Source organism: Microcaecilia unicolor, chromosome 6 (assembly GCF_901765095.1).
Source record: "Microcaecilia unicolor chromosome 6, aMicUni1.1, whole genome shotgun sequence".
Lineage (NCBI taxonomy): Eukaryota > Metazoa > Chordata > Amphibia > Gymnophiona > Siphonopidae > Microcaecilia > Microcaecilia unicolor.
Window position 1 is genome coordinate 345,077,256 of NC_044036.1, and position 72,089 is coordinate 345,149,344.

The following is a 72,089-nucleotide window of genomic DNA, read 5'->3' on the forward strand; positions in this document are numbered from 1 at the left end:
GTCCGGGTGTTTTGCGACAACGCAACCGCCGTGGCTTATGTCAACCGTCAGGGGGGCACAAAGAGTCAGGCGGTCACGGAGGAGGCGGCGCTGTTGTGTCAATGGGCGGAGGTTCATCTTCTAGCGCTCTCCGCGGCACATGTGGCTGGAGTAGACAACGTGGAGGCAGATTACCTAAGCAGGCATACTCTAGACCCCGGAGAGTGGTCGCTTCATCGGCCGGTGTTCAATCGCATTGTGTCGGTCTGGGGACTTCCCGTGATGGATCTCATGGCAACGGCCCGCAATTCTCAGGTTCAGAGGTTTTTCAGTCGCCGGAGGGATCCTCGAGCGGAAGGCATAGATGCGCTTCTAATGCCGTGGCCGCAGGAGTTGCTGTATGTGTTTCCCCCATGGCCGTTGGTCGGTCGGGTGATTCAGCGCATCGCTCGGCACCCCGGACAGGTGATTTTGTTAGCCCCGAATTGGCCGCGTCGACCGTGGTACGGAGATCTGGTGCGGTTGGCGATAGCAGATCCGCTGCCGTTGTCAGATTCAGGGGTGTTGTGTCAGGGACCGATAGTTATGCCAGATCCGGATCGGTTCTCGCTTACGGCCTGGCTCTTGAGAGGCACAGGTTAAGGAAGAAAAGTTTTTCGTCCAGAGTTATCGATACGATGTTGAGTTCGCGTAGGCAGTCCACTTCGCTGGCGTATGTCCGGGTCTGGAGAGTTTTTGAGCATTGGTGTGCAGGTAGGCAAGTTCTTCCCTTTCGGGCGTCGGTGACAGATGTCTTGGAGTTTTTACAGGATGGTATGGACAGGGGTTTGGCCTTGTCCTCTTTGAAGGTGCAGGTGGCGGCTTTGTCGTGTTTCCGTGGGAAGCTCCAGGGAAAGTCGTTAGCTTCTAGTCCTGATGTGGTTCGATTTTTGAAGGGTGTTAAGTTACTGCGCCCGCCTCGGCGGCGGATGGTGCCTCCGTGGGATTTGAATCTCGTTTTGGATGCTTTGGTGAGGCCGCCGTTTGAGCCCTTGGTTGCTGTTTCAGATAAGGATCTGTCCCTAAAGACGGTGTTCTTGGTGGCTATTACTTCAGCTCGGCGGGTGTCAGAACTTCAGGCTTTGTCTTGTAGAGAGCCCTTTTTGTCTTTTTCCAAGGAGAAGGTTTCGATGCGCCCGGTGCCGTCCTTTGTGCCCAAGGTGGTCTCAGAGTTTCATGTGAATCAAGTGATTTCCTTGCCAGTTTTGGATGACTTGGCCGGGGATGTAGAGCAGCGGCGACTGGCCAAGTTAGATGTGCGAAGAGTCTTGCGCTGTTACATTTCCAGAACTCGACACTATAGGCTTTCTGATCGTTTGTTCGTTCTCCATGGTGGTGCAAGGAAGGGCGCGGCAGCTTCCAAAGCTACGATAGCTAGATGGCTGAAGGAGTCAATTGCTTCGGCGTATTTGCTGAAGGGCCGCGTGGTCCCTAAGGAATTTTCGGCTCATTCTACCAGGGGCATGGCGGCCTCCTGGGCGGAGAGTAGTATGATTCCTCCGTTAGATATTTGTTGAGCGGCGGTTTGGTCGTCATTGCATTCCTTTGTTAAACATTACAGGATTGATGTGCATGCCAAGGACGAGGCAGGTTTTGGGGCTGCAGTGTTGACCTCGGGCCTACGTGGATCCCGCCCTTAGGATATTACTGCTTGGGTACGTCCCATGCGTCTTGACCGGTCTGGAGGGTCGTGGAGGAAGGTGAAATTAGATCTTACCTGCTAATTTTCTTTCCTCTAGACCCTCCAGACCGGTCAAGGCCCGCCCTGTCTGTACTGTAGGCCAAGAGGTCTGTTGTTCTATCTTGGCAGCTGTTGAGTGTGGTTTCTATGGTTTCAGACTTTGTTTGTATAAGTCTGGTCAGGTGTGACCGTGTTTGATAGTCCACCTGTGGAAGCACACACAATACGAAGGGCACAATGAAAGATATGAAGAAAGTGTCCAGTTGGCAGTGACCACGTACAGGGTTGTTAGTTCTAGTTGGTGTTTTTTGTTTGCTCTGCTTTGTCAGGGTTATACTGGCTAGTGGATGTACTGCACAGGTTATATATACAGTATTCAAAAGCTCAGTGTTTCTCAGTCTCCCTCTGCTGGTAGGAGGACATAACCCATGCGTCTTGACCGGTCTGGAGGGTCTAGAGGAAAGAAAATTAGCAGGTAAGATCTAATTTCACCATTTGTAGCATTTGTATCCCACATTTTCCAACCGTTTTGCAGGCTCAATGTGGCTTACATTTGCCGTAGTGGCGGTTGCCATTTCCGGGTAACAGAATTACAAATGGTGTTGTGTTAAAGTAGATCCCAGCTGCCATTTGAGTGTGGAGGGAGGCTCCTTATAACTCTGCTTGTATAGGGAGGTCAATGAGATGGGGCCCTGGTTATCATCCAGTGTGTTTTAAGCCTGTAAAATGTATTGGATGTTTTCCTACATTGATTATGCTCTGAAGTGTATTTCTCCTATTTGGTCAGCAGACGATGCATGGTTATGCTTAAAGCTATTACAGGGGACTGATTAGCTCCGTCAAAGCGGCAGCGTTATTGAAAGCCCTGGCCATCCACGGAGTCAGCTTCAGAACGTTGAAGGTGAGTTCGTTCCCTCAGTCCTGCCTTCTGATTACCCACCCTCGACGTCATCACGTTTTGACACGAGGGCGGGGCAGAGAGAGATGTGACACCGTTACGAACCCTTCACTGAAGCCACGGAGTCAACTTCAGAACGTTGGAGGTGCTTTTCATTATAGTAGATATTATAAAAGTACACCCAAATACTTATGTAAAGAGACATTTTTTTTTTTTACTTTAACCAGGTACTACATACCCCAAAACTTGTGTCCATATAAGTGTTCAATAAAGAATCAATCCTCTTCTCTCCATCATGTTGTAACGTTGTCTTTTTACTAATTTCCAATAGCACAAGTTTATTAGATGATGCAGGTATGTGATCAATCCTAGAAGACAATAACTCATTAACGGTCTTTAACTTTCTTTGTTCGGGTTACTCAGACAACATAAGTGAATCGCGCAATTGTGCTGAATTCAGTTAAATGTATTTGTAGAGCACAAAATTATATTTATTAAATTCCCGGGTATAGAGATTAGTTAAAATTTAATGCCAAGAAGTGCAGAGTGTTATACTTAGGGTGCAGAAATCCAAAAGAGATGTAGCAGATAGGAGGGGAGAGATTGGTAAACTCAGCTCAGGAGGAGGAGCCCTTGGGGTGATAGTCTCTGAGGATCTTAAGGTAAGGAAGCAATGTGACAAGCTGTGGGCAGAAGAATGTAGGCTGCATAGAGAGGGGTTTAATCAGTAGAAGAAAGGAGATGTTGATGCCCCTATACAAGTCATCGGTGATGCCTCACTTGGAGTATTGTGTTCAGTTTTGGAGGCTGTTATCTTGCCAAGGATGTAAAAAAAAAAAAAAGACATGAAGCAGTTCACAGAAAAGTGACAAAAATGGTATGGGGTTTGCACAACAAGACGTACAAGGAAAGACTTGAAGACCTGAACATGTATACCCTGGAGGAAAGGAAAAAATAGTGGCGATATGATATAGACGTTTAAATATTTGAAAGGTATTAAACCACAAACAAAACTTTCCCAGCGACGGAAAGGTGGTAGAACTAGAGGACATGAGTTGAAGTTGCAGGGGGGGCCGACTCGGGAATAATGTCAAGAAGTATTTTATCATGGAGAGAGTGGTAGATACCTGGAATGCCCTACTGCGGGGAGGTGGTGGTGATGAGAACAGTAATGGAATTCAAACTGCTTGGGATAAACACAAAGGCATCCTGTTTAGAAGGAATGGATCCAAAGCTTAGCGGATATTAGGTGGCAACACAGATAACTGGGAGGCTTTACACCAGGTTTCAGTTGATGTAAATCTTCACGCCCATAGTTGGGTGTGGATCCCGGTGCTATGTGCTAGACTATAAATGGCGACAAACTCGGAGCACTGTTTATACAATAGCGCTCAGCACTCTTTACAGCACTCAAATCTGGCTGCCTTTTACAGAATCTAGAACATAATAGCCACACTGGATCAAACATGCCTGGCTCATTCCTTCTATTTCTGTCTGTAATATATATATATATTAGAAAACTAGTAAAAAAAAAAAAGGCTGTTTCTCATTGAAATGAAACGGGCGCTAGCAAGGTAATCACCTTCTGCCATTCATGTTTTTAAGGGAAGTGTTAGCAGAAATGTGCTCTGATGGTAATCAATAATTTTCACTGGTGTATTATGAGTACTATCATGCTGCAGAATGACATTTATATTGTTTAATGTACTTGTATTCTTTTGTTTGTCTGTTTGTGTGTATCAGTGTCTGTATGAGTATCAGCGAAAGACAAATCCAATGGGGGGGGGGGGGCATGGGTGCGTGTGTGTGTCTATCAGAGAGAGAAAGACAGAGAGAGTGATTAAACATTGTTCTCCCCTTCCGTTCTGTCCACTTGCCTCCTCCTTTTGATGTCTGTACCTTGGAGTTCAGTGTGTTTTTTCGTGGAGCGTTTTTCTCCCCTTCCAGAGTTCAACTTTCTTGAAAGTGAGAGTCCTGTCAGGCGGTTTGTGTGCTTCCCGCCACCCTGGTCCTCTGTTCTCGGCGTTACTATGCAGCCTTTCCTTCCTTCCGAGGGCGGGACACTGAGAGCGATTGCGATTGCCTGTGGTTGGTCCCTCCTCCTTCTGACGTTGCGTTACCATGCAGCCTTCCCTGCCCTCGGAGAGCGGGGCACTGACAGCGATTGCCTGTGGTTGGTCCCTTCTCCTTCTGACGTCACGTTTCTTTCCCTGGCAACTATAGAGTTCCCTCGAGGGCGGGGCAGTGATCGGGAGTATGATTACAAACCCTACACGGCTTCACTGCCACGGAGTCAGCTTCAGAACGTTGGAGGTGTGAATTATTATATTAGACTAGTAAAAAAGGCCCATTTCTGACACAAATGAAACGGGCGCTAGCAAGGTTTTCCTCGGAGTGTGTATGTTTGAGTGTGTGTGAGACAAGAGAGAGACTGGGTGCGAGTGTGTCTGTGAGAGTGTGTGTGTGAGAATGAGTGTGTGCCATGGCCCCCCCCCCTCCAAATTCCAGGGTCCCCCCCTCCCTTCCTCCGAGTTCCAGGGTCGTCCGTCCCCCTCCCTCCCTCCGAGTTCCAGGGTCGATAATCCCCCCCCCCCCTGAGGTCCAGGGTCGATCATCCCCCCCTCTGAGGTCCAGGGTCGTCCGTCCCCTCCCTCCCTCCAAGTTCCAGGGTCGTCCCCTACTTCCCTCCCTCAGAGTTCCAGGGTCGTCCCCTCCCTTCGAGTTCCGGGGGACCAAGTTTCAGGTTCCCCCTCCCTCCCTCTGAGTTTCAGGTTCCCCCCTCTCTCCCTCCCTCCGAGTTTCAGGGTCCCCCCTCCCTCTGTCCGAGTTCCAGGATCCCCCCCCTCGGAAAGCGACGTCACACGCATGAGGGTGGCGTCATCCCTCCCTTCCTCCCTGTTCTAGGCCCCCTACCTTCAAATTTTAAACCCGACTTCATAAATGAAGTTGACTTTTAAAATTTGGAGGTAGGGGGCCTGGAACTGGAAGGGAGGGAGGGTGGAAGGGAGGGACAATGACACCCTCATGCGTGTGACGTTGTGTTCCGTTGCCTGGCAACTCTGCAGCGTTCCCTTCCAGTGATTGGTCTTTACGAACACAGAAGTACGTGACGTCATTTCAGGAGATGGATACAGCAGGAGCACGAATGCTTCAAGGCTTCACTTTCACAGAGTCAGCTTCAGAACGTTGGCGGTGCTTTTTATTTTATAGGATGGGGCTACTTAAGAACATAACTGGGTCAGACCCATTGTCCTACTTCCAACAGTGGCCAATCCAGGTCACAAGCACCTGGCTAATAGTGGCAAGATTTCGGAACCCCAAAGAGTAACAAGATTCCATGCTACCAATGGCTTCCCCATGTTTATCTCAAGGGGTATGTATTCCAGAATGTGATGCTGTTTTGCCACTATATTTGCTGGCAATGCTATTAAGGAAATTTTTCAAAAGTAGGGATTCACAATATACTCCAAACAGGGAGATAATGGAGTAGTTTTTTTATTTTTTTAAGGAAACAGTAACAGCTCATAAAGGAGATGAGCTGCTGGAATTAAAAACATTTGGCGTAGTATAGCCCAACCCCTTGAGAAATTAAATATTGGGGGGAGAGGAGAAAACACAAGCAAAACTTGAATATGGTTTACCGCATTTAAAATGTGATAGATTGTACAATGCCTAACACAAGTGCATGCCCAGTAGAGAAGTTGAGAAAATCTTCAGCCCTGAAGCAGGCAGTAAACCTAACCAACTCCAAGCAGCCCATGTTGATTTTACCATGCTACGAACACTCCAAAAACCTAAAAAGGGGAGAAAAAAAAATAGAGCCCACAGAATGCTCTCTGAAAGTGCTGGCTCACCAGTAGCAAGAACCAAGCACACCCTATATTTATTATTTTATTAATTCTTTAATTTATTTTAAAAATAAGTACAGAAGGGGACTTGCTATGAGCAGTCAGAGTTTACTGGAACAGAACTGGCAGAGAAAGAAGCTCTGATGAAAAACTTCATATGAATAAAGTGCCTGGTATGTTGCACACAAGTAGCCACAGTAAAGAAGATTAAGCCTGGCAACAAAACCAGCTCAAGCAAAAGCACCAAACTGCCGTGTTAGGGCCAGTAAGAACTCAACCAGACTGATGGTACCAGAAGGGAGCCACTGCCGAGCCAACAAAATGGGATGTGGGAGATCAGAGGCATACACTGAAGGAAAAAGCAACCAAGGCAGCCTAAAACCACACCAAACAGATACAATTCTGCTTACATAGTGGATGCGGTCAGTAAAGAGGTATTGATGCTTAAAGCAGCAAGGACACCGACAAGGTCTCTCAAAATGAGTAGCTTTCTCACCTTTCTTCTGGCTGTTGACATCCAAAACAGCCTCTTCAGGAGGGGTGTTTTAAAAGGCACCATTAACCAAACCAAGAAATACATTAAACAGGCAATGGAAAACAGTGAAGAAATTCTTGCCTTTTGGACTGTCCATCTCAAGTCAGCTCTGACAAACTCTACTACTACTTAACATTTCTAGAGCGCTACTAGGGTTACCCAACGCTGTACAGTTTAACAAAAAAGGACAGCCCCTGCTTAAAGGAGCTTACAATCTAAAGGACGAAATGTCAAGTTAGTGCAGTCTAGATTGCTTGAATAGAGGTTTTTTGTTGTTGTTGTTACATTTGTACCCCGCGCTTTCCCACTCATGGCAGGCTCAATGCGGCGGGCAATGGAGGGTTAAGTGACTTGCCCAGAGTCACAAGGAGCTGCCTGTGCTGGGAATCAAACTCACTTCCTCAGTTCCCCAGGACCAAAGTCCACCACCCTAACCACTAGGCCACTCCTCCACTCCGAAGGCGACATTGAAGAGGTGGGCTTTGAGCAAGGATTTGAAGATGGGCAGGGAGGGGGCCTGGCGTATGGGCTCAGGGAGATTATTCCAAGCATGGGGTGAGGTGGGGCAGAAAGGGCGGAGCCTGGGGTTGGCGGTGGTGGAGAAGGGTACTGAAAGGATGGATTTGTCTTGAGAGCGGAGGTTACTGGTAGGAACGTAAGAGGAGATGAGGGTAGAGAGGTAAGGGGGTGCTGCATGCATTTGTAGGTAAGTAGAAGCTTGAACTGTATGCGGTACCTGATCGGAAGCCAGTGAAGTGATTTGAGGAGAGGGGTGATATGAGTATATCGGTCTAAGCAGAAGATAAGACGTGCAGCAGAGTTCTGAACGGAGGGCACGAACAGCAGCTCTAAGGGAGGGGGGAGGGAGTCGGCAGCACAGAGTATCACCCAGCGCCAGCCATGCCTTTAGGGTAATTAAAAAAGGGAGCCAATTCCATTCATCTGTAAACCCCTTGCTCTACCAAATGTCACCTGGGACAGAAGCCAGAGAAAAGCACCAAGGATGAGCTGCACAGTCACCATTTGCTTGGAGACAGAGAAACATACTGAACATTCCAGGCTGCACAATACCCTTAAGGGGCAACCCACAAGAACTACTTTTTCTCTGTCTCCATCTGCTGGTCAGACATAACCCAATAGTCTGGACTGATCTGGTATGGACACTAAGGAACACACCTTAGGGTTCCATTGCTGTTCCTTCTAAGCTGAGCAGGAATCCTCTGCCTACAGTCCTGCCAGTGGGTGGTGCTGTTTACTATCATTTTCAATAGCGAGGGACAGGCAAGCTCTCCAGGATTCCAGAAAACCTACCTGTCCTAGTAAACGAAAACACAGTATTGAAGCAGTACTCTGCACAGACAGCAATGCAGTTGAGGATCCCGCTCAGCTTACAGGGTACAGTGGCTGCCATGCACTCTTGTAATATCATGTCCTCCCAGTCCCAATACCAGACAGTCTTTGACTTGTTTTTCAAGACAAGTTACATTCAGGCAGTTTCCTGTCCCCAGAGGGCTTACAATCTAAATAAGTTTGAATCGGAGGCAAAGGAAGGTTAAGCGACTTAATGACACAAGGATGGCAATGGGATTTGAATGCTGGCCTCCCAAGTTCTCAGCCCACTGCTCTTACACGACAGGAATAGAATAAATTAGTGCTAAAACATTGAAGATGCATATGATTAATATATAGACAAAGGAGAATCCTAGAACAGCATGCACATGTCTTTAATGTCCCATTTTCTATTCAGCTTATTTCAATAATGCACAACAGACTGTTTTAGAGAATATCCTCTGTTACTATAGAACTATTTGTGCCTGGTTGAGCTCAAAGGAATGGTTTTAGCACACATCAGGCACATTCAAGAAAAGGATCTCTTTCATGGTGGGCAATGAGCCTTCTCAATAGTGGATGATGGGCAAATACACAAGCAAATTCATTACCAAGTGTACCCTAAAGGCAAGTCATGGGCATCTGCATGCAGAGGTTATTAAAAAGTTGTTCCGCTAGTCAAATGGCTCGGTGTACCTTCTAGCAGCCGCTTGGTATTATTCATCAGTTTTAAGATGAAGGCCTACATTTATGACATCCGCATTATTGTTCCCTTCGGCAGTTCTTTGATTTAGACATCTATTTAGCATTTTGAGAGCTATCTGCTAACAAGATTAGCATAAACAAAGAGAAAACCAATCCATAAAGCATGGAAGTTTAGAGGTGGTGTTACTCTAAGCTGCAGGGTTTATATGCCTCAGATGCTAATTCCTGGCTGGTACATGAAATCCTTCTCTGTGGTTCACAATCTGGGCATTTAATTAAGCTTAGTTAAAAAAAAAAAAAAAAGCAGTATCAAATTATCACTAGTGGTGAAGGGAACTTTGTAGAAACTAGGGCTAGAGAAACTACACACATACCTTTAAGAACAAAAAATGAGAACATCATGCCCATTCTTACTCAGTACCAAACTCTACAATCCCTTTCACTGAAATTCTAAGGCAACAGTAATTTCTCAACTACATTGTTGAAATCCATTATAGATGAGTTTATTTAAAAAATAGAAAAAAAGCACTACATGTGCGATTCAGGTCATGCAGAATGCAGCAGCCTAGGCAAAGCACAGGACTTAGCCTTAGAGCTCACAAAAACCCTAACACAATCTTCATTTGATTTGATTTAAATAGAGGAGTTTAAACTGCTTACTTCAGAGCAGGTGGCATTGCTCACAGTGAGGCAGTAGGGGCTCAGCACAAAGTGTTTTAGTCAAAGGCCATGAGACTAATCCAAACCAGAAAAAGGATTTTGTCTGGAGTCATTCCCAGCCTCTGTAGCAGGATACATGCTACCTGAAAAGGGATAATTTAACATGCTTCAAATCTTCCCTGCGCTGGGTATAACCATGTAATGCTGCTATTAGCCTGGCACAAGAAAGCTCTGTGCAGTTTGCAATCTAGCATACAAATTGCTTAATTGCAAATTGGACTTTTGTTGCAGATTCTATCATGGGATTAAGCATTAATAGTAAATTACTGTGTTAACCAATGTTTTATGAGCTGTCATTTTGGTACGATCTTATTTGCAAATATAATGGGGAAGACTCCATTACATTTTCATTAAGTAGTTTATCTTAGAGCACTGCTCTTGAAGAATGATCATTCAGTACATTTCATAACCTATGGGCTTAAACATTTTAGCATTCTAAACTATGCAATACAACATTGCAGTCTTACTTGCTTGTCTGACAGCAGTGCACTGCTATTAAAAAAAAAGTTCACAGTTGCATGTTAAGTCCTATGTAATCCCCTCTGGAGAAAAAAAAATGACATTTGTACAGTAGAAATGAAAGGGCAGTGACATCAGCTCGGAGCCCCCCTCCCCCTCCCCATCTCCAGATAGGTGGACATAACCACTTTAGACTGGTCCAGCACGGACAGGAAATTAAATTTCTCTGTAAATATATTCATGCCTTATGCTTATTTGGTTTCATAGAAAGGATGAGTAGAAAGTAATAACAAAAACTCCTGTGAAGGAAATGATCTGACCATAACGACTGTCCACTGAATATCAGAGACCGAGATATTGATATCAAAGTCAAGCTTAGAAAACACCATTACTTCTAAATGATGCCCTTTACAATGAGTAACCAGTCAGAAATATAGTAATTCAGTGCTTTTAAAAAAAGAAAATAAATCCTTTATAGCTGAATTGTGTTCCTGCTCTAAATGTAAATTTATATCCCCCAGATCAACTTGTAAGATGAATTAACTGAATTTCTAAAAACAAAATCATAAAAATGATTCTTTAACTCTAACCGTTTACCAGGGGACAGAAACAATATACATGTCAATGAATTATTTAAAGTACCATCTTTAAACTGACAAGCTAAAATCACAAAGGGACTAATAATTTAATATTTTAACTACTACTATTACTTGACATTTCTATAGCGCTACTAGGGTTACGCAGCGCTGTACAATTTAATAAAAGAGGGCAGTCCCTGCTCAAAGGAGCTTACAATCTAAAGGACAAAATGACAAGTTGGGGTAGTCTAGGTTTCTTGAATAGTGGTTAGGTGCCAAAGGCGACACTGAAGAGATGGGCTTTGAGCAAGGATTTTAACTATGTAACTATTTCTAAACTATTTAACTATATAACTATTTCTAAAAATTCTGAATCTGTTAGATTCCTTAAAACTAAAGTCAACCATCAACCCCTCTGAAGTCTCCAAAGAAATTCACATAGAAGTGCTAAGTACAGCTATTTGTTTCTCTACTGCTGAAAGCCTTTGATCTCACAGGCCTGGTCTGAACTTACAACTTTAAAAAGGTCTGTTCTTTTAGATTATTTAAAGCCTTAACTCTGCATTACCAACTTGTAAGACTGCTGATCCACTGGGTGGACTATAGTGCCACCCAGTGAAATTTTACCTATCTTCTGACTCAAAAAATGTACCTTGGTTCCGCAGACCACGAAACCTTGGAAACCATAATCCCCACCAACCAAAGCAAAGGCAAAAGTACAAGAGGTCAAACACTTACATAACACTACTTAAAAGATCACCTCATTGCCACACAAAAACTACCCTTAGCAGCCCTACACCACCATTGGGACCTATAGGACTAGTGAATGCCAGATCAGCTGCAAAGAAATCCTTGGTGATCCATGATGACATACATAAACAGCATCTTGACACCCTAGGAATAAGAAAAACCTGGCTAGATGAAAGTGGGGGTTTACCCACTGGCTGAACTATGCCCAACAGTTTTCAACATCCAACATCAACCAAGACCAGGAAGACAGGGTGGAGGGGTAGCAGTCTTGATTTGGGATACAATCAAACTGCATAGAATATCCATCCCCCAGCTACATGAATCAATCTCATTTAATCCAACTTGAAGAGGAGAAACCAATATAGCTGCTCATGGTATACCGAGCACCTCGTAACACATTATCCCATGCAAGAACTCCTAAACCTGATTACTCAAGTGACCCTGAATTACCCTAGGCTGGTGATCATAGGAGACTTCAATCTACACATCATAACCCCAGATACCACCACAGCTGCCTTTCTGGATACGATGACAGCACTAAGATTTACACAGGTGATCAATTCTCCAACTCACAAAAAGGGTCACATACTAGACCTGGTATTCTACAAAGGGGTAGATATCCCAGAATTCTGAGATAACAGTACTGAAATAACTCCCCTACCATTTTCTAATTAAATTTTTCCTAAGTACCCACATGAAACAAATAGCACCTCCCAGAGTTTGGAAGGAGATCAGGGACAAAAAAAAGCTGACCGTTGAGAATTTCCTAGAGGCCTTGGACTACCCACATGTGGATGAAAAGACAACTACAGTGTCAGAACAGGTGAACATCTGGAATACACACTTAGCCAAGATCTGAGAGAGAACACCACCACTAAAAACGGTCTTATGCTCCACTCACAAACACTCACCCTGGTTTTCTCCAGAACTTCGGATCCTTAAATGGGAAAGACAGAAACTGGAAAGAAGGCGCAAATCTCGCCTGGATGAAGACAGGCTAAACTGTAGGAAGAACACAACAAAGTACCGCCAAGCCTTAACAGCAACCAAAAAAAACAACAACAACAACAGTATTTCTCTCAATGCATTGCACAGGCTGCCAAACTCAACCAAGCAGTTGTTCAGTACAGTAAACAGCAACCCCCACAACAGAACCAGCCTGTCCAGTCTAAACTGAACCGCAATGATTTTGCTGCATACTTTGCCAACAAAATTAAAAGTCTCCGCCAGGATTTACAGACAATCCCACCCAGTCCCCAACCAGTTAACCAAGGGTGCACAAACTCGCCCCTTCCTGACACTTTTAACCCAATGACTTAGGAGAGCCTTGACAAAATCCTAAGAGACCTTTGACCAACTACCTGCCCCCTTGACCCCTGCCCATCAAAGATAGTGCAGCAGGCAAGTATGGGCCTCATAGAAGGCACCACAAAAATTGTGAACACCTCTTTTTAATGGGCAACTACCAACAGCATTAAAAAGGTCAGTGGTTCACCCTTTGCTAAAGAAAAACAACCTTGATCAGGACAAATCTGAAAAGTTACCAGCCAGTATCCCATTTCTAGGGAAACTCAGAACAGTCTGTGTTAAACTTAATGATTGGCTAGGAGAGAGAAACTGGCTACATCCATGTTAATCTGGATTCAGACCTGGTTATGGTACAGAAATGGTCCTTGTATCCCTACTAGATGATCTTCACAGAAACCGAGAAAGGGGATTCGCCTCGGTGTTAGTACTGTTAGATTTCTCAGCAGCTTTTGACACTATGGATCATGATATCATGCTAGCAAGACTGACAGAAACAGGTATCAACGGAACAGTACTTGCCTGGTTCAGATCCTATCTAACAGACAGGCAACAATCCATAATGTTTGGCAGTAACTCATCCCCACCATGGGCACTGACCTGCAGGGTACCACAAGGATCGATACTGTCACCTATTCTGTTCAATATCTACCTCAAGCCACTAGCTGAGATGATTCGGTCAATGGACACTCAGTTCTACATCTATGTGGTTGATGTGCAGCTACTCAAACCCATTGAACCCATGGAAGAAGTAACTAAATTGTTAGTCTCACTCACACACAAAAGGAGTGACTTGGGCTGTACATACTGCAGCAGGACAAGGTTATACACTCCTACCCTAGCTGAGATACTTAACTCTCTCTGACATCATGTGCAACTTTCTTTAAATTAGTCACCTTGCTTTCTAACTCTTCTTACTCTCTTACCTATCTATATGTTCTATTCTTGCTTTACCCTTCACTATCAATTAAATTGTGTTGACATTGTAAGTAGTATACTATGCCATACTTTGTATTTGAATATTTTTACTGCTGTAATAATTGCCTATTGCTCATGTTTGATCTATTCTTACTGTACACCACCTTGAGTGAATTCCTTCAAAAAGGCGATAAATAAACCCTAATAAATAATAAAAACAGCCTAACACTTCTACATTAAAGACCACCTCCCCTTTTATCTCTACATAAAACAGCTATTTATTAGGATTTATTTACTGCTTTTTTGAAGGAATTCACTCAAGGCGGTGTACAGTAAGAATAGACCAAACATGAGCAATAGGCAATTACAGCAGTAAAAATATTCAACAATACAAAATATGGCATGGTATACTACTTGCAATGACAACACAATACGTAATAGAACATTATAATTGATAGTGAAGGCTAAGGCAAAGTTGTAACATATAGATGGGTAAGAAAGTAGGAAGAGTTAGAAAGTAAGGTGATTGATCTGAAGAAAGTTGCACATGAGGTCAGAGAGATGGTTAAATATTATCTCAGCTCGAGTATGAGTGGATAAGCATGTCCCACTGTAGTATGTGCAGCTCGAGTCACTCCTTGTGTGAGTGAGACTAACAAGTTAGTTACTTCTTCCATTAAAGGCCTGATGAAGAGCCAAAGTTTCACCTGCTTCCTGAAGTAGAAATAGTCTTGTGTTAAGTGGAGCCTTCCAGGCAATGCATTCCAAAGTGTGGGGGCTACTCCGGAGAAGGCTCGCTTGCGGGTATCACATCGTGTAATGTCTTTTGGAGAAGGTGTGGTTAGTGAAAGTCCTTAGGAGAACCTTAGTGTCCTTGGCAGTGTGTGGAGGATCATCCTATTCTTCAGATACTCAGGGCCATTTCCTTTCAGGCCTTGAAGATCAGAGTTTTAAATTTAGCACTGTATTGTACTGGTAGTCAATGAAGGTTTGCAAAAATGGTGTGATGTGGTCATGTCGCTAGCAACCTTCTCTTAGTCTTGCTGCTGCATTCTGAATCAACTGGACCTGGTGCAGGCCCTTTGTAGTCAGACAGTTGTATAGTGCATTGCAGTAATCCAGTCTTGATGTTACTATGGCATGCACAACTGGGATAAGATTTACCTTCTCAATGTAAGAAGCGAGGCAGTGTAGCTGTCGCAAATAGTAGAAGCAGCTTGGATTTGGAGGCTCAGAGTAAGTGTTGAATCTAACTGTATGCCAAGGTTCCTGACTTATGATTTGAGGGGGAGTTCGTACTTCCCAAAAGGGATTTTGATGTCAGGTATGTATCCACTTATCTTTGGGATCCAGAGAAGCTCAGTTTTACTTGGGTTCTGGCAAAGTTTGTTGTGTTTAGCCCATTCTTGATGTTAGACAGGTAATCAGTTTATTCAAGACTGTAGGTAAGTCAGGTTCAATGGGTATGAATAGCTGCACATCATCCGCATAGATGTAGAACTGTGTCCATGGTGGTGATGAGCTGCTGCCAAATATTATGAATTACTCTCTAGTAAACTGACCTCCCTTATATGTAGATTTAAATGTTAAAACGTGATTGAATTAATGACATCTGGTTAAAAACAAGCTACCTGATGAAAATTAATACCTCATCTATTTAAACAAATGACAAAACTAATAACTATAACAAAAGGAGCTATCGTCAGAATAAAACAGGTAAGAAAATGTACGTAATTAAAAAAAAAAAAAAAACCACTTTAAAAACCTGCCAATAATAAATTGGTAGTCTATTTTGGGCAGGAGGAATGCCATCGCCCCTTTGTCCTAAATGTCAGAATACATTTTATGATTCCTTTTGGGAGTGTTTGGTGGTTAGGGACCTTTAGAAATGGGTTATCAATTATATGGCTATGCTTTTGCGTTGTAGGATTGAAGGTACTCCAGTTCAGTTGGTGACGAATTATCCTGATTCTTTTTGGGGTCCCTCGGCAGAATGAACCTTGCTGTGTCATAAAATGTGCGTGTTGGTGAGAGAAAGTGCATTTTGTAGTCCTGGACTTCATCTCATCCGCCTGTTTTTTGGCATTGGCGCAACCAATTGCATCAGCTGCTTGCCTGGTAAACGAGGGGCTCCTATAAACGAAAATCCCAATTTTTGAAGCTCTGGAGTCCTTAGTTGTCCTCTTTGTCTCCACGAGGTAGGTAGGAGTCTTATCTCGAATTTATTATGAAATGTATTTCTGTTTGGACGTTTCCTTGAAGTCCCCTCGTTTATTTCTGTTAACAATGGTTATGGTAGGTGGGGGAGGGGAGGTTGTTCCTTTTGTTCTCTCTCTTTCAGCTACCCTGGAGGATTATAAGACACTCTAGGGCAAGAGGGGTGGGGGGTAGGGGAAACTGGGAGGAGTTTGATTGGGGGATGTTCCCTTTGTGTTCTTACTTCTTGCCTGTTGGTTGGGTTGTAATGTTATTTCTGAATCCCAAATAAAAATTTTGAATGTTAAATCAGAAGTCTTACTCTCACGCACTCAGTTGCAGATGAAAGAGTGCGATGCCTCAGAAGACAGCAGTGTTATGCTGAAGGTTAGTGATGTCATCAATCATCGCCACGGTCTTCAGCGCTGCTTCTCCCACAATTAATGTTACAGCAAAGTCATTATGAGTAAAATTATGGAAACACTTGTGTGAAATAAGTTTTAAAAGCAACCTTAAATGTCTTGAGTGAGGGTTAAAACTGAATATTTAAATGAATGGAATATTTAAATTCCATAAAGTCGGAGCTAAAATCTACAATACAGCTCCTCTCACAATTACAGTTCTGTGAAGACATTATCATCCAGAATGCTGTCTCCAATCTGTTGATGTTACTTGATGTGCCATTTTTTCAGCATATCACACTTGACTATTGCTGTTCAATTTTCTATGCAGAAGGTGCTGTATTATGGCACATGCCTCCTTTAGAAATTCACCAAATTAGCTCTGTCACTCGGTTCAGAAAGCAGCTTAAAGCCTAATTGCAAAAGCCTTTCCGAATTGATGGTTCGCTGCTTTATAATTAAGTTATCTTCTTTTGACTTGTTTATCCATGTCTCATCTTTTATGCTGTTATTTTGTAAGTCTTTATTATGTATGTTTTATTGTAACCTGCCTAAACTGGTAGTATACAGCAGGATAGAAATGTTTTAGATAAATAAAAACCAAAAAGCAAGATTGTCTGGTAAATTATTAATGAAACTGGGGATGAGCAGTAATGGTCAGTAGTTGCTTTGGAGAAGATCAAAGCGTATGTGAGGAAACAAAAGGAATCAAAGAAAAAAAAGAACACCTGTATGAATAGCTGTGTGTGCAAATCTCAAAAATTTAAATTGAATTTGAAAGGTTACAGGAAGCCAATGTTCCTCCATTAACAAAAGGTAACAGATTTTTTTGGCATCACAGAGTAATTTAACAGCTGTAGTCTCCTAAGTTGATAGTTAGTTGTAATTCTCTCTTTCAAGGGTTACCTAAGTGTGATATAATCAATGAATGAAGGTGGCAAAGTAAAGCTCTATCCAGAAGTGGATGCAAAAACCAAAGCAGCACTGATACAGGCACCTGCTGAGCAGCAATTACATTTGGGCATTCAAGGTTTTCCTCCCTAAGGGAAAAGGTCCAAGACTTAAGAGAAACCTAACCCTTTAAGAAAAGGGTTGCTCCAGAAGAGAGGGGTTTGGGGGGGAGAGAGGGACTGGGATTTGGAACCTCCAGATGTAACACTCCTGCCCCTTTTTTGTTTAATGACTGACCAAGGAAATGGAAATCAAGTCTTACCAAACTACCAGAAGTTGCACAGGAAGCCTACCATCTGCTGGAGACTCAAATACTGAATGGCAAGCAGGTTGCACAACTCAGTAGATCAGTCTCCACCTGCTGGCAGAACAGCAGAAACTGAAGCATCTGGACTGGTCTGGTGGGACGATAAGGAACCCTTTGTTCTTCAATTCCACTGCTATAAGGGAACAAGTGGTATTTTGGATTTTGCAAGTCCAAGGTGAAACACATTCAGATACAGGTTATTTTCCTGTCCCAGGAGGGCTTACAATCTAAATTTATACCTGAGGAAATTAAGTGAGTTGCCCAAGAGCACAAGGAGCTGCAGCAGAATTTGAACCCTGGCTTCCTTAGTTTTCAACATGCTGCTCTTAACCCAGTGGTCCTCAACCCAGTCATCGGGACACAACCTAGCCAGTTGGATTTTCAGGACATCTACAAGAAATATACCCAAGGCAGATAGAACACAAAAGAGGCAGTGCATGCAAATCTCTCATATGCATATTCAGTTTGGATATCCTGGGTGTACAAAGAATTAGATTGAGAACCACTAAACATTAGGCCATTATTCAATTCCTGTATTTTACACTCACACAACTGTTTGAAGATCTTAACCCTGCATTCCTCAATATGAATTCCTAATTCAGTACCACAAATTCCTGGCAATCACTAGTTTCCTTCCACTGATCAGCATTAGGACTCATCCATGCTTATCCTAAACATTCCTAAATCCCATCACTATCACCCTTTGGAATTCAATACATATCCACCCTAAATCCCAGTTTCCTCCCACAGGGGCTGTGAGCATGGTCTCTACAACATTCCCGGCCTTTGCTGGACCTATATGAAGAAGCCAATTCAGAGAACAAGTTCTGCTATCAGGCAATTATATTTGTTTACATGAGTAATCTTAAAATCCTCCATTCTGTTATGGAAATCAAATCCATCTTGTGTACACTATACTTTCTACCCTGTGAAGTATCCCAGTACGTAAGTATTGCCATACTGGGACAGACTGAAGGTCCATTAAGCCCAGCATCCTGTTTCCAACAGTGGCCAATCCAGGTCACAAGAACCTGGCAATATCCCAAAACAGTACAAAACATTTTATGCTTTATTTTGTAGAAATAACCAGTGGATTTTCCACAAGTCCATTTTAATAATGGTCAATGGAATTTTCCTTTAGAAAGCCATCCAAACCTTTTTTAAACCTCACTAAGCTAACTGCCTTTACCACATTCTCTGCAATGAATTCCAGAGTTTAATTACACACTGAGTGAAGAAATATTTTCTCCAATTCGTTGTAAATGTACTACTTTGTAGCTTCATTGCATGCTCCTTAGTCCTAGTATTTTTGGAAAGAGTAAACAAATGATTCACGTCTACCTGTCACACTCCACTCATTTTATAGACTATCATATCTCCCCTCAGCCGTCTCCTCTCCAAGCTGAGGAGCCCTAGCCATCCCAGCCTCTCAGGGAAGTTGTCCCATCCCCATCATCACTCTCCCTTGACAAGTATCACCTCAGAATGGGCCAATGTCAGCTACCAAAACCCTACCCTTTATACCTGAACTTCTATTATACTACCTTAAACTCTGTCCTTAGCCAGGTCATTCCATTTTCTTCCCTCTCCCACTGCATTGCTTTCAGTAACCCCTCACAGTCAGGCAGGGCCCATTTCTTTCCTTCTAAAGCTATTCTGATAAGCATCTCAAGCCTGACACTTTCCTTCTCTTTCAGGCCTCTCAGTAGCTGGAATCATCATGGTAGTCTCCTTCTGGCTCCCCCTCTCTTACTATCCGACTCCAACATTATGCAAAGAATTGAGTGAAAATAACTGAATTCCCAAGTCCCACAGCAGTAAAAGGTACTAAGATATACTTACACTAGTCATTTATATTTTACTGAATATGCTGAGTTATACTAATTCCAAATTGTGAAAAGAACACTTTTCTGCCTTACACCTAATATTGCATTCATAAATTCACTGCCCTGTCAATTATGCCACTGTCCCTACTTTAAAGACTCTTACAGGACACTTCCAGACAACCCACTTCACCTCCCACTCCGATTACTCTTACTTTTATAGTGGGGTTGAATATCAAGGTTCCTTGAGCATTAATACAAACATTACGCAGACGTTCATTACTTGTTCCAAATCTAACCTTTAGTGGACACTTTTGAATCATGGAAATGGTTTACAAGACACCAAGGTAGTCAGTCTAGATCCATATCTGTATTTTTCCCTTTGAAAAGGAAATGGGGATGCTGCCTCGGTCTTGATTCATCAGCATGAACTATTAATTTCACTAGGAACCTAAAAATCTTCTGCAGTCCTCTGGAGGAAGTTGGAAATCAGTATGACAAGCAGAGCAGAATATTGCATTTACTGATACAAGTCACAGCGTTGATGCAGAGAAAGGTCCCAGGTATGATCCTCAACATGCTGGACTCCCAGCTGGAAGATGAAGGGGACAGGCATTGGCTTTTCTAGACACTGTATTTTATTATGGTTAAGGTGAGAAAAACACCTTCCCACAACAGTTAACCAGTAAAATGTATCCCAAAATAACTTGGTACAAAACAGGTCTGTTTCAGAATTAAAAAACACAAAAAAACCCTTTACATGAGTTTAAAACCTATATCAAACAAAAGTAAAACATCCCATCATTGACAGTAGTATCAACCACCTTCTTTTTGTCCCTAGAGGGAAGCCTGGAATATGCTGTGTCCTGGAGTCATTTCCCAGCAGCAGACATGGTCCCAAGTTTAGCTTGTGTCCATCTGGAAAGAAAAAAAAAATACAGTTAGCAAGCAAAATGCCCAAACGACTTAAAATTCCAGAAATCCCAAATACAGTACACACCACCAAAGAAGTACATCAGCCAACAAGTAGACTCAAGTATAAACAGTAAGAAACTGAAAGCAGTTACAAATTACCCTATGAACCCCCTTGCCCCAACGACACACTGATCTCCTCCCACACCTGAGGCACGTGGGTTCCTCCTCTCTGCCTAATCAAACACACAGTTTTATACAACTAAAATGCAGAGCACAAAAGGCTTCTTCAACTGGCCTGGAATCTCAGGTGGGATTTCAGAGCAATTCCGAAGTTCCACATGTGGCTTGTAGGAAGAGTGTGTGGCATGCTGGATCACACCAATGAGACCAGCATCTTTTGCCTAATCCCAGCCGCTTCAAAGTACTTGCTAGATCCCACTGGAAAGATCCACTTCCAGAAGTGCTAAGCATACCTGACTTACAGTGGTTAATGGGTCTGCTCTCCAGAAATCTGTTAAAAGCTTGTTTCAATCTAGTAACAAAATCCAAGTTTAATTGTATGTCTAATTGGGGGAAGGGGGGGGCCTCTTAAATTTGTTACCACAGCTTCATGAAGCCTTCAACTTCAGCATCCAAATTAAAGAATATGTCTGAAAAGCATGAAATCTTGTTGGAATATTTAGTCATGCCAGAAGTAATTTGGTCACCGTATCTCAAAAAACAGAGTGCAATTAGAAAAGGTTCAAAGAAGCGTGACCAAAAAGATAAAGGAATGGAACTGAGGAAAGGCTAAAGAGATCAGGGCTCTTCAGCATAGAAAAAAAGACAGATGAGGAGAGATATGATTAAGGTCTACAAAATCCTGAGTGGTGTAGAACAAGTAGCAGTGAATCGATTTTTTTTTAAGTACAAAGACTAGGGGACACTCAAGAAGGTTAAATGGAAATATTTTTTAAAACAAATAGGAGGAAACATTTTTTCACTCAACAAATAGTTAAGCTCTGAGGATGTAGTAACAGTGGTTAGCGTATCTGGGTTTAAAAAAAGGTTTGAACAAGTTCCTGGAAGAAAAGTCCATAGTCTGCTATTGAGACAGAAATGGGGAAAGCTACTGCTTGCCCTGGGATTGGTAATATGGAATGTTGCTATGATATGAGTTTCTGCCAGGTACTTGTGACCTGGCTTGGCCACTGTTGGAAACAGGATACTGGGCTAGATGGACCACTGGTCTGACCCAGTATGGCTACTCTTAATGTTCTAATTTTATCTTCAAGTGTGGAACAACATGGTCTCAAATCTGCAGAACCAGATGTATTAGTGACTCCTGGCACAATTCTACCAATCTGATATTAAATCAGGTGCGTCACAAAACAGAAGACAGCTGTTTGAGCAGTGCTCCAAGCCTAGAGAAGCTCATAGGTGACTCCAGAAATATCAGGGGTCACGCTGACCAATAAATAAGCCAAACAAAGCTTCAGTAGTTCCCCAAGGGAACATTCTTTTAGAGTTCAACAGGTTTCCTGAACAGGCAATGCAATTCAGAATTGCTCTTCCCCTCAAGTCTTGGTGGAGAGACATTGGCTTGTAGATGTCTGACTTAGCACGGTTTCCAGCGGCTGAGAAGGATTTCTCTGCTTTAGAGGGGTATGATGGGTGTGCTGCCCTCAGAGGTTGCCAATAGACTACCTTTCAAGGGGAAAACATGGCCTAAGGAATTGTCTTTGTTAGATCGGTCAGCCCTGCCTGTTTCAATCTTTGGCTACATGGTAAGAGGGGAAGATAGATTTTGCCCTGGAATCGGGAGGGGGGGGGGGGGGGGGGGGAACAAACATTAAAATGCTAGTAATTGAAGAATTTTCAGTGCACAGGAGAAGGCTCTCTGTCAGAGCATGCATTTTCTGCGCTACAGTGGATATTTTGTTAGACACTCTAATTCATTAAGACCCCTGAGGAAGGGCGTCCTTTGGCGCCTAAACACGGCCCGTGTCAGGTCACCTGTTAATAAAGTACTCCTGTTGTCCTAGTCTTGAAGGCCCAGTGTTGATTTTTTTTTTTCCTGTATACTTTGGTTGTATGCTGTTTTGCCCTCTCTGTCTGTACCAAGTTTGATATACCCCAGAATCATTTAAAGCATCTTAGTGGTTTACAAATTTAAATTAAAATGGGCTAAGATAAAAAGCAAACAAAAAAAATAGGGCAAAACAAGAGAGAACACTGGAAAACATGAGGAAAGAAAGAAAAAGGAAAGAGTTACTGTTCATCCCAGCTACACTTTTTTCAGGGGAGAATGAAAGCCCTTCAAGATTTGTCTTTCGAACTGAATCTTGGCAGTGATCTTCCTGAATTCAGAATCAACCATAGAAAAACTAATTATAATATACAAATCAACCAGAAATAAACTGGAAAAAAAAAAAAAACCCCTAAGAAGAGACTGTTCTGCATAGGTGACTAAACTAAGCGCCCTCAGTATGGGCCCTAAAGTGAGTTTAGAAACTGGTTGAGAGGAAGGCAACAAAGGGTAGTGGTAAAGGAAGTTTAATGCAAGAAAATGGGCGTTAACCAGCGGTGTGCCACAGGGATCTGTTTGTGAGCTATACTGCATAAGGGCAGCTAGATAAGGTTTGACTTTGCAGATACCAAAATCTGCAAGACAGAGATCTAACGAAGTTCAAGAATGGTCTAGAATTTGGCAGCTAAGCTTCAATGCTGATGCATTTGAGCTGCAAAAACCCAAGTGAGTAGTAGGGCATAGGAGAAGACGCACTTTTGGACATGAAAGAAGAGCAGCACTTAGGGGTGATTTATCTGACAACCTTAAGATGGCCAAACAGGTAAAAAAAAGTGACAGTAAAAGCCAGAACAATGCCTGGGTGCATAAGGGGAGGAATGACCAACAGAATTGCTATGTAAACACCACTTGACATGCAAACACATATGCAAACCTTTAAGTTTTGTTTTTTTTATACCATTCATTTTCTAATTAGAGATGCTCTATGTTCATCCCATGTCTTTTGAATTCCACAACAATTTTTTTTCTCCACCTCCCCCCTCGGGAGGGCATTCCAGGCATCAACCACCCTCTTCGTGAAAAAGAATTCTCTGACATTACTCCTGAGTACCATCCCATAATCTCTATTCATGTTCTCTAGTTTTACCATTTTCCCCGTCTCTGGAAAATATTTGTTTCTATATTAATACCTTTCAAGTACTTGAACGTCTGTATCGTATCTCCCCTGTACTTCCTCTCATATAGGGTATATGTATTCAGGTCTTCCAGTCTCTTCTGGTACGTCTTTTGGGACAATCCCCATATCATTTTTGTCGCCTTCTTCTGGACCACTTCAAGTTTTCTTACATCTTTAGCAAGATACAGCCTCCAAAACTGAACACAATATTCAGGTGCGACTTCACCGACAACTTGTACAGGGGCATCAACTCCTCTCTTTTTGTTGGTTACAACTCTCCCTATACGGCACAGCATCCTTCTGGCTATGGCCGCCTTGTCACACTGTTTCATCACCTTCAGATCTTCCGATACTAACCACCTCAAGATCCCTCTCCGCATCTGTGAATATCAGCCTCTCACCGCCTAACACATACGTCTTCCTTGGATTTCTAATCTCTAAGTGGTTTTGGGGGATTTTTTTTAACTCGTGGAGGAAGGGGGGAAATATAGATACTCTAGTGAAAATGAAATTGCTCTAAAAATGTTAGACAGGAGGAGGAAAGGCAGGGAAATGGGAGTCAGACTCCTCAGAACCTGGACTACAGCCATAGATTCCTGAAGACCCTATGCTCAATAGGCTACCAGCTCTCCAGCTAAACCAAGAGCCCCTCACTAGGCCAGTCAAGAAGCTGCATAGTATGAACATCTGCTAGAGAAATACTGAGGAGCTCAGTCTGCACAGTGCCTTTATAGGGCAGAACTCAACAGTTGTTCCATCTGTTGGTCCATGGGCATGATAATTTACAAGGATGCCAAGGAAAAATGGTTTATACTAACTTGATGGTGTGTGCAACCACTCCCCCAACCCAGACACTGGATAAACATATAGCAGGTAAGGTACATAACTCATCACATCTGCCCCGTTGTGATACAATACAGTAGAGCCTACCTGATATGCTTTATTTACAACTTTTGGCATCCAAGGGATCTTCTGTGCTGCTCTAACAACCAGTCATGGTGTAGCTCTCCCCCCACTTACCCTGGCATTGTATGCATCCAGCTGTGCATCTAGTTCTTCAGCAGAAAGCTGCTGTTTGGAGTTTCGTCCAGCCCCTCTGCCTCTTCCTCGATTTCCACGATTACCTCGTCTGTTGCCCCCACCACCAAATCCTCCTGTAGCCCCCCGGGGTCTGTTCATGCCACCTCTATTTATGCTAGAAGGAAAAGTCAAGTTTGTTAATGTTTAGTTATAACATTGATTTTTTTTTTTTAAACAAAGGAAAATCAGTACAAAAACAACAGCGAAGGACTCACTTCTGTGCAGGTCTCCTCTGTGGGTCAATCTGTGATGTTACCAGCTGGATGTTCATAGGACGCCCTACAGAAAAAGGAACTAAAAATCTAATGAAGTTGTACATACTACATAACTGCATATTTATGAACTAGAATAAAGATAGGTAGCTTGACAGCCAGAAGCAAGCAAAGGTTATTTTAGGCTAAAAATACTGTGATGTGAAAAGCAACCCCCACTCCCGATTTCCCTTATTATTGCATTATCGTATTTTTGAAAAGAGTAGACGCGAAGCGTCTGTTTAATCTTTCCAAAAATACGACTAAGAGGCATTCAATGAAGCTACAAAGTAGTAAATTTAAAACGAATCAGAGAAAATTCTTCTTCACTCAATGTGTAATTAAACTCTGGAATTTGTTACCAGAGAATGTGGTAAAGGCGGTTAGCTTAGCGGGGTTTAAAAAACGTTTGGACGGCTTCCTAAAGGAAAAGTCCATAGACCATTATTAAAATGGACTTGGGGAAACTCCACTACTTATTTCTGTGACAAGTATCATAAAATGTTTTGTACTTTTTGGGGATCTTGCCAGGTATTTGTGACCTGGATTGGCCACTGATGGAAACAGGATGCTGGTCTGTCCCAGTATGGCAATATTTATGTATCATGCTCAGTACTTTAAGTATTAATTTGCAATCTTTTGTCTGATTTTTATTTTTTTTTATTTATAAGAATTTAAATTTACAAGCAATAAAATAACTTGCCAGAAATACAAAGTAATAATACACAAGAATTATTTCAATCAGGTAATTTTATACTCTTTCTTAGACCACAAATAGGGAGAGTGAAACAAGACAAGGAGATCAATTAAACAACAGTAAACAGAAAAAAACGTGGTATTAACCTGATTATCCCCAGTTATTATTTATCTGAATCATTATTCCACACTGATCGTCTGCTTGGCTTCTTCAAACCCAAACGGTGTAATACACCTAATTTCATTTTTTTCTCTTTTAAAACCAGAAATTATTTAACAATGTGAACACGAGTCTCTAATCCAATTCCCACTGATTAAGGTAATCCCAGTTTCACAGGCTTCACTCCTTTTGAATTCATATTACTAAGTAATAATTTATATTACTAAGAGGAATCATTACAAAGGAAAATAACAAAATTTTCAGGAACTATTTCTGAGGAAATCTTTAGGAGTCATAACCTGGAACTCAGGGAAAACAACAATCTCAATATTAATTATCTGTAATAATATTCATTTTGTTCAAATTTCTGGTCTGTTTTCAAAATCTTAACCGTTTCCTACTCCTGTAGAACTTCATTTGCTGTGTCACTTTTTCTCTCTCAAAGGGTTTGATTAGGTTATCCATGTAGCTCACTAATAAGATTATATCTGAAGCAAAGTTATTTACTACCACCGTTAGGTCCTGGAGCACCTTCCAGATGATATTCAATGTAACCTCCACAGGAGCCAAAAACTCCAATCTGATAGCTGTTACAGGTTTAGGAGTGGCACTGCCGACTCGGGTTCAGCTGTAAACGACTTCCGTTTCAGCATGGACTCCTAACTCACTCCTCCACTCCCTTGGACATGGTGGTTAAATGATTCGGGAGCGATGAAGCTGTTTCCAGGTCCAACAGTGTTGACGCTCCTTCGCCAGCACTAATCAAAGGACTCACCAACCCAGTCACCTGTGGGCAGCTCGTCACACAGCGGACCCACACTTGCTGCACAGGGGACAAAACTCTGGTCATCGGCGGCTGACCACCAATTGTCCCCTTCCTCAAGGTAACTGCAGTTGCAGAGGAAATTTCAAGTAAACAGAGACAGAACTTCAGAGGACAGATGGGCCATAGAGCGTACATAAGTAATGCCACACTGGGAAAAGACCAAGGGTCCATCGACCCCAGCATCCTGTCCACGACAGCGGCCAATCCAGGCCAAGGGCACCTGGCAGAGCTTCCCAAACGTACAAACATTCTATATATGTTATTCCTGGAATTGTGGATTTTTCCCAAGTCCATTTAGTAGTGGTTTATGGACTTGTTCTTTAGGAAACCATCTAACCCCTTTTTAAACTCTGCTAAACTAACCACCTTCACCACGTTCTCCGGCAACGAATTCCAGAGTTTAATTATGCGTTGGGTGAAGAAAATGTTTCTCCGATTTGTTTTAAATTTACTACACTGTAGTTTCATCGCATGCCCCCTAGTCCTAGTATTTTTGGAAAGCGTGAACAGACGCTTCACATCCACCTGTTCCACTCCACTCATTATTTTATATACCTCTATCATGTCTCCCCTCAGCCATCTCTTCTCCAAGCTGAAAAGCCCTAGCCTCCTTAGTCTTTCTTCATAGGGAAGTTGTCCCATCCCTGCTATCATTTTAGTCGCCCTTTGCTGCACCTTTTCCAATTCTACTATATCTTTCTTGAGATGCGGCAACCAGAATTGAACACAATACTCAAGGTGCGGGTCGCACCATGGAGCGATACAACGGCATTATTTATTTATTTATTGCATTTGTATCCCACATTTTCCCACCTTTTTGCGGGCTCAGTGTGGCTTACAATATGATATAAATGATGGAAATACAGTTTGTTACAACTTGGTTATGGGTTACATTGTGCAGAGTTATGCGAGACAATCGAAGTAACGTTAAGGAATATAACAATGGAACACAAACATTGAAACATTGGAAGGAGACAATGGGAAGCTTAAAGGGCAATGTTAAGGCATGAAGACATATGGTATATATATTTCTGTGAGTAGAGGTATAATTGATGTGAAATTACGGGGATGAGAGTTCAGAAGTGGATGTATGATGCATTAGTGAACAGTGAGTGTGGACTTTATGTGTTTTGGCTCTTTCCGTAGATTTTTTCAAAAAGATGGGTCTTCAATAATTTGCGGAAGGAAGCTTGCTCGTGGATCGTTCTTAGGTTGCGCAGCAGTGTATTCCAGAACTGCGTGCTCATGTGAGAAAAGGTTGACGCGTGTAGCGTATTTCAAGCCCTTGCAATTGGGGACGTGGAGGTTGAGGAAAGTTCGAGAAGATCTTTTGGCGTTTCTGGGTGGTAAGTCTATTAACTCAGACATGTAGGCTAGGGCTTCGCAGTGAATGATTTTGTGGACTAATGTGCATACTTTAAAAGTGACGCGTTCCTTGAGTGGAAGCCAGTGTAGTTTCTCTCGTAATGGCTTTGCACTTTCATATTTTGGTTTTCCGAAGAAGAGTCTGGCTGCTATATTCTGGGCTGTTTGAAGTTTCTTCAGTATTTGCTCTTTGCAACCTGCGTATAGTGAGTTGCAGTAATCCAGATGGCTGAGAAAGAGGGATTGCACTAGGCTGCGAAAGACGGATCTTGGGAAGAATGATCTTATCCTTTTCAATTTCCACATGCAGTAAAACATCTTTTTAGTAGTGTTGTTTGCGTGAGTTTCGAGTGTTAGGTGGCGGTCGATAGTGACTCCAAGGATTTTTAGCGTTTCTGAGATTGGAAGGTTTAGGTTTGGTGTGTTTATAGCAGTAAATTCCTTTGTGTTGTATTGGGAGGTGAGTATCAGGCATTGAGATTTTTCTGCATTTAATTTCAGACGAAATGCATCTGCCCATGTGTTCATGATGTGTAGGCTTTGATTGATTTAGTTGAAGTCTTGTTTGAAAGGGATGTATATTGTAACATCATCAGCGTATATATATGGGTTGAGGTTATGGTTTGATAGTTTTGCCAGGGGGATCATCATTAGGTTGAAAATGGTTGGTGAGAGGGGTGATCCTTGTGGCACTCCGCATTCAGGTGTCCATGCCTTAGACGTGGTTGAATTTGATGTGACTTGATAGAAACGTTGGGTTAGGAACCCCTTGAACCAATTCAGGACATTTCCTCCAATGCCAAAGTATTCAAGTATGTGTAATAGGATAACATCCTCACACCTGTTTTCCATACCTTTCCTAATAATACCCAACATTCTACTCACTTTCCTAGCCGCAGCAGCACACTGAGCAGAAGGTTTCAGTGTATTATCGACAACACCACCCAGATCCCTTTCTTGGTCCGTAACTCCTAACGTGGAACTGATGTAGCTATAAATTCAAGTTCTTTTTCCCCACATGCATCACCTTGCACTTGCTCACATTAAACGTCATCTGCCATTAAGCCACCCAGTCTCCCAGTCTCGTAAGGTCCTTCTGTAATTTTTCACAATCCTGTCGCGAGTTAACGACTTTGAATAACTTTGTGTCATCAGCAAATTTAATTACCTCGCTAGTTACTTCCATCTCTAAATCATTCGTAAATATATTAAAAAGCAGCGGTCCTAACACAGACCCGAGGAACCCCACTAACTACCCTTCTCCATTGTGAATACTGCCCATTTAACCCCACTCTCTGTTTCCTATCCTTCAACCAGTTTTTAATCCACAATAGGACATTTCCTCCTATCCCATGACCCTCCAATTTCCTCTGTAGCCTTTCATGAGGTACCTTGTCAAACGCCTTTTGAAAATCCAGATACACGATATCAACCGGCTCCCCTTTGTCCACATGTTTGTTTACTCCTTCAAAGAATTGAAGTAAATTGGTCAGGCAAGATTTCCCACACAAAAGCCGTGCTGACTTGGTCTCAGTAATCCATGTCCTTGGATGTGTTCTGTAATTTTGTTTTTGATAATAGTCTCTACCATTTTCCCCAGCACCGACGTCAGACTCACCGGTCTATAATTTCCCGGATCTCCCCTGGAACCTTTTTTAAAAATCAGCGTTACATTGGCCACCCTCCAATCTTCCGGTACCACGCTCGATTTTAAGGATAAATTGCATATCACTAACAGTAGCTCCGCAAGCTCATTTTTCAGTTCTATCAGTACTCTAGGATGAATACCATCCGGTCCAGGAGATTTGCTACTCTTCAGTTTGCCAAACTGCCCCATTACGTCCTGCAGGTTTACCGTGAAGTCAGTAAGTTTCTCCGACTCGTCCGCTTGAAATACCATTTCCGACACCGGTATCCCACCCAAATCTTCCTCGGTGAAGACCGAAGCAAAGAATTCATTCAATCTCTCCGCTACGTCTTTATCTTGCTTGATCGCCCCTTATACCCCCCTCTGTCATCCAGCGGCCCAACCGATTCTTTTGCCGGCTTCCTGTTTTTAATATACCGAAAAATATTTTTGCTATGGTTTTTTGCCTCTAATGCTATCTTTTTTTCGTAATCCCTCTTGACCTTCTTTATCTGCGCCTTGCATTTGCTTTGACACTCCTTATGCTGCTTCTTGCTATTTTCAGACGGTTCCTTCTTCCATTTTCTGAAGGAGTTTCTTTTAGCCCTAATAGTTTCTTTCACCTCACTTTTCAACCACGCCGGCTGTCTTTTGGACTTCCGTCTTTCTTTTCTAATTCGCGGAATGTTTGGCCTGGGCCTCCAGGATGGTATTTTTTGAACAGTGTCCATGCCTTTTGTACAGTTTTTACCCTCTCCCATTTTATCATAGTCTCCTTTTTTAAGGTTAAACACTAACGTATTTGACTTCCTGTGTGTAGTTACTTCAAGGTTGATATCAAAACTGATCATATTATGATCACTGTTATCAAGTGGCCCCAGTACTATAACGTCCCTCACCAGATCATGTGCTCCACTAAGGATCAAGTCTAGAATTTTTCCTTCTCTCGTCGGCTCCTGCACCAGCTGCTCCATAAAGCTGTCCTTGATTTCATCAAGGAATTGTACCTTTGTAGCGTGTCCCGATGTTACATTTACCCAGTCTATATTTGGATAATTGAAGTCACCCATTATTATCAAATTGCCCATTTTGTTTGCATCTCTGATTTCTTTCATCATTTCTGTGTCTACTTGCTCATCCTGGCGAGGCGGACGGTAGTACACTCCTATCTCCGTCCTTTTCCCTTTTATACATGGAATTTCAACCCACAATGATTCAAAGGTGTGATTTGTGTCCTGCTGAATTTGTAATCTGAGTCAAGGCTCTCGTTAATATATAATGCTACCCCTCCATCAGTCTGGTCCACCCTATCACTACGATATACTTTGTACCCTAGTATGACAGTGTCCCACTGGTTATCCTCCTTCCACCAGGTCTCAGTAATGCCTATTATATCCAACTTTTCATTTAGTGCAATATATTCCAACTCTCCCATCTTATTTCTTAGACTCCCAGCATTTGCATATAGACATTTCAGAGTACGTTTGTTGTTGCTATTTGCATGCAGGCTGGGCCCTTCTCTCTCTTTCTCAGCTGTGGCTCCACCCTTGCGGACACAGGAAATGAGGGCGAGACCACAGCTGAGAGAGAGAGAAGGGCTGAGCCTGCACGCGTTTTACCGCTGCTGCCAGCCGCCGTAACCCTGACTTGGTAAGTGAAGATGACTTTTAAAAATCGGAGGGAGGGGGCCTGGAACTGGAAGGGAGGGAGGGACGACAACACCCTCATGTGTGTGACGTGCCCTTCCCTCTCACTGTTCCGCCCTCAACGTCATCACGTTTTGACGCGAGGGCGGGACAGAGAGAGATGGTGACAGCCAGCACGAACCCTACAAACCCTTCACTGCCACGGAGTCAGCTTCAGAACACTGGAGGTGCTTTTTATTATAGTAGATGATATATTGTGTGATTTATTTAGTGTTTCCTTCTTAGATGGTTATGAAATGTATTTAAAACTCTGTAACAGCACTCCTTGCTTGTTATCCTAATTACAATAACTGACTACAAATGAAGAGTTGAACTTTTTCGGGATCTTGCCACGTATCTGTGACCTGGATTGGCCACTGTTGGAAACAGGGTGCTGGGCTTGATGGACCTTTGGTCTGTCCCAGTGTGGCAATGCTTATGTCAATAATGTAAGGTTTTAAATTAGGACCATCACTCAAAACCAAGTAGATTCCAAGCGCAAGTTAACCAGTTTAATTGGAACAGGTGCAAAAACAATGGCTTTTGAGAATGCCAGAGACTGTACATTAAACCATCAACATCCACTGGAGACAAAGAAACCTTTGTACCGCTGCACAATGCATTTATGGGCTCAATCACTCAGAACTACTGTGCTTCTCTATCTCCATGTCATGGCTGATGAACATGCCTATTCCCACTGGTACTGGACTAGTCTGGTATGAAAGCTAAGGAAATCAGGATTGTATATATGAGCCCACACTATGCAAAATAAGAAAGCCACCACTGGCTGCAGAACCAGTCCCAGAAAACAAATAACCAAAGATACTTGTGTGAAACTCACCATCCAGGGGAACACCATTATATTGTTTCATAGCTTTTAGGGCATCTGCTTTCCTCTCAAAGTGAACATCTGCTGTTCCTAGGCTTCGCCCGGACCTGTCGTAATGCACTGCTGCTTTCTTCAGGGTCCCAAACTCTGCAAAAAGCTCCTGAACGAGAGACAGAACAACCTATCACCTTGCGGGTACATTAACTACTAATGCCGCACATATAATCAGCCCACAGAGCCCTACACATTATACAACCCTTCAAAAGACTCCTTGAGGTTCTCAGGACCTGTCTGCTAGGTTGTGCCTTCTTGCAAGTGGCTCATAAACCTACTATGTCACGCTTTGTCCATAAGTGCTTTCAGGTTATCAAACTCAATGGCGACACACATTCAACTTGAGCAGAATTTAATACATTTCCAAAAGGATCTTAATTCCATCCTGTTTTTCCAAGCGTTCCCATCATGATAATATGCATAATTTACACAACTATCTTTTATGGATTATACAATATTAAAATATTTACCTGATATGTGTTTTATAGTTTCTGCATCGTGATACATCTGTGATGTTTAGTTGCCAATTTTTGTTGGAATCTACCCAGAACTTCAAGATAGGCAGAATACAAGTAAATAAAATGTCAAATTCTGCTGAACTGCAACGACCAACCCAGTTATGTCAATAGAAACACTCATCGAATTCTAACAATGGAGGTTAAGGTAATGAAAAGTATTCAAAATGGAAGAAAGGAACAACCTAATGTTAATAGTAACCAACTGAAACTAGGGAAGCCAGGACTCTCCTTAAGATTTTGGGCAGGATACTTCATTCTCTGCTGTCTCAAGCAAAGAAAAGAAAAGAACCCCCCCCCCCACACACACAGATTATAAGTCCCCTCAGGATAAAAAATGCTTGCTGTACCTGAATGTAAGGGAGATATTACTAGATGTAATAAATGACTACTTCTTGAAGCAACTGGTCTAGAAACCGACAAGAAGGGGAGCCATTTTATATCTAGTCCTTAGTGGAATATGGGGAATATTACAAGATCCGCTGGGAAACAGTGATCACTAACATGATCAAGTTTGAGCTCCTATCTGGAGTGAAGCCACAAAGGAAATCTACTGTAGCAGAAGGGCTATGATAAAATGGTTACACACAGAAGCTAAAAAGATCAGCTGCAAAGGTTAGGACATTAAATCAGAAATGCATGTTGTTTAAAACTACCATCTCGGAAGTCCAGACCAGATATATTCCACGTATTTACAAAGGTGGAAAGAAGAGCAAATGACAGCCAGCATGGTTAAAAAGTGAAGTGAAAGAGCCCTAGAGCCACAACATCCTTCAAAAAGTGATCTAGTGACCTGTAAGCCTGACGTCGGTGCTGGGCAAAATAATGGAAACTGTTATAAAGAATAAAATTACAGAACACATAGACAAACATGGTTTAATGGGACAGTCGGCATGGGTTCAGCCGAGGGAAGTCTTGCTCACCAATTTACTTGTTTTCTTTAAAGGAATGAATGCCTGTTGATGTAGTTTATCTAGATTTTCAGAAAGCTTATGATAAAGTTTCTCATAAGGGACTCTTAAGAAGAGTCATGGGATACAAGGCAAGGTTCTGGTGTGCAATAGGAATTGGTTATTGGACAGAAAACAGAGGGTAGGGTTAAATAGTAATTTCTCTCAATGGAGGAGGGTAAACATTGGAGTGCCACACAGATCTGTACTGGGACTGGTGCTATTTAACATATATGATATGGAAATCTGACGACGAGTGAGGTGATCAAATTTGCAGATGATACAAAACTATTCAAGGTTGTTAAAACACGTCTGGACTGTGAAATATTGCAGGAAGACTAAAGAAATTGGACGACTGGGTATCCAAATGGCAGATGAAATTTAATGTGGACAAATGTAAAGTGATTCACATTGGGAACAATCCAAATCGTAGATACCTGATGCTAGGGTCCACCTTACGGGTCAGTGCTCAAGAAAAAGATCTAGGTGCCTTTAAAGACAATACGCTAAAATCTGCTTTTTTTGGCCACATCCACACATTGGGCAGAAAACAGGATCCTAGGAATTATTAGGAAAGAGATGGTAAATAAGACCAAGAATACTATAATGTCTCTGTATTGCTCTTTGGTGCGATCTCACCTCGAGGACTGCATTCAGTTCTGGTTGCCATATATCAAAAGAGATATAGCGGAATTAGAAAGCAGAGGCCAAAATGATAAAGTGGATGGAACTCCTCTCATATGAGGAAAGGCTAAAAGGATAAAGAGAATGTGTTAAACAATTACTTCTCTTCAGCGTTCATGGAAGAAAATCCTGGAGAAGGACCGCAGTTGGCTTCGACGTTAGCTTCAGAACTTTTAGTACAAGAACAGTGCTGGGCAGACTTCTACAGTCTGTGTCCTGAGAATGGCAAGGACAAATCAAACTGAGGTATACATATAAAGTATCGCATACCACGTAAAATGAGTTTATCTTGTTCGGCAGACTGGATGGACCGTACAGGTCTTTACCTGCCGTCATTTAGTATGTTACTATGAGGTTAGGGCTCTTCAGCTTGGAAAAGAAACAGCTGAGAAGGGGATATGATTGATTGCTATAAAACCCTGAGAGGTGTAGCAAAGGTAGAAGTGAATCAATTTTTCACTTTTTCAAAAAGTACAAAGACTAGGGGACACTCAATGAAGTTACATGGTAATACTAAAAAAGAAAGTAAGAGGAAATATGTTTTCACTCAACGAATAGTTAAGCTCTGGAATTCACTGCGGTTAGCTTCTCTGGGTTTTAAAAAAAAGGTCTGGTTAAGTTCATGGAAGAAAAGTCCATAGTCTGCTATCCATATAGACATGGGGAAGCCAGTGCTTGCTCTGGGATTGGTACCATGAAATGTTGACACTATTTGGGTTTCTGCCAGGTACTGATCTGGATTGGCTACCGTTGGAAACAGGATACTGGGCTACATGAATCACTGGTCTGGCCAGTATGGGTATTCTTATGTTCTTATGTAACTGCCTTAAGCTACTACTCAGAAAGGCATGAACTAAAGCCAAATCCTTTCCCTCTGCCAGACTGTAAAATTAGATTGATCCTTTCAATTGATAATGGACTAAAGGCACCTTCCCCGGATTCTATATAGCATGACCACAATTGCTCCCGCAAACCCAATCATTCTGGATTGCACCCACAATTTAATCAAATGCAGTCAAAACTGGCATTCTGGTGTCTGTAAAACAAAAAGATCATTCTGTTTGTTTTACAGACACTGGAATGCTAGAGTTTTGACTACTTTGAAGGTAAACTATTTGTAACCCCGGTGGTGGGCTAGCTTTTCCTCATTTTTGAAGGTATTGTCTCATGAGGAGGAGTGGCCTAGTGGTTAGAGTGGTGGACTTTGGTACTGGGGAACTGGGTTCGATTCCCACTGCAGGCACAGGCAGCTCCTTGTGACTCTGGGCAAGTCACTTAACCCTCCATTGCCCCATGTAAGCCGCATTGAGCCTGCCACGAGTGGGAAAAGTGCGGGGTACAAATGTAATAACAAAAAAAATTTTTTAATGATCCCGGATGCAGGCACTATGTGTTGAAACACGGCCCATGTTGGATCACTGATGTACAACATCATTTCTCCTTCTATTAAAGGACATGTTCCGGTCTTGAATGCTCCTGGTGCTTTTTGTTTTGGATTTAGAACATAAACGTTGCTACACTGGGACAGACCGAAGGTCCATCAAGCCTAGTATCCTGTTTCCAACAGTGGCCAATCCAGGTCTCAGGTACCTGGCAAGATCCTAGAACAGTAAAACAGACTTTATGCTGCTAGACTAGAAATAAACAGTGGATGTTCCCAAATCCATCTTAATAATGGCTTATGGAATTTTCTTTTAGGAAATTATGCAAACCTTTTTTAAACCCTAAGCTAAGTACTTTTACTACATTATCTGGCAATGAATTCCGGAGTTTAATTACACCTTGAAAGAAGAAATATTTTCTCCAGTTTGTTTTAATTTACTGCTTAATAACTTCATTGTGTGTCCCCTAGTCCTAGTAATTTTGGAAAGAATAAACAAGTGATTCACATCTACTATTTAGCATTTTGTAGACCTCTATCATATCTCCCTTCAGCTGTCTCTTCTCCAAGCTGAAGAACCGTAGCTGCTTTAGCCTTTCCTCATGAGGAAGTCGTCCCTCTGTCAGTACATCCTTTCCATCTTCAATATCCTGAGACGTGAAAATCTTGGAACAGAATACATTCTAGAAACATTATGAGGAAAGTGGACAGGCTTCAGGTGCTTGTGCTAATTTGTGAATCGCCAATTTGCAGATGGTTATAATGAAGAACTTCCTAAGCAGCTCTCTCCAAACAGTAGCACTATTTCACAGCACACAGTTATGGCAAGAGCAGTTTCAAACAGAAAACTATTCAATCAGAAACAGCACAGACTCACATTTCAGGGAGAAGAAAACCCTGCATTCTGGCAATCCTATCAAAGTCATATCCCATATGTACCACTGGCAGTGGGCTTTTAAAACATATCCAATACAATTGTAAGCAAAGGCCTTTTGTAAAACTGGCCAGTCATCTATATAAATAAAATCCCCCCCTCAAACATTCTGAAGCTCAAATCCCCCCTCAAACGTTCTAAACCTCACTCCCTGAAGTGAAGCACTGAACTCCTGTACTGTTTGTAGGCTAGGCTATCACCCTCACTCACAGACCCGCCCCATCTGCACATAAAAAGCAACCTCAACGTTCTAAGGCTCACTTTGCAGCTTCAGGGTTCGTAAGTTCAAAGCTCTGTAACCACTTTTAGTAACCAACTATCTGTGCCCCACCCTCACGTCACAACGTTATGACGTCGAGGGCGGGTCATAATGAACACAAGCTCTTTCTACTCCCCAACGCAGCCGTCATTCCCATACAGTACCTACGCGTCACCCCCCCTCCAAAATCCAACCCCCCCGTCTTACTCTCACAGATGCCCCTGCACGTCACCCCCCCTCCAAAAACGACAAACCACTCCCATCTGTCTCTCAGCCATCCCTCCACCCGCGCAACGGCACTCCCCTCCCCGACACAGGCCCCGCCCATCCCCCTACGTGCATGGTCGTCCCCCCTCCACAATCGCTAGCCCCCCTCTGCTACCCTCCCTTCCTCTTACCAGGGTCCCGGCGCAAGAACTGAGGGGCAAGGTAGCTCGCAAATTCTGCTGCCTTCCGTTGTCTTCGCTATGAGCTCTGTGCCCTGACTCTCTGGTCCCGCCCAACAGGAAATGAGGGCGGGACCAGACAGTCAGGGCACACAGCTCATAGTGAACACAACGGAAGGCAGCAGAATCTCCGAACTACCTTGCCCTTCAGTTCTGCTGCTGTGCCTGGGACCCCGGTAAGAGGAGGGGAGGGTAGTAGAGGGGGGGTTGCCGGTTTGGGAGGGGGGGGGGCGCCGTGCACGTCCGCGGGATGGGCGGGGCCTATACCGGCCATCGGAGGACCTTGCTAGCGCCAGTTTCATTCCTGCCAGAAACGGGCCTTCATTACTAGTTAATGTATAAGTGCACGTGGCAACATGATTACACATACACGTGTTCCCAGGGGTGTGGTCATGAGGTATGCATTTACTATACAGAAAAGGCACAAATCATTAGAATATACCAACACATTACCAGCTGCATCAGAGCACGTTTAAATGTTTGCACTGGCATCTGCATACAACTAGGAGCAGACTCGAAGAAGAAAATTATGTCTTACCTGATAAGTTTCTTTTCTTTAGACAGCATCACTGTTCTGAACCAGTAGGTGTTATCCTTTCCCACCAGCAGATGGAGGTAGAGAAAACTGAATTCAACCAGTGACATCACTAGCCACAATCTATGGTGCATCTACCCAAGCAACAAAAGGTCCCTTTTTGTAACACACCCAGCCCCATCAACCACTGCAGCTGAAACGGTAAGCAAGTAAAACACTGGAGTGGCACTAATTACACTGCATATACCAAGGAATAGCTATCTCACGAGAACCCTGTACGGATGCCAATCAAATACAATCCTTTTCTTTTTCATTTACTTCTAATAAGACAGAAAACATACCCAGAACCCCAAGCTGAGGACTTCCAAGGGTGGGTTTTCATAACATTGATGCTAAGAAAAGAAACTTATCAGGTAAGACATAATTTCTCCTTTCTTAGCATCAGCTTACGCTGTTCTGAACCAGCAGGATGTACCGAAGCAAACCTAATGGGCAGGGGAAGGCAAGGCCCCCTAAATGACCCCTTTGCCAAAGTCCGAAAAGACCCTGGTCCAGGCCTCCGCCCAGGATGCCACAACAGCCCTGGTCAAGTGGGCGTCAGTCCCTGAGGCACCAGACATCCCAAATCAATGTTGGTAGACTCAATAGCTGCCTCAATTCTCCTCATAATGAAGCCAAAGACGCTGTCTGACCTTTCAGAGGACCATGAAAGAGCACAAAAAGAGGTAACCAGAGACACGAAATTCATTTGTCTCTTTCAGGTACCGGAGAAGTGCCCTCCGGACATCCAGTTTGTGGAGCCTCTGGTCCACCACAGGAGACAACACCCCCCCCCCCCCCCCGCCACAATGGCAGACAAACACACCTCTTGATTCACATAGAATGGAGACACCACCTTCGGCAGAGAGGATGGGACCATACACAAGGACACCAAATCATCTGCAAAGGACAAATAGGATCCTGGCACAGTAGGGTCTGAAGTTCCGAGACCACCTGACCAGAGGCGAGATTACCACTAGAAATACCATGTTGAGTGTGAGGTCCTTGATGGAAACAGAGCCCCTGAAAACACCCTGAGAAACAAATTGAAGTCCCACAAAGGAAAGGATGGACAAAATGGAGGGCCCAAGTGAGCCACCCCTTACAGAATCAAGCTACTTCCCTGTGCAGGGTCAGAGAGGTGCCCCTCATCTTTCCCTGAAAGCTGAAAAGCGCAGTCACTTGGACAATCATGGAGCTCAATGGTGAGTCCCTGCTCCAGAAACACAAAGATATCAGGAACCTAAGCACTTCAAGAGGATAGGGACCGTCCCCACACCAGGATTCAAAAACCCACCAGACCCTAAGGAAGGGACGATGAGAACTTCCTAGACTGCAGCAGAATAGAAATCACTACGGGGGAAAACCCATGCATCTCCAAATGTCGCCTTGTCTAGTGGTCCCTGCCAGATGAGCCCCTCAATCCCTGGGAAAAGGAAGAGGGTCGCCTACCATCAGGCACCAGAGATCTGTGTAACAAGGTCTGCAGGGCCAAACCAGCACCACTAGCAATACCAAATGAGGATGACATGCAATCCTGCGCAGCTCAGCACACCAGAGGCCACCGAGAGAACACTGAGCAGCTCCTCCATCGGCCAATGCTGAACCAGGGCATCTATCCCCTCAGATACTGGGTCCCTCCATCAACTGAAGAGCTCTGCCTTCACAATGGCTCATAAACCAAACAGATCAACCTGAGGGGGCCCACAGCAATCCACTATGAGCCCCAGCTCCAGCAGAAAACAAATGACAAAGTCCATTTGCACATTGTCCTTGCCCACAATATGGACCGCAGAAAGAACCTACTGCAATTCCGCCCAGCGACAGAGGTTTGACACCTCTAGGGCCACCGGCTGTTGATGTACACCACTGTTGTTGCATTGCCCAACATCACTCTGACCGCTTTGCCTTCCAGAACCAGTTGAAACTCCAGCAGAACCAACCGAACCACCTGGGTCTCCAAGCGGCTGATGGACTAGTACACCTCTTGACTAGACCAGATGCCCTGTGCTACTCACCCCAGACAGTGAGTTTCCCAGCCATGGCTCCTGCAGAGGACACATACGAGACCTCACCCAAGGCACTTTACCTCTAGAGTAGCTGCCACAGAGCCCAGGAACTGCAAGTAGTCCCAAACAGTGGGCCGTGGAAGCTCGCACAACCAATGTTTCTGCACCCACAGCTTCTCTGCCTGCTCCTCTATGAAAAGACCATTTCCCAAACTCATGACAAAGAGAACTCCCAGGTATTCCAGAACCTGAAACAGAAAGAGATGACCCTTGGGTCGATTCATGACCCAAGCCCAAGGACTCCAGGAGGAAGATGAGCTGATCGGTGGTGAAACCGGCCTCCGTTGATGACAAGGAGTAGCTCCTGGCTATATGTTTCATTTACTTGATTTTTCATGCGTCTTCCACAAACAATCTTTACAATCTTTGAACCAACTATGTTGGCGGGGCTGGTGGTTGGGAGGTGGGCCTTGTTCTGGGCAGACTTCTACGGTCTGTGCCCTGAAAATGGCAGAAACAAATCAAGGTCAGGTATACACAAAGTAGCACATATGAGTTTAAATTGTTGGGCAGACTAGATGGACCGTGCAGGTCTTTTTCTGCCGTCATCTACTATGTTATGTTATCATCAGACAGCTAAAGCTTGGAATGTACTATCAGAGAATTTAAGAACACAATATAATTGTATGCTATATTGAAAACGATAAAAAGTACTCCTGTTTTGTGAATGTCACTTCTAAACTGATGTAATCTGGATTTTATTTGCAGAAGTTTTTAAATTTTTTATATGGTCCTAGGTGTTTTATCTAGTTTTTGATCCGCTTTGAACTCATTGGGGGTATTAGCAGAATACAAGAACAGAATGTAATTAGTCCACCTGAATCAGAAAGTCATCCAAGTACAGGTGAACCCGAAACCTTGGCACCAAAGATGCGATGCCACCACCACCACCTTGGAAAACATGCTTGGCACCTTAGCCAGGCCAAGTGACCTACCTCCAGGGACTCTGGGAGCTGCTACAATCACCACAGCATGGCCCTTGCCACATAACCGCCACAAATGACAGCCTCACATTCCCAGAGAAAAGGTCAGGCAAAGCTGCTGCTTCACCTTCTTCTGACGAAGCTTCTTCAGAGCCACACCTCCCTGGACCAACAGAGCAGTTCCTTAATGACCGCTATGACCAGGGCATCCACCTTAGCAAAGGGCCTATACTTTTCAACATATTAGGACAGACCAAAGGTCCATCAAACCCAGCATCCTGTTTCCAACAGTGACCAATTCAGGTCACAAATACCTGGCAAGATCCCAAAAAAGTACAAAGCATTTTATGCTGCTTATCCCATTTTCCCAAGTCCAATTTAATAATGGTCTATTGACTTCACCTTTAGGAAGCCGCCCAAACCTTTTTAAAACCCAGATAAGCTAACCACCTTTACCACATTCTCTGGCAACAAATTCCAGAGTTTAATTACACATTGCGTGAAGAAACATTTTCTCCGATTAGTTTTAAATTTACTACTTTGTAGCTTCGTCGCATGCCCCCTAGTCCTAGTATTTTTGGAAAGTGTTAAGAGACGATTTACGTCTACCCGTTCCACTCCACTGATTATTTTATAGACCTCTATCATATCTCCCCTCAGCCATCTTTCCAAGCTGAAGAGCCCTAGCCGCTTTAGCTTTTCCTCATAGGGAAGTTGTCCCACCCCCTTTATCATTTTCGTCATCCTTCTCTACACCTTTTCTAATTCCACTATATCTTTTTTGAGATGCGGCAACCAAAATTCAACACAATATTTGAGGAGTGGTCGCACCATGGAGCGATGCAAGGGCATTATAACGTCCTCATTTTTGTTTTCCATTCCTTTCCTTGCATGATGTATCTATAATTCGGGTTCCTCTTTCCCACATGCATCACTTTGCACTTGCTCACATTAAACGTCATCTGCCATTTAGACGTCCAGTCTCCCAGTCTCGTATGGTCCTCTTGTAATTTTTCACAATCCTCCAACGATTTAATTAATTGGTGAGGCAAGATATCCCTTCAGTAAATCCATGTTGGCTTAGTCTCATTAATCTATGCTTTTGAATATGCTCTGTAATTTTGTTCTTTATAATTGTCTCTACCATTTTGCCCCGCACAGACGTCAGACTCACCAGTCTATAATTTCCCGGATCTCCTCTGGAACCTTTTTAAAAATCGGCGTTACATTGGCCACCCTCCAATCTTTCGGTACCACGCTTGATTTTAAGGATAAATTACATATTACTTACAATAGTTCCGCAAGTTCATTTTTCAGTTCTATCAATACTCTAGGATGAATACCATCTGGTTCAGATTTGCTACTCTTCAATTTGTAGAACTGCCAGAAAGCCCCACACATTACAGCCAGTGATATCACTGGTAGAATTCAGTTTTCTCTACCTCTAACTGCTGGTGGGAAGGGATAACATCAGCTGGCTCAGAACAGTGTAAGCTCACGCTAAGAAAAGCCCTGTTATAAAACCAGAATCTAGGACAAGGTCCAACTTTGAAGGTAAATCAGAATTACGGTTTTACTACTAGCTTTGGCCTATCAAACATTTGTGACATTTCACAAGCATCCAAATTGTCAGAATGCAAAAAAGAAAGTCAGGTGCATCTTTAGGCGGGTCATGCTACTTCAGAGCCGTAATCACCAATTACTGCTCTATGGCAGATGGGAGAAGAATCCAGTTTCTGTATTAATTAGCTCTGATTCTAGATACATGGAGTTCCTTACCTGAATATCTGCATCTGATACGCCAAAATCAAGGTTAGAAACCAGGAGTTTTCCACCAGTCTCCACACCAGCTCCAGCCCCAAATCCACTTTCGAACAGATCATGCTGCCACTTGTCAGGAAGTTGTTTTGGCTGTGGGAACAAAAGAATGTTGTATTGGTCTTCCCTTCCTGCATGTCATTACACCCCCAAACCACAAAGGCCACAGCTGCATCAGCCCTGGAACTCTGCCGGCCTTGGACTGAATTGTTTTAGATTTATTCATTCATCTTTCCAAAGGCTAGCTCAAGGTATAATACATAGCTCCCCGCCAAAGAGGGCTTTGATCCAATGTGCATTAAATAACTTCTATACTTAAATTAGTAAATGAGTGGAGGAGTGGCCTAGTGGTTAGAGTGGTGGACTTTGGTCCTGGGGAACCGAGTTCGATTCCCACTTCAGGCACAGGCAGCTCCTTGTGACTCTGGGCAAGTCACTTAACCCTCCATTGCCCCATGTAAGCCGCATTGAGCCTGCCATGAGTGGGAAAGCGCGGTGTACAAATGTAACAAAAAAAAAAAAAAAAACAACAATGCCCAAACAGTATCGAGGTTCCTGTTAAATTGCATGAATATGCATCAGTAAGCCTAGCCCTAAACTTGCATTTGAGGCAATGGAGGAAAGTGAGCTGCTTGAGGTCACAAGGAGCATAAGTGGGAGAAGTGCGGTTCAAAAGCTGGCGTCATTATGCATGTTCCCATATCTACTGTATTATCAAATGAAAAGAATTAGTGGTGAACAGTTAAGCCCACTGCCAAAAGCATTACACAAGAAGATTTCAAATTCTCTCAGTATGTCTGTCAACCCTTTTCTTAGGAAAAAAAAACTAGGAATCCTCCATTTCCAAAAGACCATCTTTACTTCAGCAATTCTTGAAGTACAGTGCCAAGTACACTCTCTTTACATCTCCCAGTTCTACCACGCATTCTGACTTTAGCAGGAAAATCAAGAGATCAGCAAAACGAAACCCCAATATTTTGCATGGCATGATTGTGTCTAACACTGTGTTTATTGGCACTTTACACTTTAAAAGCAAACCCAGCAAGTGTGGCAACTAAGCAAAAAAATAAACCATCGCAGCAACTCACTTAATAGTAACAAAGCAGAAGAGGAGACGAGGCAAAGAGCTATACAAAAAATGAAAATAAATAAAATATAGCTAGAAAGCAAGAAGCACAAAGGAGCACAAATGCTCGCAGTCTGCAAGCCCCAATGTTAGAGGCAGACTTAGATATTGTTGCTATCAAAGAGACATGGTTCAATGACTCCCAAGAATGGGACCCAGCCATACTGGGCTTTAATCTCTTCAGGAAGGATAGTGATGGTTGAAAAGGTGGAGAAATAGCACTCTTTGAAAGACAATATTAAAGCGACTGAAATGCAGGGGCCTGGGGAAGGACAGGTTCTGTCTACGGATCTCCTGCACAAATGGAAAATGTGGACAAAGATCTGACTACGGCATCGCTGTATTGTCCATGGTGCAGTTGGAGGTGTGAATTGGGGATGAGAAATCCACATTAATGAACTAGGCTGAGACAAAGGCAATAGACTTTTCCATAACTGGCCATGCGTTGAACTGCCAGGTTATGTTTACACGGCATGGTGAGGCAATTAAATTATAAGAACACACTTATTCACCAAGGCATTTTTGGCAGTTTGAAGTAATTATATCGGGGGGGGGGGGGGGGGGGGAGGAAGTGTTTGAAGGTGAAAAGTTTTTCTTTTGTGTGCAATATGCGATAGCAACATTTGTTGGTTTGGTTTGTATGTATATTTCTTGTACATGTTTTAAGATTGGAACTCGCTCAGTTTGTAGGCAGGATATAAATTAAATAAAATAGGTCACATGTTGCAGTAGGAGCAGGAAGACTTGTTTTCTTCTGCTCCTGAGCCCCTTGGCCTACATCTTTTCTACTCACCAATCTTTTGGAGATTCCCTCGGATTGTTTCATTTTGGCTGTCTTCCCTCAGTCTATGGACAAATATATAACTCACTAAGGATAAGCTCCCTGAAGACAAAACGGCAGAGGACAGTGGAGAGCGGGTTCTACCGCTTACGGCTCTTACTGTTGCGGTGGTCCAAGCCCTCAACTGGCTCAGCTTTTGGGGCAAATGACTAATTTAGAGGCTCTTCTGGCAAAAACCTCCTGGAGAACGGGAGAGTTGGTGACACGAGTATCCACTACAGAGGACTCTCAAACAATGATGGCAGGGGAGATGGAGTCAATTCAGGAACAGATACAGACGCAGGCGGTGAAGCTTGAAGACCTGGAAAACCACTCCCACAGGGATGAATTTACGCTTCATTGGACTCCCTGAAACGGTATCTGATGCTCACCTAATTGCAGTCCTGAAAGACTGGTTGGCTAAGGAGCTGCCCTTACCTGATGGCACTGGCCCACTCCGTCTGGAAAGGGTTCAAAGGCTTGGGAGACAGCGGGAGGGGCAGATTCAGCCCAGGGCTTAATAGTCAAGGTTCACAATTATGCCTATAAAATGGCACAGCTTCGTAGCTACAAGGCTACAGTTTGAAGACATCCAATTCATTATTTTCCAGGATTACTCCCCAGCTCTCATGGAACAATGTATGGTGGAACCAAATAAGCATTTTGTGCTTTTATACCCAGTTATTTAAAAAAAAAAAAAAAAAGTGTTCCATTTGGGCTGCTGGCATACCTCAGACACTCTTAAAGCAGCCAGTGACTGTCATCACTCTGGGGGCACAGGACCCTCCTGCTACGCCATGATTTGCTTTACTATTGCTCCACTGAAGCTGTTTTATTGCATTTTATGCTCTACCTCTAGTAGGGGGAGGAATTTGCATCTCTATACCTCTTATGAGTAATGATGATATTATATTTAATCTATTTTGTGACTTTCTAATTTCATGAGTGCTTAACCCCTTAAGGTGCAGCAGATTGGGTGGGGTGGGGGGGGGAGCTCTCTGCACCATAATGTGGCTCCTTGTGTTTTTAGGCCTCCTTTGGAGGTCCGGGAACTTTCTATTGCTGTTGTGCGTGTGAGTGGGAATAGTGATTTGTAGGGAGGGAGCAGGGAAGGTTTGTTTGGATTGATGTGTTCTGCCTGTTGGTCGGAATGTGTGTTTTCCCTTTCTTCTTGGGGGGGGGGAGGGGGTTTCTCCTCCTCCTTTCTTGGTTGGGGCAAACTCTTGAAAGAAGTTGTTCTATTTTGTTTGTTTAGGTATGCTGTGGGTTCCTATTAGTTCCCTGGGAAAGCTGGGCTCCTTCTTGGTGTAGCTTTTTATTTCTACCTTTATGGGCACCCTAAAGCAGACTGCTTTCCTGGAATGTGGGTAATATCGTGTCACCCATCAAACAAGATAAGATTTTAACTGCATTAAATCGTCTTCACGCTGACATAGCCTGTCTTCAAGAGACACAGCTTACTGATGGAGAGCATGATATGCTTAAATGCCAGTGGGTGGGAGAGGTCCACTATACATCTTCTGAGGGCAGGCACAGGAGGATTGCTGTCCTAATTTAAAAATCATTACAGCATATTGTACAGGTCTCAGCTAAATCTAATACTGGCCAGTACTTATTTTTAAAATTGTCGCTACAGGGTAAAAATTTAGTTATTGGTGGTGTATGGCCCTAATCCAGTGGTTCCCAAACCCGGTCCTGGAGGAACCCCAGCCAGTCGGGTTTTCAGGAGATCCACAATGAATTATTAGTGAGATAGATTTGCATGCAGTGGAGGCAGTGCAAATAAATACATTTAGCCATAGATCTGACCCTTCATAGGTCAACCACTGCTTCGCTGCAACCTGGTGATAAAAAGGGTGCTTTGCACTCCTTTAGTAGGGTTCTGGCCTTGGCTGATCCCTGGCGTCTCCTCCACCCCCAAAATGAGGGACTATACACATTCCTCTTGAGCTCATGGCTCCATGTCCCGTTTAGATTACATCCTACTGTCTACCTCCAGCTTTGCTGATGTTTCAGCTGCTGAGATTGGACCTGAGGAAATATCGGACCACTCGATGGTCTGGGTGGATCTCAAGATGGAGTCTTTTTACCAACAAGCGAAGTTGTGGCATTTCCCCTCTTATTTGTATGAGGACCAGGAATTTCACTCTTGTCAAACTAATGGTCAGCATACCACTAAGCCACTTCCAATTTCCAAAACTGCCAAAACAATTTTAAGGGGAGATATTTTGGCTTTCACAAGTGCTCGTAATAAATGTATCAATAGGGGCATAATCACCTTAGAACGGGCTCTGCAAAAGGATAAAGGGACCTATACACCTACTCTGGTCAATAAGGAATGCTTTTTGGTGACACAAGTGGCTTTAAACCCCCTTTTGCACATGCAAACCCAGAGGTCCCTGATCTTTCGAAAATATACATTTCATTGGTTTGACAACACACCTGGGAAATTTTTAATATGAGTCACTAAGGTATGGCAGATGTGATCGCCTGTTGTGGTCATGAAGTCCCGAGATGGGCTCTCTCACTACCGCATTAAGATATCTTGAAAATAATCCCACAAAATGTCAGCTATCGAAAAGGGGTGGTATTTTCTACACACCAATTCATGGAGTATTTATAAAATTTGGGTCTTCCAAAATTTTCCCCAGAAGCACTGACCTATTTTAACAGTCCGCTCCATGCTAAGGAGCTTCAGCAAGCGACTAAGCTTACTCAGTCATTAACCATTTATTAATTTCATATACCGCCTACCTCGCAAGCAAATTGAGGTTTACATGTACAAAAGAAATCTATGAAAAAGAAAGGAACGTCACTGATAAAATAGGAAAGATCACACAGAACTCACATCCCCAAACTACAGTGTTGTAAACCTCGCATACCACTTATATTTAAATATAAAATAAAATCATACAGACTTAAAAACTTCTTCCACCACAGGAGTAAACTATCCTCCAATCCCAAAAGCAAGTTCAAAAAAGTAAGTCATTATTATTGACGCATTTCAAAGCCAGAAGGATGCTTGGGAGTATATGGAGATGGCCAGCAGAAAGAGAGTGCCCTTGTATAAGACTATGGAGATCCCCCATTTAGAATAGTTAAAATTCTGCATTGTTTGCAACATCTTCAGTAAAGTACTAGTGTACCCCACATTACAATAATTTAATTTCGATAGCAATAAAGATTAAAATTCAATGCGAAAAAATGCAAAGTGATGCACTTAGGGAGTAGAAATCCACGGGAGACGTATGTGTTAGGCGGGGAGAATCTGATAGGTACGGATGGGGAGAAGGATCTTGGGGTGATAGTATCTGAGGATTTGAAGGCGACGAAACAGCGTGACAAGGCAGTGGCCCAGAAGGTTGTTAGGCTGTATACAGAGAGGTGTGACCAGCAGAAGAAAGAGGGTGTTGATGCCCCTGTATAAGTCGTTGGTGAGGCCCCACCTGGAGTATTGTGTTCAGTTCTGGAGGCCGTATCTTGTTAAGGATGTAAAAAGAATTGAAGCGGTGCAAAGAAAAGCTACGAGAATGGTATGGGATTTGAGTTACAAGACGTATGAGGAGAGACTTGCGGACCTGAACATGTATACTCTGGAGGAAAGGAGAAACAGGGGTGATATGATACAGATGTTCAAATATTTGAAAGGTATTAATCTGCAAACGAACCTTTTCCGGAGATGCGAAGGCAGTAGAACAAGAGGACATGAAATGAGATTGAAGGGGGGCAGACTCAAGAAGAATGTCAGGAAGTATTTTTTCACGGCGAGAGTGGTGGATGCTTGGAATGCCCTCCCGCGGGAGGTGGTGGAAACAAAAACGGTAACGGAATTCAAACATGCGTGGGATAAACATAAAGGAATCCTGCTCAGAAGGAATGGATCCTAAAGAACTTAGACGAGATTGGGTGGCAAAGCCGGTGGCGGGAGACGGAGATGGTGCTGGGCAGACTTATACGGTCTGTGCCAGAGCCGGTGGTGGGAGGCGGGACTGGTGGTTTGGAGGCGGGGATAGTGCTGGGCAGACTTATACGGTCTGTGCCAGAACTGGTGGTGGGAGGCGGGGCTGGTGGTTGGGAGGCAGGGATAGTGCTGGGCAGACTTATATGGTCTGTGCCCGGAAATGGACAGGTACAAATCAAGGTAAGGTATACACAAAAAGTAGCACATGTGAGTTTATCTTGTTGGACAGACTGGATGGACCGTGTAGGTCTTTTTCTGCCGTCATCTACTATGTTACTATGTAAGTTAAATTCTGCATTGTTTGCAACATCTTCAGTAAAGTACTAGTGTACCCCACATTACAATAATTTAATTTCGATAGCAATAAAGATTGTACTATAAGTCTAAAAGATTGTTTAAAGATTTTATGAATCAATCTTAATTTTCTTAATAACCAGAATGTTTTACTACCTAATTGCATTGATCATAGTCAATTTACTATCCACTTCAAATTCCTAAGAAAATTCAAATTTAAATTGCATCTTATTGATAGAAAAATATTCTTTACCCTCAATCTCTTTTTGAGAGCCCAGCCAAAGGAATTTTGTCTCCTACAGATTAAGTTTCAATCAGAATTCATTTGCCCAATTTTCATTATTATTGACGTATTTCTGAATTTCATAAAATTATCCATATATGCTTTAGGAACTAGTAAAAATATAGTGATATCAGCATATATGTAACAAAATAATTTCAACTGCTCCAAACATCTCCCTAATGGCTGTAGCAGGACATTAAATAAGATTGGGGGAAAGAGGTGAGCCATGCGGTACGCCGCAAACACTGTCTGACAAAACTCCCTGCATCTTAACTGTATAACTCCTAGCCATCAAAAATCCCTTGAATGATTGCATTACTGACCCAGATACACCAAAACTATCGAAGAATGCTAAAAAAACAGAGTGATCTACTAGAGATCGAACTGAAGACTGCATTTTGACCTCTACTCAACATGTATCTCCATTGAGTGTCCAATGTACTCAAGATGGTCTCTGTACTATATCCCTTCCTGGAACCCTGATTGTGAGTAAAGCAACAGATCAAATTTAGACAAATGTAACTGCGCTGCCACTGGTGTAGTTCACAACATCCTGTAAATCTCCCTTAAGAGTTTTTAGGTGAGCTTCTTTAAAGGAAAACTCTGGAATGAGGGGGCATAGGATGAAGTTAAGAGGTTATAGGCTCAGGAATAATGTAAGGAAACATGTGGGGGGAATGCATGGAATTGCCTCCCAGTGTAGGTGATGGAGACGAGGACTGTGTCTGAATTTAATAAAGTGTGGGGCAGGCACATGGGATCTCAGGGAAAAGAGGAAATAGTGGTTACTGTGGACCTAACATAGAGGCATATTTCCAAAGCACTTAGCCTTCCAAAGTTCCATAGGTTTCTATGGAACTTTGGAAGGCTAAGTGCTTTGAAAATATGCATAATAGTAACAGAGTAGATGATGGCAGAAAAAGACCTGCATGGTCCACCCAGTCTGCCCAACAAGATAAACTCATATGTGTATACCTTACCTTGATTTGTACCTGTCTTTTTCAGGGCACAGACCGTACAAGTGTGCCCAGCACTATCCCCGCCTCCCAACCTCCAGTCCTGCCTCCCAACTCCGGCACAGACTGTATAAGTCTGCCCAGCACTATCCCTGCCTCCCACCACCGGCTAAGCTTCTGGGGATCCCTTCCTTCTGAGCGGGATTCTATGTTTATTCGCCCCTTCATAGAAATGTAGTAGATTGGTAAGGCAAGATTTCCCTAAATGTTGGCTTTTTCCCATTAATATCCATGTAATTTTGTTCTTTATAGTAGTGTCTCCACCATTCTGCCAGGTCTATAATTTCACAGATCACCTCTGGAATCCTTTTTTTTTTTTAATTGGCCACCCTCAAATCTTCCAGTAACCACGCTTGATTTTAAAGATATTATCTAACAATAGCTCTGCAAGTTCAAATCCATGATAATTGCAACATGATGTGAGAAATAATGAAAATGATTAACCAAGAGCTTGTCAAGTGAACTAAATCAAGTAAAAGGAGGGAAGAGGCACTGGACTTTTCCTTCTGAAAGGGAGGGAAAGAAAGACCAGGCCCCAGCAACCCCCCCTCCCTCCAAAAGAAAAAGAGAGAGGAAGGGTGGAGGAGAAACAGGCCGCAGTAGCAAAATAGGTCAGAGAGCCCAGGGGTCTCCCCCTCCCCCGTCCGCCTCCTCCTACCCTGCTGTACGGCGTGGGCCGGTTCCTGCCACGGCTCAGGGCCGCCCTGTTTCGCAGCGGGCCTGTCCCGGCTCCCCCGCGGCCCGCAGTTGCTCCGCCTCGGCCCGTAGCGCCACCGCGGGTCCGACCTCCTCTGCCTCCGCCACCGCCGCCGCCCCGCTGGCTCCGGTTCATCTTGATGATGTCGTCCAGGGACATGTCCATCTTGTCGCCCATGGTAATGGCGGCGACGCGCGGGCTCTCGCTCCCGAGAGGGGGCTACTCCAGGCTCAGGCCGCGATGACGTCACTGGCACACGTTCACGTCCCTACGCAAGAGAATTAACGGCTCGGCTGACTGAGGCCTGCTGCGCTCGAGGGTGGGAGAGGAACAAGGAGTCGTCGTCACTTCCGGTTCGCCTTCCGGCGCCGTGTACGTGTGATCAGGGTTTTAAACAGAGCGCTCGTTCCCCCTTCCAAAACCCGCCAGTTGACAGGTGGAAAGAAATAGAACGGAAAATTCCACCGTCCGGAGGGTTTCAAGCTCGCGCCTACACTTTTCCCGCGCCCCTTCCATGTGGACTCGACAGCCACGCCCCCTGACCTGGAAGCAGCAGCCCATTGGTCAGAGGTGATCCGAGTCGGGGTCAGAGCGGGCGCGTGACGTGTGAGGACTGAGGAGGGAAGTTATTATCGCTCAGACCGGAAGAAGGATCGTTCGTGTTCTGGCAGTTGAGTTGCTGCAGGACGAGTGGTGGGTTCAGTTTTTCTGGTTAGTGAACGTTAGGCCTTATTCGACTGGTTCGACTCTTAGGCTGAAGCAGCGCCAGGTTTCCAGTCTCTGCTTCTACTACTACTATTTAGCATTTCTATAGCGCTACAAGGCATACGCAGCGCTGCACAAACATAGAAGAAAGACAGTCCCTGCTCAAAGAGCTATGTAATAAAAGTGAGCCAAGTATAGGACAATCAAGCCATTGTGACATCACTGATGAGGTTGGCTCTTATTGGTGGCCTGAGGCATTATGACATCACAATATCACCTCTGATTACAAGAGACTACTACTACTACTATTTAGCATTTCTATAGCGCTACAAGGCGTACGCAGCGCTGCACAAACATAGAAGAAAGACAGTCCCTGCTCAAAGAGCTTACCATCTAGTAGACAAAAAATAAATAAAGTAAGCAAATCAAATCAATTAATGTGAACGGGAAGGAAGAGAAGAGGGTAGGTGGAGGCGAGTGGTTACAAGTGGTTACGAGTCAAAAGCAATGTTAAAGAGGTGGGCTTTCAGTCTAGATTTAAAGGTGGCCAAGGATGGGGCAAGACGTAGGGGCTCAGGAAGTTTATTCCAGGCGTAGGGTGCAGCGAGACAGAAGGCGCGAAGTCTGGAGTTGGCAGTAGTGGAGAAGGGAACAGATAAGAAGCATTTATCCATGGAGTGGAGTGCACAGGAAGGGGTGTAGGGAAGGACGAGTGTGGAGAGATACTGGGGAGCAGCAGAGTGAGTACATTTATAGGTTAGTAGAAGAAGTTTGAACAGGATGCGAAAACGGATAGGGAGCCAGTGAAGGGTCTTGAGGAGAGGGGTAGTATGAGTAAAGCGACCCTGGCGGAAGATGAGACGGGCAGCAGAGTTTTGAACCGACTGGAGAGGGGAGAGGTGACTAAGTGGGAGGCCAGCAAGAAGCAGATTGCAGTAGTCTAAACGAGAGGTGACAATTCCACACTGACTGAGAGGCTTGTCAGAAAGCCAGGGCTGGTCTCAAATCTCCCTCTTGCAACTCAGTTCTGCCATCTAGAACCAGAAAAGGCTCAGATGAGAAAAACGGTCAAGTGGTTCTCTGAGAAGGGATGGGACAGAAACTTACATAACATCATTCATGAGGTAGCACAATCTCAGTAGGTTGGGCTGACGCATTTCTAATGAACTAGACGACGTAATTTTGTTTTCTGTCCTGGCACAGTTCAGCTATATAATGTTTCTAGAGAATGTGGTTAAGGCAGTTTAAAAATAGGCCAAGTTTCTGGCAGATAACTTAGAATTTAGTTTCTCCCTCTGCTGGGAGTAAAAATATAGAAAGGGTTTTCCTATTGGGCTGCATTTGGAACTTCTCAGCAGATCTCAATTTGCTACAGTCATAAAAAGAAGGTTTGGCAGAGTATTAGTCCCAACAAGGCACCTGTAACGTTCTGCAGATTGGAGGCTGAGAAGACAGGATGGGAGGAAAGCAAATTCATGGATGAGAGGAGGGGGAAAGAAGGAATGCTTTTAACATAGTAGATAAAGTCCCACAGGGTCCATGCAGCCTACTCAGCAGGGCAGAGTCACACCTGTTGCTCCCTCATGATCAAATACTGGTGGCATCACAGACCAAGTCAACAATTTGCCACAGTACCAACCACAGTTGTATTTCATGCAATTTTGGAAGCGTTTATAATTTTGACTGCAGCATAGTTGCATTTATTGGCAATACTTGATTAAACTAACAGTCCAACAACGTGGCTGTCTACATTGCCTTAAAATGTGTTCTCCAACTCCTCTGAGAAACTTGTACTGTACAATATGAATGTGACATAAAATATGAATACTGTATTTGATCTTGGTCTGTCCTTGCCATTTGTAATACACAAACCATAAAAGTATGCCCAGCAATGGCCTTGCTGCCTAGCCCATTCAGATTTCTCTGGCCATAATGGGGACCTGTAGATTACTAATGAACTTTGTAAGTGCTTTGAAAATGAGCCCCTTAATCAGCATCTCTCTATATAAAAAGCAACACCAACGTTCTATGAAGCCTCCAGCCGGAAGTGTGAAGGGGGCGAAATATCCGGTTTCCCTATGAGTGTCTGCCCCGCCCTCTCTGTAACACAGTCAGTGAAGGAAAACAGCAGAGCACGAAATCAAATCGCTGGCTCTGTAACAGTGAAGGACTCAGAGGGGGGAGGGGAGAGAGGCCAGAGGGCAGGGACACACACACTCCCACATGCACACAGAGAAGAAAACATTGCTAGCCCCCGTTTCATTTGCATCAGAAACGGGGCTTTTTTACTAGTCAGTTTATAAAACACACCCAGAGTCACTTTCTTAATATGGTATTTCATAGTTAAATGAGAATCTAAAATGATCCCTAAAACTCACAGTGAAGACTCTGCCAAATTTCCTTTCTCTGATGTTAATATCATCATAAGGGGGAGATGAAGTAGGAGAATCAAACCAGATCAATTTAGTCTTGTCCATGTTTAGCTTTAGACAAATGGAAATGGGCCAATTGTCAACAATATCAAAACAGTTTGGGATGTGAGTTACAACATTCGGTAAGGAAGAACAAGAAGGAATTACTAAGGAAATACTTCTCAGCATAAGTATAAAAGTGCACTCTCAGAGATTTAAGCCTTTGACTAAAATTTGCCATCACAATATTGAAAAGAATGGAGGAAAGTGGAGAATCTTGTGGGACTCCACATTCCATCTTCCATGGCTCTGAAGACATAATTTTCCACTTTACCCTTTAAGATCTTTTGCCAAGAAACCCCCTAAACCATTAAAACATCCTCCCTCAGATTCTGATAGTACTCAGTGGATAAGTTATGATCTATTAAATCAAATTCAGCAGATAGGTAAAACTGCAATAGCATTATTTGATGACCCTGAGACAGCTGTACTTTTATGTCATTGAACAAAGTCCCCAGCAAAGTTTCTGTCCTGAAACCCTAACGAAAGGCAGACTGAGTATCAAAAAGGATATTATGGACCTCCAAATAGGTCACCAGTTGGCTAGCAACAATACTTTTATCTGTTTTTATAAAAAGAATTCCCACAATTGGCCTAACATTTGATGGGTTCTTGGGTATTGGCTGTCGGCACAATATCTCCCCAGAAATTTGTGAATTTTCCCATTTTAATCAACTCTGATAAACTGGTGAATAGCCAGGCAATGAACATGGGAGGTGATGAATCATATAAATAGCAAGGGCAAGCAGCCAAAGCACTCTCAACTCAAAAAAATTTAACTTGAAAACATCTAAAATGTTTTGTGCTGAGAGAGTATCTGAGGAAAGTGAATTGGAGGGTAAAAGAGACTTTGGCAGAGATCAGAGAAGATTTTTAAAAGTTTTTTAGGATCAGGTGGTGAAACCCTTATCAAATGTAAGTAATGAGTCAACTTATCATTGTTAAGAAATCCTGTCACGAACAACCTCTCCCTTCTCTAAGGGTCTATTGAATGAATCTTTAAGAGCCTGCCAAGATTTCTTGGAGTTCCTCAATATTCTGAGATGAATTCTATCTGGTCCCATAGTTTTGTCCACTTTCACTCCTCTTTAGCCATCTCCCGCCTCATTTTCCCCTGCTTATCCCCTTTCGCCTCATTGACCCCTCCCCCAATGCTCACCTACCCTTACTCACACCTCTCCTACTCCCTTCACTCTTGCCCATTCCCCTCCGCCTCATCTACCCTCCAATTGCTCACTTACCCTTGCTCATACTTCTCCTACTCCCTTCACTCTTGCCCATCCCCCTCCGCCTCATCTACCCCTCCAATTGCTCACTTACCCTTGCTCATACTTCTCCTACTCCCCTTATCCCTGTATTTCTATATTCCTATTTCTTTTATTACTCCGATAATACTCAACTTATTTCTCTCCACCAATACTTTGTAATCCCAATTACTATGTAAGCCACATTGAACCTGCTTTGAGTGGGAAAGCGCGGGGTACAAATGTAATAAATAAATATGTCCTCCCCCTTGCATACGTGGTACTTCTCTTCCATGTAAAGATTCCATGAAGATTTTAAGGGTGATTTTTGATCATGTCCTAACATTTGCCAGTTTCCATATTTTACCAGCCTTGGACAATATCTCTTTTTTCATAATTTGTTATTTTACATGGCAGGCAAATACACTGACCCCCCAGATTCTATAAACGGTGACGAAAGTATCATGCACAAATCAGCACATGTAGCCGATTTGTGTGCGGAACTTAAATGGGTAACAAGCCGATCACCAATAATTGGCGCAAATTAGGATTTACACGCATAGCTCCCTGAGCATATTCTATAAAGTGATACACGTAAATCGGACCGTGTGGATCTGAAAAGGGGGTGTGGCCATGGGAGGGAAATTCCTAACATTTACACACAGTGTTATAGAATATGCCCGATCCGTGCCTAAATTAGTCATGTGCTTTTACATGGTGTAAATGGCCAAGACTAAATTCAGTCGCGGGAACGGTCGCTATGCGTATTCTATAAAACCGTGCCTAACTTTAGGCAAGGTTTCTAGAATAGTGCTAAGCGCAGGGTTTTTTTCAGCAACAATTTTTTTTTTTTTAGGCATCATATATAGAATCTTGTCCTTAATGTGTGATATACAGAAGATACAAAAATTTTGGAACTTTCAGCTAAAAAACTGATCAATTGTTTTTTAACCATCCCAACAGTGTTACCGTCGGTGTTGAGGTGCCATGAAGGTGAAAGTTAAGTTATGGAATGGAGTTGCCTCCTGGCTTTGGGTGGCCAATGATGAGAACTGTGGAATTTGTCGAATGGCCTTCAACGGCTGCTGTCCTGACTGTGAGTTCTTAACACATCTGTCCGTCCCTCCCTCACCACCCCCACATTAGGAACTCTGTAGGTAGTTTAGGGTTAAGAACAAAAGAGTTGCCGTACTGGATCAGAGCAAGGGTCCATCAAGCCCAGTGTCCTGTTTCCAACAGTGGCCAGTTCAGGTCACAAGTACCTGGCAAGATCCCCAAAACAGCAAGATTCCATGTTACTTAATCCCAGGGATAACTAATGGCTTTTCCCAGGCCTACCTTAATAACCATTTATGGACTTTTCCTCCAGAAACTGAACTTGTTTTAAACCCAGATATGCTAACTGCTTTCACCACATCCTCCAGCAACAAGTTCGGAGCTTTAACTATTTATTGAGTGAAAAAACATTTTCTCCTATTTGTTTTATGTTTAAACATTTTTATTATTCAAATAAATCATGAAACACTATCTTCATAAGTAATGTGTACAAATATATCAACAAAAGCAGCAACTCCAACTCCCTCCACCCCATCCCCCACATGTAACTTCTTGGAGTGTCCCCTTGTCTTTGTACCTTTTGAAAGCATAAACAATTGATTTATGTTTAACCACTTTGCTCCTCTCAGGATTTTATAGACTTCTATCATATCACCCCTCAGTCTTCAATTTTCCAAGCTGAAGAGACCTAACCTCTTTAGCCTTTCCTCATACGAGAGGAGTTCCGTCCCCTTTATCATTTTGATTGCTCTTCCTTGAAAGTTTCCTAATTCCGCTCTGTCTTTTTTGAGATGGAGTACTCAAGGTGAGGTCAGACCTTGGAGCAATACAGACACATTATGATAGTCTTTGTCTTATTTTCTATTCTTATTGGATTAATATGCTCCCCTGATTATTAACTCTTATCATTACTCCCCAAAAGCTTGGACAGCTCTCTTTTGCATTTCATTTTTGTGTTTTGCCATAGTTGCCAGTGCTGGTAAGATTCTCTAGCTCAAGCACTTTGAGCAAAAATCCCTTTAAAACTTTAAAGGAGGAGAAATGTGATTACCCCATTTTGAGGCTGCCTCTAGTTTTGTTTGTCATTTTTGTTAATTCTACCACCCTGTTTTTTTCTCTGCTGTTTGCAGGTAAGATTCCAGGTGACGACTGCCCGCTTGTGTGGGGACAGTGCTCACATTGCTTCCACATGCATTGTATTCTCAAGTGGTTGAACTCCCAGCAGGTACAGCAGCACTGCCCCATGTGCAGACAGGAGTGGAAGTTCAAGGAGTGACATGCTTGCTTCATGGCATGGTGGTCAGTTTGCAATGAGTTGTTACTTTTCGCCAGTCAGTGAACTTTATGCAGCCTCATTCTGTATTTACAGAAAGTTATCTTCCTTCCCTCTAGCTTCAGTTTCTCCGCAGCAAGATTGAGAGTGGTTCTGCACCTGTGGAAGGCCTCTTATCTCCTGAACTTGTCAGTGCTGTTTCACAGGCAGGAGCCTATGTCAAGGAGAGGACTGTCTTTTATAAGTGTGGTGATGGGGGGAAGAGGACAATTCTCTTATGTGTCTGGCTGCTTAGATTGAAAGAACACCAAGCTCCATCTTGTCCAACATTCACCTGCTTGCTTAACAGCTTTCACCATGTGATAATCCAGTAAAAGATAGAAAAACTTGTGTACCTGGAACCAAATCCCAACACCAATTCCCAGTTCCAAATATACTGTGAGCTGGGACCAGTTCCTTGACCCCCAAATACCAGTGTAACCTGGATACAGTCCCTGCCCCCAAATACCAGTGTAACCTGAAACCAGTTCCAAATACAGCATGTCCTAGAACCATTTTCTGACCCTAAATACAACCAATTCCAAATATAGTATGTCTTAGAACCAGTCCCTGACCCCAAATACCAGTGTAACCTGGAACAAATTCCAAATGCAGTGTGTTCTAGAACCATTTCCTCACCCTAAATACCAATGTGACCTGAAACCAGTTCCCAACACCAAATACCTGTGTGACTTGGGACCAGGTCCTTCACCCAAAATACCAGTGTGACCTGGAACCAATCCCTGATCCCAAATACCTGTGTAACCTGGAACCAATTCCAAATATAGTGTGTCCTAGAGCCATTTCCTGACCCCAAATACAGTATTATCTGAAACCAGTTCCAGACCCCAAACACCAGTGTGACCTGGAACCATTTCCTAACCCCAAATACAGTGTGACTCAGAACTGCTGTATTAATATGCTCCCCTGTTTATAAACTCCTATCATTTCTCCAAAAAACCTTAGCCAGCTCACTTTTGCATTTAAGTTTTGTGTTTTACCATAGTTACCAGTCTGAGCAAAAACCCCTTTCTTTAATGGAGGAGAAATGTATTTACCCCATTTTGAGACTGCCTCTGGTTTTGTTTGTCATGTTGGTTAATTCTACCACACAGTTTTTTAAGTCTCCTATTAAATATATTTTTATAGGATCTGATTTGTGCATCACTTTGAAGTGTTGTATAGGTAGGTAATAAATAAATGTAAGGCAAACGTATCCCTCCAAATCCCACAAATGTGGTTCAAAACAGGTAACAACATTCAAAAATATTATGGATGAATGGGGGGAAAAATAACCTAAACAATTTCTGAAAAAATAAGTCTTCAAATTTTTACGAAAAAGAAAATAAATAAACGCAAAACAGATGGAAGGGATAACCAAAAATGAGGTGCTTGATAACTAAAAGAGTCTTCGACAAAGCTTTTAAACTTAATACGTGAAAAAGATGATAAAAACAAACGAAAGGGGCCATGAGCCGAAGGAAAGAAAGAAAATTAAACATGTAAACTGGAACAGAGCCATCAAACATTTTAAATATTATACAAGCTAATTTAAACAAACAGCGAGGCAGAACTGGTAACCAGTAAAGAGATAAGAGCTGCCGATCCCAATATAAGTTTGGCCGTTGTGTTTTGCAACATCTGAAGCTATGAACAAAATTTAACTGTAAGAGACAAGTACAGAATGTTACAATAATGAAAATGAGCTAGAATAATGGCTTGAACCAAAGTAGAAAAATGTGTTCCATCAAAATAGTGACGAATAACTAACTGTCAAGAGTTTTATTATTATTACATTTGTACCCCGTGCTTTCCCACACAATGCAGGCTCAATGCGGCTTACATAGTAATTTGAAATACAAACTTAATAGAATTTTAATAAAACAGTAGAAAACAATGTAAAGTTGGGCTTAGTAGTGTATGATAAGTTGAGCTAGATAATATATGACTAGGATAAAAGAGGGTAGACAGGATAGGATAGTGTAATTTGGGAGAAAGGGTAAGGAGGGATAAAATTAAGGAGAGATGGAAAGAGAAGGATGGGAGGTTGGGGGTGGAAGTTGGCGAGATTAGGTTGGGGCATTTGGGTAGGTTTCCTTAAAGAGATGAGCTTTCAGCATTTTTCTAAAGTTTAAAAAATACAACCTGTGGATATGATTTACCTGACGTTCGAAAGGAAAGGATAGTATCCAAAATGAAACCTTAGACTTTCATTTCACCTTTAAAGATAAATCTTTAGAGACAAACTAATAAGTCTGGAACAGAATTAACATACCGATCCAGCCAGAGCAGTTTGGTTTTGTCAACATTCAATTGAAAACCATGGATAGAATTGTAATATTTAATCTTAGAAATATAAGAAGCAACCTTGGATGAAAGAACACTCAACTCATCGCTGACAGGAATTAACAGTAACATGTAATTTGCATAAGAATGTCACATTTCTCTCGGAAGCACTGGGTTGTGAGCCCTTGGACCACTGCCGTGGCACGGCAGTGGCAGGCAAAATCACCTCCAAACCAGAGACAAGGCAAAACAGGACTGGAACACACCGGAAAGGAACACACCGGACTGGACCTAGGCTTCACCTACACATAGCCGCCGTTCCTTGGGGGTTGAGCCCCTGGGTGCAGGCAGCCGGCAGGACTTGGCGGAAAACTGGTACTGGAACTAGCAGGCAGTAACACCAGGAATCAGGATTCAGAAGTGCCCACAGGCACCTAGACAAAAGCAGGGCAGACGGTTCAGAAGTGCCCACAGGCACCTAGATCAAAGCAAGGCAGACAGGGATACAGGGCTATGGCTGGAGCTCCAGTAGCGGAGAAGTACAGGCAGGGAGCAGGGCTATGGCTGGAGCTCCAGTAGTTTAGAAATACAGGCAGGAAGCAGGGCTAGGGCTGGAGCTCCAGTAGCTTAGAAATACAGGCAGGAAGCAGGGCTAGGGCTGGAGCTCCAGTAGCTTAGAAATACAGGCAGGAAGCAGGGCTAGGGCTGGAGCTCCAGTAGCTTAGAAATACAGGCAGGAAGCAGGGCTAGGGCCGGAGCTCCAGTAGCTGAGAAATACAGGCAGGGAGCAAGCTATGGCCGAAGCTCCAGTAGCTTAGAAATACAGGCAAGAAGCAGAGCAATACTGAAAGCTGCCAAGCAGCCACTAAGAAAGATACCCAAGACAGGAATACAGACCAGAGACAAGACTAGTAAAAGCAATAGAACCAAAACTAGCTACATACAGATGAACTAGAATAAGCTACACACAAGCTAACAAGGATAAGCTATACACAAGCTAACTAGACACAAGCAAGAAACTCAGAACTGGACTAGGCTGAAGTGCACAGAGCACTCTAACATACCAGGGACCTTAGACGATGCAAAGGCAAACACAGAAGTCTCTAGGTGATTAATAAAGCCCATCAACACGTGAGGCTCAGCTGCAGCAATCTCTAGGCAGCTATGGGTGCTGTCCAGGCACAAACCAAGAAGCAGGCAGAAAGCATACTGAAGCATAGAGAGACTCAGCATACACAGGTGCAGTATAGTGGAGTAATTAGAGCCATGCTGGAAGCAGCCAGCACACAGAGACAGAACTAACTCAGAAAGGACAGACAGAAGCCAGCTCAGAAGCTGACCCCCAGAAATAAGGTAAGTCTGAGAGGGGTCACGACCACAGATGTGACAAGAATATTATTTCACACCCAAAGATGAAAATCCATCTGAGTCATATAGACATTGAATAAAATAGGTAATAGAGACCCCTGTGGACACCAGGAGGCATATTTTCAAAGCACTTTGGGAGGCTAAGTTCCATAGGTTTCTATGGAACTTTGGGTAAGTGCTTTGAAAATGAGCTTGCAGGACTCCAAATGCACCTCTTTAATTTTACCTTATAATGCCTGTTACCCAGGAATTCTCTAAACCATTGCAGAACATTGTTTGATATACCAATGGAATTCAGTTTAAAAATAAGAATATCATGATCCACCGTGTGAAATGCAGCAGTGAAATCAAATTGAAGTAAGATAAGTGCTATGCCCTTAGCCAAAGAAAAAAACCTTGCATCTGAGACAAGTGCCTGCAAAGCCAAGAAACCTAAATTGTAGTGAACGCAAACATCCATGCTTATCTAAATACGAAGTCAACTGAGAAGCAACAATAGACTCTCAAAGTTTAAATAAAAGAGAGATGCTGGCCACTGGTCTAAAATTAGCTGGAAAAGTGGGATCTAAATTAAACTTTTTAAGAATAGGTGGTGGAGATTTCATAAGATAGGAGAGAGAACTGTCCAGCAGACAGAATGAAGCAGAAAGCTTAGGCAAAAGATGTTTAACCTCGTCATTACTAACCAATGAAAACATTTGCCAGTATCTATCAGCAGGAATAACTGGAGAAGACACAGTAGCCAAAATAGAAAGGTCAACAACTGCTTGCAAATCGGGGGGAACTAAATTCCTGATTGTTACTGTTATCTAAAAAATATGTAGCCAAACAAGAAGAAGATGGAAGCCAATCATCATTAACATCAGACATAGAGCTTGGAACTACATTTCTAAAAAGACCAAAGAGTTGCTTAGAAGAGGAAGATGCACCTTCTTTAAGAGAAAAAAAGTAAAAAATTTTTTTTTTGCTTTAAAAATAGCTGTTTTCATAGCCGTTTTCCAATCCACTTGCAAGACAAATCTCGAGAACGGCGCCAATGATGTTCTAGATGCAATTTTGCCAAGTCGTGTGTGTACCATTTGACATTATGATTTGATGGAATCATTTTCCTTACTAAGGGAACTAACTCATCCCTACTTGAAGAGCGTGTATTATGCCAACTGGTATAAGATTGCAATGAATCAGAAAAATCAAATTGAGAAATTGGAAGTTGCCAAAACTTATCAGACTCAATCTTTCTTCTTGTAAGCATGGAAAGAGGACATGATCGATCAGTGTAAGTTCTTAGAAAAAGTATAAAATCAGAAACAAAAAGATCTGGCCAAGGGACTGGAGACCAATTAATATCAGAAATATAAAAGTTACAGAGTCAATGGATGAGACTAAAAAAAATCTAGATAGTGGTGACCCTTCTCATTGGATGGATTGAAGATGATTACATTTTAAAGCTACGGTATCTAAAATAGCTATAAATGAAGCCACATCAAGGTCAGCTCTATCGTCAGGGTGCAAATTAATATCACCTAAAAGCAGTAATGCAGGGAATCAAGAGGCTTGACAAAGGAAAAATTCCAATAACCGGTCATGGATACATTTCCAACTGCCAGGAGGAAGATACATTAAAATTAACCCACTTAATTTACAGCACAGTATTTCTAGGGTAGGGGTAGAAATAGAATCTACCTAAGAAAGTTTGAAACAAATCCTTATAAATTAGTAGAATAGTATATCACCCCCTTTTTTAATCTAATCTAGAATTATGAAAAACTTTATACCCAGGAGGACATAGTACTGCTAAAATATAAGGATCGTTATTACTAGCCACTGGGCTGAGGAGACGTAAAGATTTGCTTGTTCTTCTGCATTATTGTCTTTTTACGACACGCGCACAGGAACTCCAACCTTTTCTGGCTTTGCTGGGGGTGGGGGGGAAGAATGCTGCTGTGGGAAATACCAGTAAGTGTCAGTGGTAGGATAAAGATGTGTAGATAATAAAAACCACGTCTTATATTTAGCTGATGTGAGTTCTCTTTCTCTCGGGAGGTGGTGTCGAGCTACTACTTTCACCTTGTAGATTTCAACCTCTTCTTCCACCTCAGTCTCACTGTTTTTCTTCCTTCGAAGTCCACTCCATCCGTCTATTTGCCCCTCTGCCTCTCCGAGTAGCAGTCCTTTATCGACCCCCTGATAAGTCCCTTTCTTTCTTTCTCACTAACTTTGATGCCTGGCTTTCCTTCTTTCTTGAATCTTCATCTCCTTCCCTCATTCTTGGGGATTTTAACATTCATGCTAATGATCCCTCTGACTCTTATGCTTCTCAGTTTCTTGCTTTAACATCCTCTTTCAATCTTCAACTGAGCTCCACTGCCCCCACTCACCAGAATGGCCACTGCCTTGATCTTATCCTCTTCTCAAACTGCTCACTCTCCAGTTTCTGTGCCTCAACTCTTCCCGTCTCAGACCATCATCTGATAACTTTCACACTTATACACCCTCCTCCCCAGTCCCGTCCAATCTTAACCAATACATTTAGGAATCTTAAGGCTATTGACCCTTCTACTCTGTCCTCCAGTGTTTCAAATCTCTTCTCTACCACTATGTTATCCAAGTCTGTCAATGAGGCTGTCTCTTCCTATAATACTATTCTCTCCTCTGCTCTGGATACTCTTGCTCCTCCCATTCCCTGTTCTGTAAAACATACCAAACCCCAGTCTTGGCTGACCTCTAGAATCTGCTACCTACGTTCCTGTGCCCGCTCTACCGAATACCTTTGGCTGAAATCCCGTGCCCATGCTGACTTCATACATTTCAAATTCTTGCTGACCTCCTTCCAGTCTGCTCTTTTACTTTACAAACAGGACTATTACATCCAGTCGACAAATTCTCTTGGCTCAAACCCTTGACGTCTCTTTGCCACACTGAACTCTCTCCTCAAAGTGCCTTCACCTCCAACCCCCCCTTCACTTTCCCCCCAGACTCTGGCTGAGTTCTTTCATGATAAGGTTCACAAGATTAAACTTGAATTCTCAACCAGGTCACCTCCACCTCTCCTTCCCTTAGTCCATTCTCTCAACCCTCCAACCCCTGCCTCCTTTTCTGAAATTACTGAAGAGGAAACTGCACATCTTATTTCCTCCTTGAAACTAACTGCCTGTTCCTCTGATCCTATTCCCACCCATCTACTTAACACTATCTCTCCTACTGACATCCCATTTATCTGTCATATCCTCAATCTTTCACTGTCCACTGCGACTGTTCCTGATGCCTTCAAACATGCCGTAGTCACACCACTCCTTCATTGGACCCTACCTGTCCTTCCAACTATCGCCCCATCTCCCTCCTCCCTTTCCTATCCAAGATACTTGAACGTGCTGTTCACCTCCGTTGCCTTGACTTTCTTTCATCTCAAGCTATTCTTGATCCACTTCAATCTGGCTTTCGCCCCCTTCATTCAACTGAAACAGCTCTTGCTAAAGTTTCCAATGATCTGTTCCTGGCCAGATCCAAAGGTCTCTATTCTATCCTCATCCTTCTCGATCTATCTGCTGCTTTTGACACCGTTGATCACAGCCTACTCCTTGATACGCTGTCCTCACTTGGATTTCAGGCCTCTGTTCTTTCCTGGTTTTCTTATCTCTCCGAGCGTGCCTTTAGTGTATACTCTAGTGGATCCTCCTCTACTTCTATCCCACTGTCAGTTGGTGTACCTCAGGGATCTGTCCTGGGACCTCTTCTTTTCTCCATCTATACTTCTTCCCTTGGTACTTTGATCTCATCCCATGGTTTTCAGTATCATCTTTACACTGATGACTCCCAGATCTACCTCTCCACACTAGAAATCTCAACCGAAATCCAGGCCAAAGTATCAGCCTGCCTGTCTGACATTGCTGCCTGGATGTCTCAGCGCCATCTGAAACTAAACATGACCAAGACTGAGCTGCTTATCTTTCCCCCTAAACCAACCTCTCCTCCTCCCCCATTCTCTGTTTCTGTGGATAACACTCTCATCAGCTCGTAACCTTGGGGTCATCTTCGACTCCTCCCTCTCCTTCTCTGCACATATTCAGCAGACTGCTAAAACCTGTCGTTTCTTTCTCTATAACATCAGCAAAATTTGCCCTTTCCTTTCTGAGCACACTACCAGAACCCTCATCCACACTTATCACCTCTCGCTTATATTGCAACTTGCTTCTCACAGGTCTCCCACTTAGCCATCTTTCTCCTCTTCAATCTGTTCAAAATTCTGCTGCACGACTAATATTCCGCCAGTGTCGTTATGCTCATATTAGCCCTCTCCTCAAGTCACTTCACTGGCTTCCTATCCATTTCTGCATACAGTTCAAACTCCTCTTATTGACCTATAAGTGCATTCACTCTGCAGCTCCTCAGTACCTCTCCACTCTCTCTCATCTCTCCCTACATTCCTCCCCGGGAATTCCGTTCACTGGGTAAATCTCTCTTATCTGCACCCTTCTCCTCTGTAACTCCAGACTCCGTTCCTTTTATCTTGCTGCACCATATGCCTGGAATAGACTTCCTGAGCCGGTACAGCAAGCTCCATCTCTGGCCGTCTTCAAATCTAAGCTAAAAGCCCACCTTTTTTATGCTGCTTTTAACTCCTAACCCTTATTCACTTGTTCAGAACCCTTATTTTATCAACCTCACTTTAATATTCCCTTATCTCTTGTTTGTCCTAATTAGATTGTAAGCTCTGTCAAGCAGGGACTCTCTCTTCATGTTCAAGTGTACAGCGCTGCGTACGTCTAGTAGCGCTTTAGAAATAAGTAGTAGTAAATGACATGGACACATATAACTGATAACAAAAGAGTTTATTTACAAGGATGAAATGTAAACAGAAGTAGAATTGAAAAGTTCTTTCTAAGTGCTTGAAATGGTCAATTAGCAGGTGTCAGTGGGAATAAAACACACACACTCTGGATGGCAAACTGTACCTCAGTACCCTGGGTTAATGATTGCAGACCTTGAATAGAGGCTGACCAACACCAAATTTTGGCACTTGGTTTTGGATGAAACTGAAACCGTAAATGTATCTGTGCTGCACACCCCTTCCCCCCCCCCCCCCCCCCCACACCTCCAAAGCTCCCCTCCCTCTCGTAACAAAGGCATCTATGTAGGTGATTGGCTTGTGCCAATTTTGCTGTGTGTAAAAAAGCCACAGGAACCCTTTTGATCCTAGTGTGGAGTTCCCCCGGTTCCACAGCTCCAGGCATGCTGGGTCTCTGTGACCAAAGATCCTTATCCAAGGTTGCCTACATTCCTTTTGCTTGCATTAACCGGTTTGCAATCTAGTTGATTTTATTGGGGTTGTAGACTTTTTGTTCGTCTGGGCAAGAGTCTCTTTGTAGCATAGAGCACACTGCACATGCTGTTAACTGTATAGGATTCCACAGGTCTGGTATAATCAAGCTCTGGCAGGGGCTTTTAGCCCTGTAGTGGGAACAAAGAAATGCTCAGCTGTTGACAGAATTATTTTTCTTTTCCATGTACATTAGGAAACCTTGTGCTGAGCTTTAGTACAGAGCCATAAGGTGTGCTTTCTGCTTCAAATGGATACAGGTGTCTCCTGTGAAAGGCAAGACAAAAAGGTTATCACATTCTGTAATTGATCCCAGTAAACCGAGTAAGGATCTGGCAAGCAATAAGGCGCATTTGACGTCCAGTGCACAAATTGAAAAGGGGTTAATTTTAATGCCTGAGAAGGAGTAGCACGCAAAGTAAGCAGTGCTAGGGGCAAGGCATCTAGCCAGGTTTTAATGCCATTTGCCATGAGCTGCTGTAATTTTGTTTTTAAAAAGCCATTGTATCTTTGGCCATTGCTGGTGGGTTTGTAAGTGCTCACCGTCCGGTGAGTAATTTGTCAGTCAAGGTGTGAATCAATTCATTAACAAAGTGTGATCCATTGTCAGTAGTAATTTTGCAGGGAATACCAAATCTGGGGATTATATCATTGCACAAAACCTGGGCCATTACCTGACCAGTTTCTCAGGTGCAGGGAATCGCTTCAACCCATTTAGAGAAAGCATCCACAGAGACTAACAAAAATCTTTTTCCTTTCACTGGTATTAGCATGTCTGTAAAATCACAGTACCAGTGCAAACCAGGACCTCAAACAACAGTATGACACATTGACAGCATTTGTGGTGCCCAAATTTTAGAAACAAGGTTATCGTACATAGTTCTAGCACTTAAATGCAAAGGATAATATAAAGAATGGAATAACATAAATAAATTTTGTTGTGCTACACAAATTTGTCCAGCAAGGTAATAGTTGTCCAATTTAGTAGGAACATGTCATTAACTTAAGGGTGTTCTCAGATTTCATTCTTTGCACAGTTCAAGGTATATGTAGGATATAATAAAAATCAATGGCCATACTGATCTGATTAAAAAAGGATGTCAGAAATCATATACATGTCCCTGTACAAACATTTCTACTTAGATTCAGTTTACACATTCATATTTGCAGCTCGCATTACAAATAGACTTTCTCATTTGTTTAAACATTTCTGTAACTTTGTACATAAAATTTCCAAAATTGAATGGGAGAATATTTACATAGTAGATGATGACGGCAGAAAAAGACCTGCACGGTCCACCCAGTCTGCCCAACAAGATAAACTCACGTGTCATTTTTTGTGTATACCTTACCTTGATTTGTACCTGTCTTTTTCAGGGCACAGACCGTATAAGTCTGCCCAGCACTATCCCCACCTCCCAACCACCCGCCCCGCCTCCCACCACCGGCTCTGGCATAGACCGTATAAGTCTGTCCAGCACTATCCCCACCTCCCAACCACCAGCTCTGCCTCCCACCACCGGCTAAGCTTCTGGGGATCCCTTCCTTCTGAGGAGGATTCCTTTATGTTTATCCCATGCATGTTTGAATTCTGTTACCGTTTTCCTTTCCACCACCTCCCGCGGGAGGGCATTCCAAGCATCCACCACTCTCTCCGTGAAAAAATACTTCCTGACATTTTTCTTGAGTCTGCCCCCCTTCAGTCTCATTTCATGTCCTCTCGTTCTACTGCCTTCCCCTCTCCGGAAAAGGTTCGTTTGCAGATTAATACCTTTCAAATATTTGACCGTCTGTATCATATCACCACTGTTTCTCCTTTCCTCCAGGGTATACATGTTCAGGTCCGCAAGTCTCTCCTCATACGTCTTGTAACGCAAATCCCATACCATTCTCGTAGCTTTTCTGTGCACCCCTTCCATTTTTTTCACATCCTTCACAAGATACGGCCTCCAAAACTGAACACAATACTCCAGGTGGGGCCTCACCAACGTCTTATACAGGGGTATTAAAACCTCTTTTCTTCTGCTGGTCACACCAATCTTCTAGCTACGGCCACTGCCTTGTCACACTGATTCCTAAAAGCTAGAACCTACCAAGTGATCTCAAAATCAAAAACGTCAGTACCATGGACACCAGAATGTGGTGTTCCACAAGGATCACCGTTGTCACCAACCTTATTCAACCTAATGATGACACCTCTAGCTAAATCGTTATCCAACCAAGGTCTCAATCCGTACATTTATGCAGATGATGTCACGATATACATCCCGTTCAAGCATGACCTAACAGAAATTGCAAAAGAAATCCAACATAGCCTCCAAATAATGAATTCATGGGCGGATGCATTTCAATTGAAACTAAACACAGAAAAGACGCAATGTCTCATCTTATCCTCAAAATACAACTCAAACAAAAACAATACTATATACACCCCAGACTACACTCTTACGGTCTCCGATAGCTTGAAAATTCTGGGAGTTACGATTGATCGAAATCTCACACTAGAAAACCATGCGAAAAATACAACAAAGAAAATGTTCTAAGCCATGTGGAAACTTAAAAGAATCAAATCCTACTTCCCAAGAGACACATTCCGCAGCCTAGTACAGTCAATGGTGTTAAGCCACCTAGACTACTGTAATGCAATATACGCGGGTTGTAAAGAACAAGTCATTAAGAAGCTTCAGACAGCCCAAATTACGGCAGCTAGACTCATATTCGGGAAAGCAAACTACAAAAGCGCCAAACCGCTATGAGAGAAACTACACTGGCTTCCACTAAAGGAACGAATTGCGTTCAAAGTATGCACCATGGTCCACAAAATTATACATGGAGAAGCTCCGGCCTACATGACAGACCTCATAGACCTACCTGCTAGGAACGCTAAAAGATCAGCACGTACATTCCTCAACCTCCATTACCCCAACTGCAAAGGATTAAAATATAAGTCCATTTACGCAACCAGCTTCTCCTACATTTGCTCACAGCTATGGAACGCGCTCCCGAAGACCATAAAGACAACGCAAGATTTAACCATCTTTTGTAAACTACTGAAAACGGACTTATTCAAAAAAGCATACAACAAACAATCATCCTAACTTCTAAACAACAACAATGAAGAATAAGATTGAAACGACCTAATCACTGCCCAACACTATTACTCTCACCATAATACCGTCACCTGAGCAACTACATAAAGCCGACACCTACACAAGACCACAATGTATTCTTCTACCACATATATACGCACTTGATTGTAAAACCACGTGTTAACAAGTACGCAAGTACACAATGCATTCTTCCACCATGCATGTACGCACTTGATTGCAAAATCATGTGCATATCTGAAGTCCGGAAATGGCAATCGCCATAACGGCAAATGTAAGCCACATTGAGCCTGCAAATAGGTGGGAAAATGTGGGATACAAATGCTACAAATAATAATAATAAAAACATGTTCTCCGATTTGTTTTAAATTTACTACACTGGTGTGTTTCACAAGTATGCATAATAAATTACCAAAACAGTGTCCTAGGGCTAGAAGTACTTCTTATGTGCACGAATTAATATGTGATAGCTACTCCAGATGTAGGAAAAAAATTTACAATAGTACTGTTTAAATGCTCCTTGGAGATTATTTCTGCATGTAATAAAGAGGCTCTTTGGAGTTTATTACAAATAATATTTCTTTATATTCCACTGGTCTAGCTATGTAATGTTTTTTAAATAAATTTTCATACTGGAATGCAAATATTCCTAATATTTTAAATATCCTGAAAATAAAAGTTTAGAATTGTTAGCGAGAAAACAAAATTGTTATCTAGAAATCATATACACAAAATAAAACATTGAAATAAAATTGTATCTAATAAATATTAGATTTAAGCCAAGAGAAATAAAACTGTAAGAAAACTTGGGAAACTGGTTTTTTACTATTTTTTTTCTTGTTTATGATGCAAAAGTAATGCCAGGGCAGCAGTTAATTACTTCAGGCTAAGAACAAAAGGTAATTTAAACCTTATCAGTAGTGCTGGATTTCAAAGCTTACACAAAGAGATAGCCAGACTGGGAAAACCAGTTTCTCCATAGGCGGTCGGTGGCCCAACTGTTTGGGGAGGCTAAAGGGGGCGGGGTTAGGGGTGGAGCTTAAATCCATAATTGTCTGATAACACACAGAAAAAAATAAATTTAGATATTAGATATGTATCATATGTCAAAGAATAAAGTGGTTGCTCAAAGCATGTACTAACCACAATCGCTCAACTGTAAAACACTATGCACAAATTTGTGTAAAAACACACTCAGAACCTTACTGTACCATAACACTAGGCAGACCCTAATACACCAATATACCACCCATATGGAAAATGCAGACCGTCAACAATATGAAACAAGGGATCATAATATCACAATTCTCATGTAGAGCCACAAAACACCCTTTTAGGGTGGATAGTGTTCACAATGAGCTCCTTTTATTAACGAGTATATGTAGATCCTTCAAGAGGTAGTGTGTCGTGATTTAGGCTCTAAAACCCTTTCTGATGTTTTGGTGCCACCTCAGTAAGGCCAATACACAATCTCTCCACTGCAAAACACTATACACAAACTTGTGCAAAAACACACTCATAACCTTAGCAAACCATAACAGCACTAATTCCAAGGACAGGACGAGCTACAACCTTATGCGTGGAAAGGCAGCACTGTAATTACACCAGACTCTAAGACACCAGTACACAACCTAGTGAAACCAAAAAAAAAAAAACCAAAAAGGGCTGTAAATACTACACACTAGTAGAATACTGCACCTTGATTACACATGAAAAACACACGACACAACAGATATGAAGGCAAAACTGGAAAGTTACCTCAAGAAGTCAGACTCAGCATGCAGTAATACTAGAAAAATTGAAACTTACATGCAAAATATCACAGATGCACATTTCCAAAAGCTGACATATTCCAGTTAATAAATTCTGAATAAAATACTTTTTTTTACCTTTGTTGTCTGATCATTTAGTTTTTCTATTCACTTTGGTCCCAGTGTCTTCTTTCCATTTGATATTTTTTTCTCTCCCATCCATGTCACCCATCCTGTGTCCTTATGCGTCCTGTCTACCATCTGTAGCCCTGTCCCTATCCTTTCTCCAGTTTCAGCATCTGCCTTCAAAGTGTTCCAATCCAGCCCTTAAATTCGGCAATTTCCTCTCCATCCATATCCAGCATTTCTCCCCTCCCCTCCATCCATGTGCATGTACTTCCTTTGTCTTTCCTACCCTCCACCCTTGTCCAACATTTCTCCTCTGTTCCCTGCCCTCCACTCCATCCATGTCCAGATTTCTCCTCTCTTCCCTCCCCTCCATCCATCCATCCATGTCCAGCACCTTCCCTCTTTCTCTCCTACCCTTCCATCCAGTGTCATCCCTCTTTTTCTCTCCATCCTTCTACCCATTACCCTCTCCCAATCCTTTCGTCTATTGTCTCCCTC

At 42.9% G+C, this 72,089-nt stretch overlaps 2 protein-coding genes across 3 annotated transcripts; one reads left to right on the plus strand and one right to left on the minus strand.

Annotated features, from left to right (window-relative positions):
- Positions 1-19,701: 19,701 nt before the first annotated feature.
- Positions 19,702-51,114, minus strand: ALYREF (Aly/REF export factor). Of its 2 annotated transcripts, none has more exons than XM_030205165.1 (6): positions 50,807-51,114; positions 42,610-42,741; positions 32,054-32,201; positions 24,818-24,881; positions 24,543-24,717; positions 19,702-20,340 (listed from the first exon to the last, which is right to left on the minus strand). In XM_030205165.1, the coding sequence occupies exons 1-6, from the start codon at positions 51,020-51,022 to the stop codon at positions 20,326-20,328; spliced, it is 750 nt and encodes a 249-aa protein (XP_030061025.1). In that variant the 5' UTR covers positions 51,023-51,114; the 3' UTR covers positions 19,702-20,325. The 2 variants fall into 2 exon arrangements, with proteins under 2 accessions (XP_030061025.1, XP_030061024.1); XM_030205164.1 differs by having other exon boundaries at positions 24,818-24,896.
- Positions 51,115-51,266: 152 nt separating this feature from the next.
- ANAPC11 (anaphase promoting complex subunit 11) lies at positions 51,267-59,416 on the plus strand. The gene is made up of 4 exons (XM_030205166.1): positions 51,267-51,538; positions 56,229-56,361; positions 57,452-57,620; positions 57,714-59,416. The coding sequence occupies exons 2-3, from the start codon at positions 56,253-56,255 to the stop codon at positions 57,595-57,597; spliced, it is 255 nt and encodes an 84-aa protein (XP_030061026.1). The 5' UTR covers positions 51,267-51,538; positions 56,229-56,252; the 3' UTR covers positions 57,598-57,620; positions 57,714-59,416.
- The last annotated feature ends 12,673 nt before the right edge of the window (positions 59,417-72,089 follow it).

Coding starts and splice junctions, on each gene's coding strand:
- ALYREF (XM_030205164.1), bottom strand. CDS start 51,022: ATGGGCGACAAGATGGACATGTCCCTGGACGACATCATCAAGATGAAC. Junction 42,742..50,806: donor GGCCCACGCCGTACAGCAGG/GTAGGAGGAGGC, acceptor TTGTTCCCACAG/CCAAAACAACTTCCTGACAA. Junction 24,718..24,817: donor CAGAGGAGACCTGCACAGAA/GTGAGTCCTTCG, acceptor TTTTCCTTCTAG/CATAAATAGAGGTGGCATGA.
- ANAPC11 (XM_030205166.1), top strand. CDS start 56,253: ATGAAGGTGAAAGTTAAGTTATGGAATGGAGTTGCCTCCTGGCTTTGG. Junction 56,362..57,451: donor CAACGGCTGCTGTCCTGACT/GTGAGTTCTTAA, acceptor TGCTGTTTGCAG/GTAAGATTCCAGGTGACGAC.